This window comes from Anguilla anguilla, chromosome 9, assembly GCF_013347855.1.
Source record: "Anguilla anguilla isolate fAngAng1 chromosome 9, fAngAng1.pri, whole genome shotgun sequence".
NCBI lineage: Eukaryota > Metazoa > Chordata > Actinopteri > Anguilliformes > Anguillidae > Anguilla > Anguilla anguilla.
The window spans coordinates 933,851-1,003,749 of record NC_049209.1 but is presented as its reverse complement, the minus strand read 5'-3'; the positions used below and the strand labels follow the sequence as shown (position 1 = coordinate 1,003,749).

Sequence of the window (69,899 nt, the reverse complement as noted above, 5' to 3'; positions counted from 1 at the left end):
TGGTCTCCGTGACGCCCAGCAGTCATTGTGCTGAAAATGTAGTTTTTAAAAATGATGGTCCATGTTTGGGGACTTCATTCTCACAGGCACTCAGAGGATAAGGGTGCCTTCTGTCCGTGGGCTGCACTCTGTTTCCCCGCTCTGTGTGATGTCAGTGATGCTGTGTTTAAGTTTGTGTTCAGGGGGATGGAGGTGTTCTGAGGTGTTGAGTTTAAGCAGGTGTGTGTTCAGGGGGATGGAGGTGTTCTGAGGTGTTGAGTTTAAGCGGGTGTGTGTTCAGGGGGATGGAGGTGTTCTGAGGTGTTGAGTTTAAGCAGGTGTGTGTTCGCGGGCTGATGGTTCTGTCGGTTCCTGTACAGGGAGCATTGAGCGCGGACGCAGTTCCTCCTTTCATGAGGTGCGTGGCCTGCGGGGGGAGGGGGACATGAGGCCCACGGCTGAGGAAACGTCCAGCAGCAGCAGCAGCAGCAGCAACACCGTGTTACAGCGCCTCCTGCAGGAGCAGATGCGCTATGGCGATAGCAGGAACTACATGTCCCAGCAGCCTCAGCAGCAGCAGCAGCAGCAGACGCAGGGCGGGGCGGGGGGGTACCCAGGGCCCGGCGGCCCAGGAGAGGACCACCCCATGGTCCCGCACATCGCCCGGCAGGAGCCGCAGGGCCAGGAGCTGCAGTCCGACGGGGGCCTGGAGAAACAGCTGAGCTCCCGCGGAGGGGGCGGGGCCGGGAGCGGCGGGGGCGGGGCAGGACCTGGGGGTGGGGGAGGGGGCGGTGGCCAGGGTCCCGAGGACCTGCCCACGTACGAGGAGGCGAAGGTGCAGTCGCAGTACTTTCGGGGGCCGCCCCAGCTGCCCCCCTCAGTGGGCGCGGCCTTCTACGTGACGGGGGTGAGTAACCCGAAGGTGCGGACGGAGGGGCGCGCGGCGGTGCAGCGGGTGAGCGGGGGGAAGGTGCACCAGGACGACGGGCTGAAGGACCTGAAGCAGGGCCACGTGCGCTCTCTCAGCGAGCGGCTCATGCAGCTCTCGCTCGCCACCAGCGGCGTCAAGGCGCACGCCCCCGTCACCAGCGCCCCGCTGTCCCCCCAGCTGCCCCCCCCGGGGGACTACTACAAACCCGCGCAGCACCGCGGCCCCCCCGCCCGACTACCCCTTCCGCCCCCCACCCAAACAGCAGCCGCTTCAGCAGCACCAGCAGGAGCTGGGACATTACTACCCCCCCGACCCCCGCGCCAGCCAGCACAGCCAGCACAGCCAGCATAGCCAGCACAGCCAGCACAGCCAGCACAGCCAGCACAGCCAGCACAGCCGCGGAGACCTGCCCCACGTGCGCTACCAGCCCCCCCCGGAGTACGGCTCCTTCAGGTGAGGCCACCCCCCGCATACCCACCCCTATACCTGCTGACTGTGATGCGAGCCCCACTGCTCTGGGCTCTGCTCTACACACTATCACACACCAGCTGTGGGTGCAGCGTTTCACTCTCCTGAGAGTAACTCTGGATTAGAGAGTCCGCTTGGTGAATGTAATGTCGTCTGACTCTGACACTATTTCAGTCACATGCCTACAAGACAATTGGCCTCAAATTTGCTGGTGGATAAAATGGTTGATTAGGTATTAGGGGTCAAGGTTAGTTTATTAGATATAATGGATCCCTGAGAGTGTATGCCACTAATAATGCCATACGTAAAACACATAAATAATAAACAGAAATGATTACACATGGCTTCTAAAGCATAGTTAGTTGCATATACAGAGATCCCTTTTTAATACCGCCCTTTCAAAACAGGTTCATGGTGACCGGGATTCATTTTGAAAGAGTCAGTGATTTAATGTATGAAACGTCTTGCCAGGCGACATAAACACATTTTTGGAAGGAGCCCAATGAGAGAGGCTTGTTCTGCCTGTTTGTCCCACAGGCAGTTGAACTGGGAGCTGGTCTATGTCAGACACAGAAGAATGTGAAACATATTTACATCTGTGTCACCCGCCCTCAGCAAGTCGCTACATGACTCGCGTTCAGTCGAGTCGCCCAACACAAAGGGTTTCTCTCTCAGGTGGCGTGCGCTCAGCTTACTGACAAAAAGTGTTTCAGAAAAGGCCAGCGCTGAAACGGTCTGCCCCACTGTCATCTCTGTACTTTAGCATTTTTGACATTGGGCACATAACTTATAGCTATGGTCGCCCTCTTTTCCCTGCTGTGTCAGAATAAGCCTTAACGCAGTGCAGTTTGAAAGTGTGTCACAGGACACTCTCCTGTTGGCTCATACGGCAGATTTGGGCAGTTACTGGCAGTGAGGCCAGGCACAGACATGTCTAACGAGGGCAGCAGAAGCAGGGAGGCCAGGCACAGACATGTCTAACGAGGGCAGCAAAAGCAGGGAGGCCAGGCACAGACATGTCTAACGAGGGCAGCAGAAGCAGGGAGGCCGGGCACAGACATGTCTAACGAGGGCAGCAGAAGCAGGGAGGCCAGGCACAGACATGTCTAACGAGGGCAGCAGAAGCAGGGAGGCCGGGCACAGACATGTCTAAGGAGGGCAGCAGAAGCAGGGAGGCCAGGCACAGACATGTCTAATGAGGGCAGCAGAAGCAGGGAGGCCGGGCACAGACATGTCTAATGAGGGCAGCAGAAGCAGGGAGGCCGGGCACAGACATGTCTAATGAGGGCAGCAGAAGCAGGGAGGCCGGGCACAGACATGTCTAATGAGGGCAGCAGAAGCAGGGAGGCCAGGCACAGACATGTCTAACGAGGGCAGCAGAAGCAGGGAGGCCAGGCACAGACATGTCTAATGAGGGCAGCAGAAGCAGGGAGGCCAGGCACAGACATGTCTAATGAGGGCAGCAGAAGCAGGGAGGCCAGGCACAGACATGTCTAACGAGGGCAGCAGAAGCAGGGAGGCCGGGCACAGACATGTCTAACGAGGGCAGCAGAAGCAGGGAGGCCGGGCACAGACATGTCTAACGAGGGCAGCAAAAGCAGGGAGGCCAGGCACAGACATGTCTAACGAGGGCAGCAGAAGCAGGGAGGCCAGGCACAGACATGTCTAACGAGGGCAGCAGAAGCAGGGAGGCCGGGCACAGACATGTCTAACGAGGGCAGCAGAAGCAGGGAGGCCAGGCACAGACATGTCTAACGAGGGCAGCAGAAGCAGGGAGGCCGGGCACAGACATGTCTAACGAGGGCAGCAGAAGCAGGGAGGCCAGGCACAGACATGTCTAATGAGGGCAGCAGAAGCAGGGAGGCCGGGCACAGACATGTCTAACGAGGGCAGCAGAAGTCGCATCTGAGCACTGCTGTGTTTTCACGTGCATCAGTTCATTTAATCAGAGAAAGCTGCAGAGGTGTGAGCTGTAGAGATACTGCACCGTAGCGCTCAGCGCTGACAGCAGCCAGCACAATGCAAACGAACAGTAAGGCATTCAGTGCTGTAGCTGGCGCTAGATGAGTCTGCAGATAGAGAGCTAGTTTAGCTCTTAAAGCAGAGCACTGGAGCTGAGAGTGGTGCTATGAGCAGCGGGATATACAGGGTTGGATTAGTGCTCAGAGAACAGGACGGCAGACTCTAACGGTGGAGCTGAGGTGCAGTTTTAACAGGTGGGGAGCGGGACAGAGACTCACCAGGATTGGGTGTTTGTTTTTCGGCAGGTCCAATAAGGAGAGCTCAAGCCACTCCCACCGCCTCGCCCACCACCACAGCCCCACCTCCTCGGTCACGTCCGTGGGGTCCCTGTCCCGCGCCCAGTCCTCCACCCTCAGCAGCCTGATGGGGGCGCACCACGCCCCCCCCATGTCCCACCCGGGGGAGCCCTTCATGATGGGCCCCCGGAGCCCCCAAGGGCCCGGCTCACACATGGGGGACCAGTTCAGCGGGGGCCCCATGCACCCCCACCCCCAGCGCAGCCACGGCTTCCAGCCGGAACACTACATGTCGGCCCCCAGGAGCCACGGCCACGCCCCCCCGCAGCAGCAGCAGCAGTACCCGCCCCCCCATGCCCTGCAGGGGGAGCCCTACGTCATGGTGGCCCGCGCCCAGCAGATGGTGGAGATGCTGTCCCAGGAGAACCACCTGCTCAAGCAGGAGATGGAGATCTGCTGTGACAAGGTGGCCAAGTATCAGAAGGTAAGATAATATGTATTTTTATTATTAATAGTAATATACATTACTATTATTAGTATTTGGAATTGCTATGGGTTTGGTTTGGACAGATTTTCCTGACTGAGTGTAAAGCTGTGTTTTGTGAGTGTATAGCTGTGTTTTGTGAGTGTATAGCTGTGTTTTCTGCGTGTAAAGCTGTGTTTTCTGTATGTAAAATTGTGTTTTGTGAGTGTAAAGCTGTGTTTTCTGCATGTAAAGCTGTGTTTTGTGAGTGTAAAGCTGTGTTTTGTGAGTGTATAGCTGTGTTTTGTGAGTGTAAAGCTGTATTTTCTGTATGTAAAGCTGTGTTTTGTGAGTGTAAAGCTGTGTTTTCTGCATGTAAAGCTGTGTTTTGTGAGTGTAAAGCTGTGTTTTCTGCGTGTAAAGCTGTGTTTTGTGAGTGTAAAGCTGTGTTTTCTGCGTGTAAAGCTGTGTTTTGTGAGTGAGCTGAAAGCTGTTTCCTGCAGCTGGAGACGGAGATCCAGCTGGTCTCTGAGGCCTATGAGAACCTGGTCAAGTCCTCCAGTAAGAGGGAGGCCCTGGAGAAAACCATGAGGAACAAACTGGAGCTGGAGGTGCGCCGATTACACGACTTCAACAGAGATCTGCGAGGTACGGCCTTGGGGGGGCAGGGGGGGCACGACTTCAACAGGGACCTGTCCTGCATGCCTCACTGTCCGGTGTCTGTGCCTCACTGTCCGGTGTTTGTGCCTCTCTGTCCGGTGTCTGTGCCTCTGTGTCCTGTATCTGTGTCTCTGTGTCCTGCGTCTGTTCCTCGCAGTCCTGCGTCTGTGCCTCTTGTCCTGTGTCTGTGCCTCTCTGTCCGGTGTCTGTGCCTCGCGGTCCTGCGTCTGTTCCTTGCAGTCCTGCGTCTGTGCCTCTGTGTCCTGCATCTTTGCCTCACTGTCCAGTGTCTGTGCCTCTCTGTCCGGTGTCTGTGCCTCTCTGTCCTGTATCTGTGTCTCTGTGTCCTGCGTCTGTTCCTTGCAGTCCTGCGTCTGTGCCTCTATGTTCTGCGTCTGTGCCTCACTGTCCGGCGTCTGTGCCTCTGTGTCCTGTATCTGTGTCTCTGTGTCCTGCATCTGTTCCTTGCGGTCCTGCGTCTGTGCCTCTGTGTCCTGTGTCTGTGCCTCACTGTCCGGTGTCTGTGCCTCTGTGTCCTGCGTCTGTTCCTCGCAGTCCTGTGTCTGTGCCTGTGTGTCCTGCATCTGTACCCCTCTGTCCGGCGTCTGTGCCTCTCTGTCTGGTGTCTGTGCCTCTCTGTCCGGCGTCTGTGCCTCACTGTCCGGCGTCTGTGCCTCTCTGTCCGGTGTCTGTGCCTCGCGGTCCTGCGTCTGTGCCTCTGTGTCCTGCGTCCGTGCCTTGTGGTTTTTCTGAGAAGAAACCCCTGCGTTTGTGGCTGGACGCCCAGGCTAGGCTCCGTGGGGAGATTCCATGGCTTCAAAGCCAAACACACAGAAACATCCCCCCTTTCAGAAATGTTCCTTCTCCTGGCAGCACAGCGCCTTCTTCCTTCTCCACGTGTGGACGGGGAGCCCTTCTCATGTTTCTGCATCCAGTAAAACTGCAGCAGAGTTTTTTTTACTTTTGTCTTTTAGAAACTGTAGAAATGGGGGCGCAGAATGTGAAGCTGGATCGCTGGTCATACGTTCCTCTCATAAATATTACTCTAGCGTTTGGCCTGATTCTGCGCCGCGGCTGGGCAGCATAAGGGGCCCTTTGTCCTCTTTATTAGTGAAATGTGCCGAGCACTCTCTGGGAAACGCGCTCGTATAAAGTTTTTGTTTTATTTTTGTTTTCCAATTTGCTGAGCAACAGGCCCCCGCGGCGCGAGGCTGGGGAGGGATCTTTGGCGGGAGCGCGAGGTCCATTAAACCCGCCGGAGAAGCCGGAATTCCCCAGACTTCCACATCCACTCCGGTCCACACGCTCGCTTTACAGCGCCTTCAGCCAGAAACAGGCCTTGAGTAAATCTGCGGGCCTTCTGCAGAGAGCTCCAGTCTGCTGTGTCACAAGCTAAACGCCATTAAATGCAAGATGGCGGTATCAGCAAAACTAACGTCAAAAAAAGAAATTCAGCCGGAAAAGAAATATCGGGCTGTGTTGAGGGACGTCTTGTGTGATTTGTGCTGATCCGTCTCATCCCACATAACTGGCTCTTTGCTGAGCTCTGTGTTATTACACTGTTATTGTTTTTGTGCAGGGAGTTTGTCAGAACAGAACGATGTTAACCTCAGTGTCACGTTGTGTGTTACAGAACGCATGGAGACCGCTAACAAGCAGCTAGCCGCTAAAGAGTGCGAAGGGTCTGAAGACAACCGCAAGACCATCTCTCAGCTTCTGGCTCAGAGTGAGTACGGCCACCTCTCAGCTTCTGGCTCAGAGTGAGTACGACCACCTCTCAGCTTCTGGCTCAGAGTGAGTACAGCCACCTCTCAGCTTCTGGCTCAGAGTGAGTACGGCCCTCTCTCAGCTTCTGGCTCAGAGTGAGTACAGCCATCTCTCAGCTTCTGGCTCAGAGTGAGTACAGCCATCTCTCAGCTTCTGGCTCAGAGTGAGTACGACCACCTCTCAGCTTCTGGCTCAGAGTGAGTACAGCCACCTCTCAGCTTCTGGCTCAGAGTGAGTACGACCACCTCTCAGCTTCTGGCTCAGAGTGAGTACAGCCACCTCTCAGCTTCTGGCTCAGAGTGAGTACGGCCACCTCTCAGCTTCTGGCTCAGAGTGAGTACGGCCACCTCTCAGCTTCTGGCTCAGAGTGAGTACGGCCATCTCTCAGCTTCTGGCTCAGAGTGAGGGGGCGGTCCAGCACCGGACGCCTCTGTCAGGAAGCGCTGCCTTTCTGTCCCGCTGAGATGGATTTGGAGCTCCGCCCGAAGGCCTTCCCCTTGGCGGTGCGGAGGAGGTGCGCGTGTGACGGCCTCTTGTCCTCTTCACTGACAGATAAGGAGACGCAGCGGGAGAAGGAGACGTTGGAGATCGAGCTGAACTCGCTCCGCTCCACAAACGAGGACCAGCGGCGGCACATCGAGATCCGGGACCAGGCTCTGAACAACGCGCAGGCCAAAGTGGTCAAACTGGAGGAGGAGGTGAGCTCATCATTTTCGTTAAAGAACGGATAGCTCTCCTACCCTCTCGTCCTCGGGGAGACTGTTCCGGGTATGCTGGCCAGAGTGTGGGGTGGAGGGGAGCCCAGGACTGAAGTGGTAATCCAGCTTCATAAATTGATTAGAGACTGGCAGCGATGCACTGCTGCAGGCGCTTCGACACGCTCGGGGTGAGGGCGGGGGTTTGTGGAAAAATTAAAAATAGAAGAAAGAAAGGGGCACGGTGCTGCATTCCAGGGCCTGGAGGCGTTCCCGTCCGAAAACCTGCGCAGATCTGAAAACCTGCGCAGATCTGCTCCACGTTTTAACGTGAAACGGCTTCAGTGGCACCAGCTCCAACAGGGAAATAAAACCTTTGTTTCCAAATTAGTGTCAGATCATCTCCTCCCTTTTACATGCATATATTTGCGCCCCCCAGTGGACACAAAGCGAAATGAAAAACTGCAGGCTGGGGTCAATTTCATTTCAGTCCATTCTGGAAGTGAATTGAAATTACTTTTGTGAATTGAAGAATGCATGTAATTTTCTGTGAAGAGTTTTCAATGAATCGCATGAATTTCAATTAATTCCCTGAACAACAAATTTAAAAAATGAGTCAAAGATGTGTTTTGCCTCATCAGGTACATCACCATTACACCCCCCCTCCCCCCACACACACACACATAGCATACATGTACAATTTAATGAATGCATCCTATGAGTCCCTGTGGTTTACTCAAAGCCTTACTCAAAGCCTTTCTTGAATCATAAGTTCATGAGTAGGTATTGTCCCTAAGCAGGAAGACTTCCTCAGTAATAGTGGGGTGCAGTCCTGTGATTTGGTATTATGCCGTTTTGTAGTTTTTCTCTATATCAGTCTGTTAGTCACTAAAGGAAGTGGCAAATTTCAGTAGAAACTGGGCCATCCGTGATGGTGCATTTGCTTCCAGTTACTCATAGATGGGTTTTGCTATTTATCAAACAGATTTATTGGCTCAGCAGACAGCCTTGGGAAGCTTCCATTTTAAAATACCTTTTTATTCAGTTGGATTCTTTCCAGAGCGATTCAGGGTTAAATACCTTGCTCGAGGATACAACGGCAGGGCTAATTCATAGAATCCATTATCTAAACCCCCCCACCCTGAATAGAAATGTGCTCTCTGTTTCACTACACAGAGAGATCAGGTTTTAAAAACTGAACAAACAGGTAGTTGGGATCAGAGATCTGTGGACGATAGGGCCTTCAAGCAAAAATAAAGCTGAGCTTTACGCTTGATCCTTCTTACAGAGCCTCAGAATCCTGCTCTGTTCTTGGCACAAGGTCTGTGTTTTTGTTCTGGGAGGAGGGTTAACGTAGGGCTGCGTACCTGTGTACCTGTGGCTGTGTAGGTTGCGCTGTGTACCTGTGTTCAGAGGGCTAGGTTGCAGGGTTCACTGCTGGGGTGCAGTGTTCTGTGAGCTGGGTTGCAGTGTTCATTGAGCTGGGTTGCAGTGTTCATTGAGCTGGTTTGCGAGGTTCACTGCTGCGTTGCAGGGCTGAGGTGTTCAGAGAGCTGGGTTAGTAGTATGTTATGTACCATTTCATTAGCGTTAACGCTACTGCTTACTGCTACAGTGAGCGAATCACTCCTGCTGTTGCCATGGAAACTCTGTGTTTACCCGAACAGGACGTTAGATAACGTTAGCTGCGTTTTAGCTTAGCATAAGCTCTATTCTCTATTAATATTTTAAAGTCCGTTCTCACCATATTAATTAAAATAACAACTCTTACTAAGTAACTATACTATACACCATGTCCGTTACCCGGGTTTCCTCACTACATAAAATAAGGTGACAATACAAACGTTACAATATTGTAAAACAGCGGGTAGATAGCTTAGCTACCCTCAGCTAGCACCTACCCAATGCACTTGTTGGCTAGCTAACGGTTAGCTAGGTTAGCTTCATTTGGCGATCTCCAAAATGGACTATTATTCACATGTACAATTGATTAAACAACGAACAACACATCACACTACATTTCTACTGTTATAACAAATCATGGTGATCTTTATACATTGCTTTACCTGCAAATATATTCAAATAATAGTTAGTTGCAGAACAACGGGTTGCTGTGACTTCAAAATGATTTTCTGACAACTGACCTAGCTCGCGCACCGCTCTGTGAATGTGATAGGTGCGACACGCCCATCAGTTTACAACGTCATATTATAGTTGCAAGTAGGACATGGGGTGTCTTTGTATATCCCACACTGGGCTGCAATGTTCAGTGATGGGTTGCAATGTTTAGTGCTGGGTTGCAGGGTTCAGTGCTGGGTTGCAGGGTTCACAGCTGGGTTGCAGGGTTTAGTGCTGGGTGAGTGGGGGGATTGAGCAGGGGTAGAGTGGGGGTGGGGTGGTGAGTGGGGGCGTTGAGCAGGGGTAGAGTGGAGGGGGGTTTGTGTGGGGATAGAGTGGAGGGGGGGTTGAGTGGGGGTAGAGTCGGGGGGATGGGTGAGCTGTGATAAAGTGGCGGGGTTGAGAGTGGGGTACAGTGGGGTGGGAGTTACTGTGTGTGTGGGGGGTACAGTGGGTGGGTTGCGCAGGATGAAGAGCGCATGATGGAGCACCGTACTCTTCCTCTCTGCAGCTGAAGAAGAAGCAGGTGTACGTGGAGAAGGTGGAGCGCATGCAGCAGGCTCTTGCTCAGCTACAGGCTGCCTGTGAGAAGAGAGAACAGCTGGAGCACAGACTGCGTACACGCCTGGAGAGAGAGCTGGAGTCACTGCGCATGCAGCAGGTACACACGCTTACTCACACTGACACACACTTACTCACACTGACACACACTTACTCACACCGACACACACTTACTCACACACGCACGCACGCCTGGAGAGAGAGCTGGAGTCACTGGAGTACACACACACACACACACCATACATACACACACACACTCACACACACACACACACACACACTGACACGCACATACACACACACACACATACACACACACACAGACACAGACACACACACACATATACATACACACACACACACACACACAGACACACATACATATACACACACACAACAGACACACATACACACACACACACACTCACTGCAAATAGAAAGCATGAAACTCGGTCAGTCTTGCTGTATGTGGGATGTCCCAGAATTCAACACTGCACCAACTCAGGAGACATGCTATATTTGTAGAATTCCATTCTGCACTTCCTGTGTCCAGCCCCGTTGTGGAGGAATGTTTTTACAGTACAGGGATGGAGGCAGGTTTTTGCAGGGTGAGGTGGTGGTGGTGGGGGGGGGGTCAGTGGGACAGCGTAAGCCTTGTTCTGTGCTCAGTGATGTAGGGACGGGGGGCGGGGAGCTGTGGAGTCCATTAGGGGCCTGGAGGAGAGGGGCGGTCAGCAGGGCATGCTGGGATGCTGGTGCCCTTACAGTGTGGGGGTGGGGGTGGGGGGAGAATCGCACACCAGAGCTCATTTAGTGCAGCCACCATTTCAACAGGTGTCACGCTGCTAATAGAGCTGAGTTCCATTCTGCGATCAGCCAGCGGGACACTGATTTACATCTGGAACATAATCTGAATGTGCTCACAGCCTAATCTCACTGTCTCTGTCTGTCTCTCTCCCTCCCACCCCTCTCTCCCAGCGGCAGGGCGGGGCCCAGGGCTCCAGCGTTCCCGAGTACAACACGTCAGCGCTGATGGAGCAGCTTCGGGAGAAGGAGGAGCGTATCCTGGCTCTGGAGGCCGACATGACCAAGTGGGAGCAGAAGTACCTGGAGGAGAGCGTCATGCGCCAGTTTGCCCTGGACGCTGCCGCCTCCGTCGCCACGCAGAGGTGTGTGTGTGAGTGCGTGTGTGTGTGTGTGTGAGTATGTGTGTGTGTGTGCTCGTGCTTGCGTGCGTATAAGTGTGCGTGTGCGTGTGCGTGTGTGTGTGTGTGTGTGTGAGCGTGCGTGCGTGTGTGTGTGTGTGTGTGAGCGCGTGTGTGTGTGCATTTCTCACACTCGTGTCTATTTTGTTGTCAGGGACACCTCTGTGGGCAGCAGCCACTCCCCCAGCAGCAGCTATGACACGTCGGTGGAGGCGCGTATCCAGAAGGAGGAGGAGGAAATCCTCATGGCCAACCGCCGCTGCCTGGACATGGAGAGCAGGTCGGCCCCGCCCGCCACTTCCTGTTACAGCGCCACTTTCTGTTACAGCGCCACTTCCTGTAAAAGCCCCCTTTCCTGTGAAATCTCTTTCCTGTAAAAGCTCCCTTTCCTGTGAAGGCTCTTTCATGTAAAAGCCCCCTTTCCTGTGAAATCTCTTTCCTGTAAAAGCTCCCTTTCCTGTGAAATCTCTTTCCTGTAAAAGCTCCCTTTCCTGTGAAGGCTCTTTCATGTAAAAGCTCCCTTTCCTATAAAATCTCCCTTTCCTGGGAAGCACTGATGAGTTTGAGGGCCTGCTCTAAGCTTCCTGTGTCTGCTTCCTGAAGGATCAAGAACCTGCATGCGCAGATCATCGAGAAGGACGCCATGATCAAAGTGCTGCATCAGCGCTCGCGGAAGGAGCCCAAGGCCGACGCCCCGGCCGCCATGCGGCCGTCTAAGTCGCTGATGTCCATTGCCAACGCCGGCGGCTCGGGGCTGCTCTCGCACACGCTCGGGCTGAGCGGCAGCCCCATCACCGAGGAGCGCAAGGACGACCGCAGCTGGAAGGGCAGCCTGGGTAAGCGCACGCTCCGCTGTGCCCAGGCAGCCACTCGCTGGCGCCACATGCTGGCTCTCAGTGGTACTGCACGCTGGCCCTCCGTGGTACTGCATACTGGCCCTCGGTGGTACTGCATGCTGACGCTCAGTGGCGCCACATGCTGGCTCTCAGTGGTACTGCACGCTGGCCCTCGGTGGTACTGCATACTGGCCCTCGGAGGTACTGCATGCTGACACTCAGTGGCGCCACATGCTGGCTCTCAGTGGTACTACGACGACTCCACAGTCACAACTGCCCAGTGCAAAAAAAATAAACACCGAGGATGGGAAAGTTGGGGAGGGTGTAAATATCAGACGCAGACGGGTGTTTCTGGTGGGAGGGTTAGGGTTAGGGTTAGGGTTAGGGATGGGAGGACGCACGCTGTGCTGCAGAATGCCAGGCGGCTCTTGGGTTCTGTGTTCTGCGGTTCTGGTCGGCGGTTCTGGTTCTGGTCGGTGGAACCACAGACCGGGCCGCTGGGTTCTGTCCGGTTGCCTGGGGAGATTCTGAAGGTTCTGTGCTGTCCCGCCAGGCATTCTGCTGGGCCCAGAGTACCGCATGGACTCTCTGCGTACGGAGTCCATCTCCTCGTCCCCCTCGCCGGTCCTGCCCTCCACCCCCATGGCGGCAGGACACTCCAAAACAGGCAGCAGGGACAGCTGCACCCAGACGGATAAGGGCCAGGAGCCCAGCAAGCCCGGCACCCCCGCCCTGCCCTCTGCCCCGGTCCCGACTCGCCTCACCAGCCCCAGCCCGGTCTACATCCCGGACCGCATCGCAGGTACTGCCCCCCCCCCAAACGCACATTTATACACGCAACCAGGTTTAAGGGCCCATCTTACCAACCAATTTCAATATCCACTTCACTCCTCATTCCTAATCTTCACTTTCTATATATAATAATGATATATAATGATATATAAATACATTTATAGATTTCTGTTAACATACCCTCTCCTCCTCGGTGCCAAACTAAAGTTCCCATGCGATCTGATTGGCTCTGTAACCCCAGTGGCGTTGAGCTCGCTAATGTTTACATGCGTGTGGAGAACAGTAAGCTGCCCCAAGATGGTGGACGGTTGGTGATGAGTCGCTCACACGCTGGGTGCTCAGCTTCGATCTCCTGGCTCGTTAGACAGGGTGTGTGTGTGTGTGTGTGTGTGTGTCCCGTACAGACATTTTTGGGTGTGTGTTTGTGTCCCGTGCAGACGTTACAGGGTTTGTGTGTGTGTGTGTGTGTGTGTGTGTGTGTCCCGTGCAGACGTTATAGGGGGTGTGTGTGTGTGTGTGTGTGTGTGTGTGTGTGTGTGTGTGTGTCCCGTGCAGACGTTATAGGGTGTGTGTGTGTGTGTGACTGGCCGTTTGTGTGTGTCCCGTACAGATATTACAGAGTGTGTGTGTGTGTGTGTGTTCTGTACAGATGTTCCTGCATTCCACAACAGTACCCTGGAAAGGAGGGCACCCGTGCAGCCGCAGTCGCAGCCACTTGCGCAGACGCAGCCGACGCAGTCCCTGTCGCAGTCTCTGTCGCAGTCTCTGTCTCAGTCTCTGTCACAGTCTCTGTCCCAGTCCTTGTCCCAGTCTCTGTCTCAGTCCCTATCGCAGCAGGAAGTGGACAGTGAGATGGTGGAGATCCTCATTTAGAGCCCTTCCTCACCAGTGCATTCAGAGACAACACACAGACACTGTCCCACGCGGGTGAAGGATCTTCCTCTCTGTCCTCCCCCCCCCCCCCCCCACCCCATTTTTGTGTGAGTGTCTGGGTGTGAGTGAGCGTGTGTTTAAACACACTCCCCATAATGAGCAGGGCTGGTGCTGTCCCTCTGAAACAGACTGTGCAGAACTGGAGCCCCTTCTCCCTGCCCACTGGACCAAATCTCTTAGCTTCCTTTTTCATTTATTGCACTAAGTCTTTTAAAAAAAATTTTTTTTTACTACAAGTGTTTAAGTTTTATTTTCTGTCTGTCTTAGGTATCCTATTTATAAGTAGTTTATATTTACTCATCTTAAACGTGGCACTTGGGTAGTTTGTGTAGGAATTGTAAATCGCAAAATCATTCTAAACCTGTAAATACTGTATGATGATACTGTAAGGCAGGTTCTTTCTCTGTGTTTTTTTAACCCCTTGTACACTACGATTGAGCTGAATCGCTCTGTAACTTGGCCCTGCCAGAGAGGAGCAGGATGCACTGTAAAATACTGTTGGGCTGAAAGCTTTGATTTAAAAGTGGGAATCATTTCTGACTGTGGACGGGGTGTAATTTTGGGGGACCCCACTGGTTTGGGGTGTCCTGCATGCTGTAGATTAGTGTTAAGCACACGCTCCCCTGGAGTGCTTTTTTTGGGCTTTGGGGTAAACAGAACATTTCCGCGGGGAGGGGGGGGGGGGGGGGGGTTGAGGATTGCCACGCTCCAGCCTTGAGGCCCGACGGTCCCCTGTGTCTGCAGTGCTCATGAGATACAGCTGCATGTGTGTAACACGCGTGTGCTGAGGCACCCTGTCCCTGTGAGCTGTGTTTACGGGGGAAGAGGACAGTGTGTGTTTGTAACTGAAGCTCAGTGGCTCATGATCACACCGTGTGGAGCAGGAGCGCGACCCACAGCTTCTCAGTACACCGTCTGAGACCCCGTAGTGTCACTGGCCCCTGTACACGCATGTCACAGCCAGTGAGCAGCATTAGCACAGGTTCTGTACAGGAGTATTAGCACAGGTTCTGTACAGCAGCATCAGCACAGGTTACAGAAGCATTAGCACAGGTTACAGAAGCATTAGCGCAGGTTCTGTACAGCAGCATCAGCACAGGTTACAGAAGCATTAGCACAGGTTACAGAAGCATTAGCGCAGGTTCTGTGCAGCAGAATTAGCACAGGTTACAGAAGCATTAGCGCAGGTTCTGTGCAGCAGAATTAGCACAGGTTCTGTACAGCAGCATTAGCACAGGTTACAGAAGCATTAGCGCAGGTTCTGTGCAGCAGAATTAGCACAGGTTCTGTACAGAAGCATTAGCACAGGTTACAGCAGCATTAGCACAGGTTCTGTACAGCACAGGTAGTCACAGGTCTGTTCCCAGAGCTCTTTAGCTGTGCTGCAAAAGGCTTGACGTTGCTCGGTTGACCCAGCGTACAGTAACTGGGTCAAACGCAGGATTCTAACTGTGCGTCCGGACGGAAGCCCAGGCCCTAACTGCGTTAGCAGGCCGAGTGCTAAAGGTCTTCACATCTCCGCTGAAATCGGTACTTTCTGCATTTCAAGGACAGGTCCCTAACACAGTCACCGTTTTTTAAAAGATGCGAGGGGCGGAGTGCCTGTTAGGGCGCGGGACAATCAGCCTGGAGATACACGCCCAGGATTCTCTCACGGGACACGTTACAGACCTCCCGTCAGGCCGTGTGTTTACCCTCAGCCTCTCCAGTAAAGGTCTGATTCTGTGTTTATGCAGAGAGATCAAGATCGATGAATGTTTGAGCTGCAGAGTGAGTATCGATCTGGAGGACGTGGTCGTCAGAGTAAAGTGATATGCATTTCCACACCCGTGACCGATGGGCAGACTGGTCATGCTTGGTGTCATATGACCCGTGTAAAGTAACGCGTGTGCTGCGTCACGTGTCCCTCCTATTCCCGGACGAGGGCAAGCGTGTGCGTGGAATGTGAATGTATTTCAGCCGATGGATGTAGCGTTACGTCGCCACTCTGAAGTCTCGGTTCCTCGCACTCTGCATAAGAGCCAGACGCAGCGTTTACTCCCAAAGTGCCTTTTGACCTTGAAGTCTCATTTCATGTCCTGCGCTGCTCAAAACCCGCATTTTCAGATGGTCAGTGCTGAGCATTTCACTTACATGTCCGGTGGAAATTCCAGTCCCATGAACTCACATGCACACAAACCTTTTTTTCCAGACAAATCAGCACAATAGTAAAATTACAGGAAAATGAACAAGTTTACTAAATCTGTGTTTTACATAAAGTGTAATTCCGCTGAAATGTATTTTATTTTCAGTATTGACAAAAATGACAGAGTTCATTTTTTAACAAAAAAAAAGTAAATTTCTAAGTATTCCGTGTCTACAGTAGACATGCTGCTTTGTATGTTTATTACCGAGCGATTGTGGTCCATTTTAATACAGAAATATTCTCTTCAGTCAGACTGCATTTCATGTTTCAAAATTCATCTCATGCAGTTCTTACTTGTATCTTTTTAAAAAAAAAAAAACTATATTCTTGCAAATGTTTCCCATAACGGCAAGTTTACATATTTAGCATTAATTTAATGTTTCATTTTTGATTAAAGAGAAATACAGCATGAGAATGTTGTTTTTATCCTTTTTTATTTACTGATTATTTCTCCAAACATTCTGTGTATACTAAACGCAAATCATTAAAAGGACAATACATTTCCTAATAACGCTGTCCGGCTCTTTTTCCTGAAAATGTGTTTTTAAATGTGCGTCATCTCCAGTGTGCTCTGGCCTCAACCACATGACCTGTGCAGATGAGGCTCGTAAAGGCGAGGACGTGTTTCGCACGCGGCCGCGCCGGTTTTGCAGTTGTTGGCCACGTGTTTTCTGGCAGAGAAGAGGACGTCTGGCTTAGCAGTGATTTTCTTAATCCCGTTGGCTGTGAACTTTAAGCTCATTCAGGCTGCCCTCCCGTTTGAAACCAAAACAAACTGAAATGGAGAAAATGGCGAAGGACTAAAGTACAGCAGGAAACTGGCTAACGGAGTAATCCTAACTTAGCGGGTTCATGTTGAACGTTCCATCAGTTTTGTCAGCGCATAAGCAATGTACGTTATCAAAGACAGTGGGCCTTTACAAAATAGCAACACTAATGTTAACTCAGGTTTTTCCATTGTAAATTTGTGAATGATTTCCATTCAGGGGTTCCTGTGTTAGTTCATATAGGAACAGACGCTGTTATTCTGACGCATGCTGTGAAATGTGCCTCTCTGCCAGTGTCCAGCAGCAGACGCTTTAAAGGAGGATTTTCTGCGAGAGAACATCGCACCGCCGCCCCCCCAGCCTTCATCAAACACCCTGTCCTCCTGCACGGAGCCACAGGAGCCATAAACTGGTTATATCCCTGAGCAAAGTACTTTCCCTGAATTAGACCCCTTTCCCTGAATTAGATCCTGGTCCCTGAATTAGACTAGTTATCCTGGCAAGGAGAGGCCATGGATGAGTGCTAACAGCCCTGGAATAAACAATATTGACCTAATTTAGCACTATGTATGCCTGGCCCACCACTGATCCACCCATTTAAACATCATTATTAATACTGTTCACCCTGCAGCTGAATCAAACCCACATCTCTCCTTAAATGAGATCAGTTCTTGAATCATTGTGTATAAAATCTGATTTATTAACAATAATATACTTTTTTTATAACAAATGTGGTTTATAACATAACAGTAGACAAGCAAACCTAGTTAAACTTTCACATACAAAATTTAGCACAAATGCATGCAGGAAGTGACATCACGTTGGAGGAGGGGCTGCAATGGGATGTTAGATATCTGGGACGAACAATCATGCATTTAATTTCCTACTGATGATATTAAACACATCACACATTTCAGGCTTTGGATACACCTGAAATTTCACTTTAAATAGAAACTGCGTTAGCGTGTAAACGGACGTGGGGAGCCCAGTGAACGTAGTGTTGCTGTAACGGGGACTTGGCCCGCTGTTGGATCACCTGTCAGTATGAGCTCGACCTGGTAGCGTTGGTGCTGTAGACTCGTGTGCGGACGGTGGTCAGTGCATTTTAAAAAAAAACAGTCCTTAGTAACTCAGTACCCCCCTCTCTCCAGTAATAGTCCAGTCCAAATATCAGCCACAGCCCCCAGCTAACGATTTCCCCCCTTCATTGGACCATTCCATGTGTAAGTAAGTGCATCGCTAACAGTGGCCTGGTACAGACACCCCCCTGGGGTGAAGTGCATGCTGAGTCTGCGCAGACGGGGCAGTCTATCGGCACAGACGGGGAGGTCTATCTGCGCAGACGGGGCAGTTATCTGCGCAGACGGGGAGGTCTATCTGCGCAGCCACAGCCAGCCGTTGAGCAGGCACGCAGACGCCAGCAGGGAGAAGAGCAGCAGCTCCGCCTGCCGGTGCTCCAGGTTCTGCCGCTCCAGAGCAGCCAACCGCCGACTCATCTTCAGCACCTGCAACACGGAACACGCATGAGTCACTACAGCAACACGCAACGCACACGCGTGAGTCACTGCTGTAACACGCAACGCACATGCGTGAGTCACTGAATGCACACATTAATTTTGAACATGGTTAGCTGGATGTTAGGAAATCAGACAATGCTGTGAGATGCTGGGATATCAGACAGCACTGTGGGGTGCTGGGATATCAGACAGGACTGCGGGATGATGGGATATCAGACAGGACTGGGGTGTTTGGATATCAGACAGTACTGCGGGATGTTGGGATATCAGACAGTACTGCGGGATGTTGGGATATCAGACAGTACTGTGGGGTGCTGGGATATCAGACAGGACTGCGGGATGATGGGATATCAGACAGTACTGTGGGGTGCTGGGATATCAGACAGGACTGCGGGATGTTGGGATATCAGACAGTAATGTGGGGTGTTGGGATATCAGACAGTACTGTGGGGTGTTACCTGTCTCCGCAGCACCATAATTTCAACATCTCCTCCACCCTCCTCCTCTGGACTCAGCCACAACTCCACAGCACTGCAACAGGATAGAGAAGAGTCAGTTTACTGCACGGCACAGGTGCGTAGTGCACACGGTGTGTAATTCTGGGATACGTAGTGCACAGGGTGTGTAATTCTGGGGTGCGTAGTGCACAGGGTGTGTAATTCTGGGATACGTAGTACACAGGGTGTGTAATTCTGGGATACGTAGTGCACAGGGTGTGTAATTCTGGGGTGCGGAGTGCACAGGGTGTGTAATTCTGGGGTGTGTTGACGCACCTTCTCCTGCTCGGCTCCATGTGCGGGGGGGCCTCAGCTGCGAGAGGGGGGTGCAGCCCAGGACTGCCGAACCTTTAAAGGGGACAGCAGAGAGCGGGCATTACTGCCAAGGAGGGAATTCGGGAATGAAGACTGATCCCCTGCAAAAGCGCTGGAAAGAGGAGCAGCCCGCCAACCCAAGCAGGACCAGCAGGGGGTGTAAGAGCAGCTCTGCAGATCCCCAGCGATGCCCAGCAGCAGAGGTTAGAGAGCGGGTTCAGAGTTAGGCAGAGGGCGCGAGCCGCAACCACCAACACCGCTCACAGGGCAGGCATGACATCACAAACGCAGGGACACAGAAGGGGCGGGGCTTGGTGAGGATGGCCGGGGCCGGGGGCGGGGGCGGGGGCGGGGGCGGGGCCGGGGCTGGGGGCTGTCACCTGGAGCTGTACTTTTGAGTGACAGTCTGCAGGAGGTGGTGGGAAGCCTGCTGCCCCAGAGTTCTGGCTGCCTGGAGCATGCTCTTTGGGGACAGCAGGCTGGGCTGGAGGGCTGGCGGTCCTGGGGGGGCAGGAGGGGGGTCACTGCGCTGGGGGGGGCGTCCCCCACTCTTGCTAAGGAAGCCAGGGTCACAAACACACACAGTTACTGAAACGTTACAATTCTAATCTATTCTAATGTACAATATGCTATAATAATGAAACTGACCTGACACATACTTCCACCTGTAACACCGGTAAAGACTACAGGGGAGTCTGCTGGATAATGCGGTTTCTCAGTAAACACAAGCAGTCAGATCAGCGATTTACCATTTTAAACTGGCTGGAGAGACGGGTGGACTACATCAGGCAGGGATTTGGGTCACAGCTAATGCAACATACAGTTTAGAACTTTTAGCTCAGAGGGATGACTGCTTTATTTACAGTTGCTCTACAAACCACAGATATCCAGCTGAAGATCAAGATTGAGCTGAAAACAGAGAGACCTCTGCCATGGAACTCTGTCTCCCCCTGCTGGTCAGTTCAGCTCATGTCAGGTAAGTGGGCTGGCACTGAGGACAAGGAGGGGGATTTGGGGTGAAGGTGATCTGTTACTCACAGAGGGGGAGCGTGCAGCACCTGCTTGGACAGGGTGGGGGTCGCAGGCGGGCTCCTGCCAAAAGCGTGGTCACTGTAAGACCTACGGAGAGGACTCTGCCGTGAAAGGGGGAGGGGTGTCACTGTCATAGAAACAAAGCTGTATTCTGGTTGGCTAAATACATATTTGTGAGAAGTGTCCCTCTTACATTGGTTACACAGGGCCTGAAGCAGCCCTGTGCGCGTTGAGAGGACAGTGTGTAAACTCAGTGTATACAGAAGTGAGAGGATCCGTCTGTGTGAGAGAACACTGAGCGTGCTGGTGTTCCCCGCACAAAAACTCCAGCTCTCTCCACACCACTGCCTCAGACTCCCACCGCCCCCGTGTTCACAATGGCACCATGACAGACAGGCTAAAGCCTGCTGCTAACCACAGCTCATTTCAGACAATCAGAAAACAAAACGCAGACACTACCACACATACAGGAGAAAGAAAGATCCCACAGCAAATAAACAGGTGTTTATTTATGAGGAAACACACATATTGAGCCAAAGCTGCCCAAATATAAAGTCTGAACACCTGGGGGTGCTGCGAATCGCCTGCCCGACCCACTGCAGCCTGCCCACCTACCTGGAGGGAGTCTCTAATGTAGGCATGCGGACTGTCCCACCGCGCCCCCGTGTGCGTTTGGGAGCTGTGTTTGGCAGGAGTGGAAAACATGGGCCGAGGGCTCATATCGGGAGCTTCTGTTGGGAGGAGACGCAGAGAGTTTGAACGTAAGGAGATGCTTGCGCTATGGCCGGGACACGGAGCAATCGTACACTCAACGCGACCCGTATATCTCTGGTTGGCTACACGTACCTATCAGCGACAGCCTGTCGGGGACGTGCATACTGTATGCAGGATGTGGTTCATCATTGCTCCCGCGCGCTTCTTCACCCGCCGGCCCCGACCCAACTCTGAGCCGGTCAGGAACACGCATCTGCTGGCTGATTACCTCCGTGAAGCCTTGATCACGCCCGTGAACCGGTAACCCTTCACCCGGGAACACTGGGAAGGCCATTTTCACCAGAACCTGTTGCAAATGATCAATTTACCAAATTAAACACATGAACACTGCAATCGACATACGTATAAGATTTTATGTTTATTTTAACGTTAAATTAGAGCACTTGAGCAAATTGTACGCTGTGTCGTCATTCTAAATGTCTTCTAGTAACAGGCAAGTTAAATGTAATTACAATGTCGAGACATTTATCCAAACTAAAGGGTGTTAGCTAGCTAGCTACATAATGTTAGTTGATAGTCCGGCTTTATCCTTTAAAAAGCCAAGGGTTTAATCGTACTAGCTACACTATACAAAATAGCTAGCTTACTTAGCGAACGCTGGCTAACAAGCTAAACCATGGCTAGCTACAGAAGTTAGCGCCAGAGAACATCAGATAGCGCATTCGCTAGTTTAAACTTCTGTTTGTTAACGCAGATCTGGTAGTTAACAGTGTGGATATTCTAACTTTACGTATTCGAATAAATAAGTTTAAGCAACAAGTTGAAGGAGATTGTCTAACCTTCCAAAAGCTAACTCGAGTCCGACCACTCCGGTGACGTCGAACAAAACTAGGAATCCTTCGCCGTTGCCATACACGCAGAAAAATATCCATCATATATAATTGACTTCCTATCAAATTTTCGATGTTTTTCATACACATCTCCTTTCAGAATTACAAAATAAGTACTGAAGAAAAAATATGTACTCTTACATATATCCGTGGAATTTTTAAAATAGCAATTTTTGTTTTTACATTTCGCGGAGTTTTACAAAAATCTGGCAACCGTGGTCCTCTTTCCACATGTCTCTCGAGGACTCGGTATTAATTTGACAGCGGCTGTTCTGCAAAGATTACTCTCGAGTCTTAACTGTTGTCCACAATTATCCAATTGTTAAAATGGACGAATCAAAGGTATATTAATTTTGCAATAAATTCTGAGAAATTCTCTGATTCTGTGAAAGAATTAAATGTTTTGGGGGTATTTTTATTAACTAATTAATTAAATGTTTACTTCGACACAAATTATCAACAACATCGAAAGGCAGAGCGTTGTATGGATAAAAACACACTTTTTAATATATGCACAAATAAATTATCAGTGCTTTCACAAACGAGAGATTTGGCACTTGGTAAATAGGCGTGGCTAAAGTGAGGCTGCGTTCGGGATAAAAGGAGTGACAGGAGGTTGCGGAAGGTGGTATTCCTTCTGATGCGTGACGTCATGATACATCCCATAATTTACACTTCCTGTTTGATACACCAGTGGTGGGGTATGTAGATTGGTCACCTCAACTTAACTTTTTGTTTTATATTAAACTCTTTGGGAAAAAAAATGAATGGAAATGAATGAATGGAGCGCATCTTGGAATTCAGTCAACTGAAAAAGAAAATATTCTGAAAATACTGACTGGTTAATCATGTGTTTTTTTTACACAGTGGATAATTTGAAACCTCCCTTCTTGCTGACACATTCCCCCTGTCACCTCTTTCCTTTACCCTCACACATACCTTTACATCGACACAATCATATCATGAGAAACCAAACCATAGACCCATATAAAGCTTATACAAAGATGCTCCCCAACCCTCCTGCATCTGAATTTGGTAAAAAGTAAGAAAAAAATTAAAAGGTGTACGTTTGCAATAACAGCACTTGACATTAGAGAGGGAATCCTGTGCATTTACAGCACTCCACACATCAGCCGTGTTCTGGTGGAGGGGAGAGAGGGAAAGCCACCACTTCAACACTTCCGTTTCACACCAAAGCTACAAAGTCATCATCAAAGATTATAGAAGACCAATCACAAGACCTGGTTTCACAAGTCCCCAGGGTTTCATGCAGTGACATTTCAGAAGCCCCGCCCCTCTTCGGCTCACTCTCACTGGAAGCGCTTTTTAAAAACAAACCACAAAAGGGGGAGTTAAACACGAGGAGGAGAAGATGACGGAAGACCAGCCGGAGGCTTCTGATCCCCGGGGGGGGGGGTCCCTCCGGATTTCAGAAGACACAGGCGCACATCATTAAGTCCACATCCTTTTCCAGGAGGACCAATTTGTGGTGCAGATATGCAACAATCATCTTAGACGTGGACTTTCTATAGCAGCACAGTCGATAAAGGGTTGACTGAATTTCTTGTTGGACCAACGACAAACATTTTCACCGAAGAATGAGAACAGGCAGAACACACCTATACTTAAGATGCGGAAATGAACACCTAGGGCTGTTTGTCTCTTTACGTGTTGGCTGGCTCACAAGTGTTCAAATTTGTGGGTTTACCATGTGGAGAGTAGAGAACCATTCTAAAAAATGTACATTCATGCATCAAGAAATCATAAAAAAACACCAACTGGAGTGAGTCACATTATATGTATATACAGCACACACTGTCACGGTACAGGTAGAGGGGACCCAAACGCAGAGGGGAAAAAAAAAAAAAAAAAAAACACGAACTCAAAAGGGAAAATTAACAAAGATTTTACTAACAAAAAGGGCAAACAACCAGGGAACAGACAAGGGCAAAACAAACTCAAAAAATATCGAAATAAAACAGAAAACAAGTCGAACTCACAAACACGGGCAGGGCAGAACACGGACAGGGCAGAACACAGGAAGGCAGAGCACAAGGAAAGGTCAAACAAAACACAGGCAGGTAGATATGGTGAAACAAACAGATGTCGGGAACAAACACAAACAATATCTAATGAAACAACAGGAACTCAAAAACACAGGCAGGACAGAGTACAAGTAAGTGGAACAAACACAAACAGGTCACAAACACAGGCAGGTACAAAGGGTCTAAAACATATGCAAGTTGGGAACAAACACAAGCAGGCAGGTACATGTACGTCAGGAGACAAACACACAGTCAGGCACAAAATACAAGCAGGTACAAACGGTTTGCAACGTCGGAAACAAACACAAGGAACCAGCACCCGAGTCAAGGGAACAGAGAACTTAAATAGACAGGGGTAACAAGACACAGGTGAACTCAAAAAGCAATCAAACCAAAAGGAGGGGATAAGACACAGGTGGGAACAATGATGGGATAACGAGACAACCAATAATACAATTATCAGGGGGGGAACAGGACACAAAACAGAAGTGCCGCCATCTGGCGGCCCAACAGGGAAAACGCAGACAGGAACACCGGAACATGACAGTACCCCCCCCCCAAGGGACGGCTCCTGACGTCCCAGGAGGCCGACCCGGGGAGGGAGTCAACAGAGGGTGGGGGCTGGAGACAGGACTTAGGACTGGACAAGACAAGAACAGGGACAGAACACGGGAACAAGACTCTGGACCGGACTCTGACAGGGGAACAGGACTCAGACAGGAACAGGGACTGGACACAGAACTGGGGTAGGAACAGGACTGGACTGGACAGGACAAGACTCAGGGCTGGACTGGACAGGACAGGAACAAAACAAGAACAAGACTCGGGGCTGGAGGGGAACTCGGGGCTGGACTGGACTCAGGGCAGAAACAGGACTGGACAGGAACAGGACGGGACTCGGGACTGGAACGGGACGCAGGACTCGGGACTGGACTCGGACGGGGGAACAGGACTCGGGACTGGACTCGGACGGGGGAACAGGACTCGGGACTGGGCAGGACCCGGGCAACACGGGGAGACTCAGGGCTGGGCAGGACCCGGGCGACACGGGGAGACTCAGGGCTGGGCAGGACTCGGGCGACACGGGGAGACTCAGGGCTGGGCAGGACTAGGGGAAACTCAGGGCCCGCACATCGGGCGACACGGGGAAATTCAGGGCCCGCACATCGGGCGACACGGGGGAAACTCAGGGCCCGCACATCGGGCGACACGGGGGAAACTCAGGGCCCGCACATCGGGCGACACGGGGGAAACTCAGGGCCCGCACATCGGGCGACACGGGGGAAACTCAGGGCCCGCACATCGGGCGACACGGGGGAAACTCAGGGCCCGCACATCGGGCGACACGGGGAAATTCAGGGCCCGCACTCCGGGCGACACGGGGAAATTCAGGGCCTGCACTCGGGCGACACGGGGACTCAGGAAACCAGGGGGGACTCAGGAAACCAGGGGGGGCTAGGACAGGGGCAAGGCAGACATACAGGACAGGACTGAGACGGGGCACGACAACACTGGACTGGGTTGGACAAGACTGAGGGGGAAACAGACTGCCAGATACTGGCACAATCGGGAGACCTACAAGGACAGACACAGGGACAAGCAGGCGGGGAGGCACACGGCGACACCGACGGACACACAAAGGGACAGGCAGACAGGGAAGGCGAGGGGGGAGCCCAACAACTGACATAGGGACTGACACACAGGCAAACAAGACAAAACACACGCGGACTGGCACACTGACAGACAGGCAGACAGGCGGGCAAACACGTTGGCCGATGGGCTGACGGCTTGGGGGGCAGACAAACAGGCCAACAAACTGGCTGACACACATACGGGTAGACCAACAGACAAACAGGCGGGCAGACAATTAGACAGGGGGGCCGGGGAACACACGGACACACGGTTGGGAGGACGAACACCAAAGGGAGAATGGACACCAGGGGGAGCGACGAGACCGGGGGAGGGACGACCACTGGGGGGAGGACGGACTCCGGGGAAGAGACGATCACTGGGGGAAGGACCGACACCGGGGGAGAGACGACCACTGGGGGGAGCGACGAGACCGGGGGAGGGACGACCACTGGGGGGAGGACAGACTCCGGGGAAGAGGCGACCACTGGGGGAAGCGACGACACCGGGGGAGAGACGATCACTGGGGGAAGCACGAACGCCAGGGGAAGCACGAACGCCAGGGGGCAAGGTGTGGACACTAGGGGGAGCGAGAACACTAGGGGAAGAACGGACACTGGGGGGCGTGAGAACACTAGGGGGAGCGAGAACACTAGGGGAAGAACGGACACTGGGGGGCGTGAGAACACTAGGGGAAGCACGAACACCAAGGGGAGCAAGAACGCCAGGGGAAGCACGAACGCCAGGGGGAGCACGAACGCCAGGGGGAGCACGAACGCCAGGGGGCAAGGCAGGTGGCTTAGCCTGCGGGGCGGCCAGAGCAGTCTGCGGCGGCCCCTGCGGGACAACAGATGGGACCGTTGTCCTCTCCGGGGCTCTGGACGGCTCCGGGGGCCCCCCCGGGACTCGAGGCGGCTGCGGAGGCCCCCCTGGGGCTTGAGGCGGCTCCGGAGGCCCCCCCGGGGCTCGAGGCACAAGTAAAGCCCGAAACTTGGGTGTAGCAGGCAGCCTCCGCGGAAGGGTCAGAGCAGGCGGGGCCTCCGGGGCTCGAGGCGGCTCTGGGGGCCTCTCCGGGGCTCGAGGCAGCTCTGGGGGCCTCTCCGGGTCTCGAGGCGGCTCTGGGGGCCTCTCCGGGGCTCGAGGCGGCTCTGGGGGCCTCTCCGGGGCTCGAGGCGGCTCTGGGGGCCTCTCCGGGGCTTGAGGCGGCTCTGGGAGCCTCTCCGGGGCTCGAGGCGGATCTGGGAGCCTCTCCGGGGCTCGAGGCGGATCTGGGAGCCTCTCCGGGGCTCCTGGTGGCTCTGGGGGCCGCTCCGGGACTTGAGGCAGAGCAGGCCGTGAAGGCCGCTCCGGGACTTGAGGCAGAGCAGGCCGTGAAGGCCGCTCCGGGACTTGAGGCAGAGCAGGCCGTGAAGGCCGCTCCGGGACTTGAGGCAGAGCAGGCCGTGAAGGCCGCTCCGGGACTTGAGGCAGAGCAGGCCGTGAAGGCCGCTCCGGGACTTGAGGCAGAGCAGGCCGTGAAGGCCGCTCCGGGACTTGAGGCAGAGCAGGCCGTGAAGGCCGCTCCGGGATTTGAGGCAGAGCAGGCCGTGAAGGCCGCTCCGGGACTTGAGGCAGAGCAGGCCGTGAAGGCCGCTCCGGGACTTGAGGCAGAGCAGGCCGTGAAGGCCGCTCCGGGACTTGAGGCAGAGCAGGCCGTGAAGGCCGCTCCGGGACTTGAGGCAGAGCAGGCCGTGAAGGCCGCTCCGGGACTTGGGGCAGAGCAGGCCGTGAAGGTCCCTCCGGCACTCGGGGCAGAGCAGGCCGTGAAGGTCCCTCCGGCACTCGGGGCAGAGCAGGCCGTGAAGGTCCCTCCGGCACTCGGGGCAGAGCAGGCCGTGAAGGTCCCTCCGGCACTCGGGGCAGAGCAGGCCGTGAAGGTCCCTCCGGCACTCGGGGCAGAGCAGGCCGTGAAGGTCCCTCCGGCACTCGGGGCAGAGCAGGTCGTGAAGGTCCCTCCGGCACTCGGGGCAGAGCAGGCCGTGAAGGTCCCTCCGGGACTTGGGGTGGAGCAGGCGACAGGAACACAGACCACAGCTGTAGGGAACCCGGCTGGGCAGCCGGACGGGACCGGCGGGACCCCCGCGGGCCGGACCCCGGAAAAATGGCAAGCCGAGACCCCTCAAAAGGGTCAGGATCCACCTGCTGATCAGCTGGAGGTCCGGCCGACCGGGAGGCAGCCCGACCACGGCGCCTCCGCGACCGCCCGCCCCGGGCACTGGGAGGCTCAAGCTCCCACCACCCCGATGGCATGTTAAACAATAAAAAAATAAATAAATAAAATAGAAAATAAAAAAAAATAAAAAAATAAAAAAAAAACTCTGCTGGGTCCCACACTGGCTGGTTCCTTCTGTCACGGTACAGGTAGAGGGGACCCAAACGCAGAGGGGAAAAAAAAAAAAAAAAAAACACGAACTCAAAAGGGAAAATTAACAAAGATTTTACTAACAAAAAGGGCAAACAACCAGGGAACAGACAAGGGCAAAACAAACTCAAAAAATATCGAAATAAAACAGAAAACAAGTCGAACTCACAAACACGGGCAGGGCAGAACACGGACAGGGCAGAACACAGGAAGGCAGAGCACAAGGAAAGGTCAAACAAAACACAGGCAGGTAGATATGGTGAAACAAACAGATGTCGGGAACAAACACAAACAATATCTAATGAAACAACAGGAACTCAAAAACACAGGCAGGACAGAGTACAAGTAAGTGGAACAAACACAAACAGGTCACAAACACAGGCAGGTACAAAGGGTCTAAAACATATGCAAGTTGGGAACAAACACAAGCAGGCAGGTACATGTACGTCAGGAGACAAACACACAGTCAGGCACAAAATACAAGCAGGTACAAACGGTTTGCAACGTCGGAAACAAACACAAGGAACCAGCACCCGAGTCAAGGGAACAGAGAACTTAAATAGACAGGGGTAACAAGACACAGGTGAACTCAAAAAGCAATCAAACCAAAAGGAGGGGATAAGACACAGGTGGGAACAATGATGGGATAACGAGACAACCAATAATACAATTATCAGGGGGGGAACAGGACACAAAACAGAAGTGCCGCCATCTGGCGGCCCAACAGGGAAAACGCAGACAGGAACACCGGAACATGACACACACATACAGGAGTATACAGACATAGCAAAAACACACTCATACCCTTCTCTGATAGGTCAATTCCCTGCTGTCTCCAGGGAGTGCAACTACACACACACACATACACACGCTCATACACACACACAATGTTTCATTTTGGGATATTTTGTACAAAGAACTTTGCAAAGCTAAAATGTCAGTTAAAATATCTATAATGTACTGCAGTAAATAAAACCCACATCACTCCTCTTCAGCACACAAATAAAATAAAGATGAGAAGCAGCTTAGATAGTTACATTACAACTGACAGAGTTGGCCAAAATGCAAGAAAAAAAGTTTTGAGTTTAATATCAATCTGACAAAAGCCATTTCACTTTGAGTAAATGTAGGCCTCCAATGGGACACTGCAGCAGAGGATAATATCACATGGGACACTTAGCTTTGAAAGTGATGGTAAAAAGACAGTATGTGGCTTTGTACAAAATCTCCCTGCCCACTGCGCTATACCATTACATTATGCAGTATACACTGCATACAACCTACTACGTACAACATACTAACACCCCCTCAGACTCTAATAACCCCTCAGACTCTAACCCCCTCAGACTCTAATACCCCCTCAGCCTCTAATAACCCCTCAGCCTGTAACACCCCCTCAGACTCTAACCCCCTCATACTCTAACACCCCCTCAGACTCTAATAACCCCTCAGACTCTAATAACCCCTCAGCCTCTAACACCCCCTCAGACTCTAATACCCCTCAGAGTCAAACACCTCCTCAAACTCTAATACCCCCTCAGACTCTAACACCCCTTCAGTCTCTAATAACCCCTCGGACTTTAATACCCCCTCAGTCCACTGTGAGGACTGTGATTGACAGCTGTGACAACAATAAACACACAAGTGGAGAGGTGCGCTGGCGAAGGCGGGGCTGGCTAAAAGACTGACGATAGTTCCGGTTCTGGTTCCGATTCTGAACGCAGAACTGCGCTCTCGTGACACTGGATGCTGGCCGACGGCTCCTCACAGGATCGATCAGAGCCTCGGGCTGGATGGGGTGGGGTTGGGGGGGGCGGGGGGGCTGGATGAGTCAGCAGACATGCAGCATGGCTGCTCCAGCAGACACAGTCACCCAAAGACGTCCCGTCTTGCAGACAAAAGTCTCCAACATGCCGGGCTCCCCATCCAGCAGAGCCAGGGATGCCGTCGCAACCTGCACCCTTTTCCACATACCAGAGACTTCAGCGCCATAAAAAAACTACAACTACCCAGCATGCAACACTAGTGTAGCACCCTTAGCAACAACAGCCACCGAATGCTTTCCGTATATCTGCAGTGTGACTGCAATCGTCATAAAAAAGTAAAAAAACACAGTGCAACAAAAAAAAGTGTAAACAGACAAGAGTGTGGTGTAGACAAACCTGCCTACATTTCATTCAGTGTCCTGGGGCCTGTGTCACAAAGCAGGATAACTGCGCTGAGTAAAACCCAGAGCCCTCCCAAACCTGGAACATGGACTGAAGTAAAAAGTGCTGTTCCGGGTTTTACTTTGCTAATCCTGCTTTGTGATAGGCCCCAGGGTTAGCTGGAGCGCGAGCTTTGCTAATCCTGCTTTGTGATAGGCCCCAGGGTTAGCTGGAGCGCGAGCTTTGCTAATCCTGCTTTGTGATAGGCCCCAGGGTTAGCTGGAGCGCGAGCTTTGCTAATCCTGCTTTGTGATAGGCCCCAGGGTTAGCTGGAGCGCGAGCAAACAGCCGGAGACGGGAATACCGTTTCTCCCCGGGGGCTTTTTACCACACGGTGTGATTTTCCTCTCTGTGTTCCAAGTGTCCGTGTTTGTGTTTGTGTTTGTGATTGTGATTGCGTTCCTGTGTGTGACAGGTCTGCAGGTAATCTGCGGAGGAATGTCTCGGAATCCCACTGGAACAAACACACTTTCTGTTCCCCACACGTCATGCAACGTTAACCACACCGTGTAAACTGCAGGCCTGACGTTTTCTGCATGTGTGTGTGTACGTTTTCTGCATGTGTGTGTGTACGTTTCCTGCATGTGTGTGCACATTTCCTGTATGTGTGTGTGCATGTTTTCTGCATGTGTGTGCACGTTTCCTGCGTGTGTGTGCACGTTTCCTGCATGTGTGTGTGCACGTTTCCTGTATGTGTGTGCACGTTTCCTGCATGTGTGTGTGCGCGTTTCCTGCATGTGTGTGCACGTTTCCTGCATGTGTGTGTGCACGTTTCCTGTATGTGTGTGTGCACGTTTCCTGCATGTGTGTGTGCACGTTTCTTGCATGTGTGTGCACGTTTTCTGCATGTGTGTGTGAATGTTTTCTGTATGAGTGTGTGCATGTTTCCTGCATGTGTGTGCACGTTTAATGCATGTGTGTGTGAACGTTTCCTGCATGTGTGTGTGTATGTTTCTTGCATGTGTGTGCACGTTTTCTGCATGACTGTGTGCACGTTTCCTGCATTTGTGTGCACGTTTTCTGCATGTGCGTGCACGTTTCCTGCATGTGTGTGTGTGCACGTTTCATGTATGTGTGTGCACGTTTCCTGCATGTGTGTGTGCACATTTCCCACATGTGTGTGCACGTTTTCCGCATGTGTGTGTGTGCATGTTTTCTGCATGTGTGTGTGCACGTTTTCTGCATGTGTGTTTGCACTTTTTCTGCAAGTGTGTGTGCACGCATGGCAGATGGCGTGTTACTAATTCTCAGGATGGTTATACATCAGGTAAGAAGGCATTGCATGTGGATGGCCCTGCCTCAACAGTGGCCCTGTGGGTTTAAGCCCCGCCTCAGCGGTGGCCCTGTGGGTTTAAGCCCCGCCCCAGCGGTGGCCCTGTGGGTTTAAACCCCGCCCCAGCGATGGCCCTGTGGGTTTAAGCCCCGCCCCAGCGGTGGCCCTGTGGGTTTAAGCCCCGCCTCAGCGGTGGCCCTGTGGGTTTAAGCCCCGCCCCAGAGGTGGCCCTGTGGGTTTAAGCCCCGCCCCAGAGGTGGCCCTGTGGGTTTAAGCCCCGCCCCAGCGGTGGCCCTGTGGGTTTAAACCCCGCCCCAGCGATGGCCCTGTGGGTTTAAGCCCCGCCCCAGCGGTGGCCCTGTGGGTTTAAGCCCCGCCCCAGCGGTGGCCCTGTGGGTTTAAGCCCCGCCCCAGCGATGGCCCTGTGGGTTTAAGCCCCGCCCCAGCGGTGGCCCTGTGGGTTTAAGCCCCGCCCCAGCGGTGGCCCTGTGGGTTTAAGGCTTGGGCTGCGGCCTCACACTGTTCGGGCCGCTCAGCATCTCTGCATGCATAAGCAGGAGTGTGTGGAGAATCCCCCCCCTTAGGTTTCCAAGCATGCAACAGTTCACATATTTCATTTTGGGGAGGCAGGGGGGAAAAAAAGCCCAAGAAAAGTTCACAGATAAAACAGGGCTTCTTCTGCGCACACAGGTCTTGCCATCCTGGACCGTCACCAAATAAATTTGGCTCACTTCCATCATGTGACTTGGGTTTTTTCTTTCTTTCTGGGCATTTCTACTGAGCAAGCAGGCTGCCCTGGGGAGGGTGTGGTGGGTAGTGGGGGGGGGCAATGGGGGGGGGGGGGGGGGGGGGTAGGACACAGGTAGAGGCAGTGGGCAGGTGAGTGTTGAGGATTCAGGATCCGTTTCGGGAAGATTACAACACTGAAGGAAGGGAGACCAGAATCCGGTCAGAGCTGTGGAATGCGCTCCGTGGTGGACTGCGGGAAAGCTATGGAATGACTGCGGTGCTCCCGACACTGTAACTGCGTTAATACCATGCGTAACCACGACAACCAGCGTTTCTACAGCGCAGGAGTCCAGCGGCAGCCGCCCGAGCACTGCAGCCTGGTCCGCCGCACGCACACACTGCCCCCCCCCCCCCCCCGGCACTGCAGCCTGGTCCGCCACACACACACACTGCCCCCCCCCCTCGTCCGAGCGTGGGGGGGGGGGGGGCACCGCCAGCCCCCCTCACTTTTGCTTGACGATCTCCTCATATTTGGGCGGGGGGTCGCTGTAGGGTGCCGAGGTCTCGTCGCTGCTGCTCTCCAGGTGTCCCGTCACCTCCTCGTAGGAGGGGGGCGGGGTGGCCCCTGACAGGCGGGATGCCACCGAGATGGAGGAGTCCTGCACGTAGAGGGCGCGGCTGTTTGGGGGGTGGGGGTCTGGCAGGGTGGATGCCGACGGTCCTCCTCCTCCCCCGCCGGTCGGCCCCCCGCCCCCCCCCGGCCGCAGGGCGGGCTCGGCGTGCGGGGTTTCGCAGTGGGAGGGGCTGTCCCGGTGCACCAGGATTCGGGGGAGGCTGCGGGAGCTGCGGCTGGCCAGGTAGCGGTTCTGACTGTACGCAGGCCGCCGCCGGGTGGCCTTCTGCAGCTGGCACCTCCAGATGAGGAAGAGCGCGATGATGATGAGGAGGGCGACGCCCAGCAGGGGCACCACCATGTAGACGGTGTCCGTGCGCTCCGAGCGTGACTCTGTGTGCCCGCTCACCGTGTACAGCTTCCAGAACTCCATCTGCGTCACACGGGGGAGAGAGGCTGCGGGATTTATCCCAGACTAAAAACACTGCCTGTCACACAAGCCTACTGCTCCATCTCATTTATTAAAGTTTTCTTTTTCAAATTCCATTAATGGAATTATCTAGTGACTAGAATAAGGGCAGCACAGCTACCATTCCCTAATCAGAAGAGCAGTACCGTGGCCAACCCCTGAACTCACAGGGAGGGCAGCTGAATGGGCCATAGGTGAGATGGTAGGACGTTCGCAAGTGTATGTAAATTCTGCCCGCACACGCCACACTTGGACAGCAGGAACACCTCCTGAGGTTAATGTCATACCTGACTGAACAATTATACACGTCATGGATGTAGAGTTACACGTGTAATCTCTTTCAGAGATAAATTATTTTTCAGTTTCATTTCACTGTTAATTTAGTCGGGCATGTAGTTACCGTTTTCTCCTTGTTCTCAAACACCTCCTTGGCCTCTTCAAAGCTGCAGCTTTCCTCATGGCACTCCCGCTCAATGTTGTCCTGCCTCAGCTCCTCCAGGAATCCGTTGGCTCTTGGAAACCGTTTGAGGAGAGAGTGAGCATCCTTCTGATTTAGGAATGCTGCAAAGAGGTCAGAGGTAAGAGGCCAGTTATGTGCTGCACAGAACAGGGAAGACTGGACAACTCTGAGTGCCCTGAGTGTGTGAGAGAGAGTGGGTATGTGTGTGTGTGTGTGTGTGAGAGAGAGTGGGTATGTGTGTGTGTGTGAGAGAGAGAGTGGGTATGTGTGTGTGTGTGTGTGAGTGTGTGTGTGAGAGAGAGAGTGTATGTGTCTGTGTGTGTGTGTGTGTGTGTGTGTGACAGTGTGTGTGTGTGAGAGAGTGTGTGTGAGAGAGAGCGAGTGTGTGTGTGAGTGGGAGTGTGAGTGTGTGTGAGAGAGAGAGAGTGTGTGTGTGTGAGAAAGATTGTGAGTGTGTGTGTGGTGTGTGTGTGTGACTGTGTGTTTGTGTGAGAGAGAGTGTATGTGTCTGTGTGTGTGTGACAGTGTGTGTGTGAGAGTGTGTGTGTGAGAGAGAGCGAGTGTGTGTGTGTGTGAGAGAGAGCGAGTGTGTGAGTGTGTGTGTGTGTGTGTGTGTGTGATAAAGGGGGTTTTGGTTTCTGGGCTAAGGGGGAACAGTAAAGCCACTTCTCCAGCATCTGACTTTCAGTAACATACTGAACTAATATTCCATCTGCTTCCCTGATTCTGGCAGTTTTGGTTCTGAATTAGTTCACTAAACCCTGCACTTCCTCACGCTGCAGAGGGTGTCTGGCAAGCGGGATTCCTCGCTGGATCCCATTCCCTACCGCTGCACCCCGACCGGGAAGCAACCCGGAATCACCGCCGGAGAAATGAGCACCAATCAGAGGAAGAGACCTGACACACGCTCACCCTGCGCCATGCTGCCACTGCGCAGCCAGGATCGCCACACACGGACCTGCAGAGAGAGAGGCCGGTAAGTTACAGAAATGCCACATGTGCTCATGGGAAATGTAGTTTCTTAATGCTAATAAGGAAGTGAGTGTCCATGAACCATGTAACAACAAAATAATAATAACCTCCGACTGCTAGACAAGCGCTCTTACTTCCTGAGCTATGTCGCCCCCAGATAAATGGACTGCATTTATATAGCGCTATTATCCAAAGGGCTTTACAATTGATGCCTCGCATTCACCAGAGCAATTAGGGGTTAGGTGTCTTGCTCAGGGACACTTCGACATGCCCAGGGCGGGGGATCGAACCGGCAACCCTCTGACAGACTTGAAGGCTTTAAATCCCTGATTGTGCAGTCAGGCTGCTACAAGTAAATGAACAGGGCAGAAAACACAACTTGTTTATCATAAAAGTATAAAAATATCGGTTTTGCAATTAAGAAAAATAATTGTTGGCAATTAGGACTGTGGACAGAGGTAATAGACCACAGCCCATAGCATATGAACACGTACAATTTGGCAATATGTCATAGTTTTCCTGATATTTCAATTTCACAAAATATACTGTACAAAACTATTTGGAAAATATAGAATCATACAAAAATGTACACACTAATAAGAATTACATAAAGATGGTTGTAAATAAAAATAAACAAGAAGTAAATTTCTGGGATTCTCAGTCAACACAATCGATTCAACATTTCCCTCTAGTTGTACATTTCAGAAAAGATGTAAATACATTAGTTACTGGTACTAAGAAAAAAAGTTTTGCGAAAGCAGACATTTGTATTATTTCTAAATGTGGCATCAATTCAACCCACAAATCCAGCGCCCGAGGGAGATGCACCAGCGTTTCTCTCCTCTGTCCTGCACCGAGAGATGTTTAAAGTGTATGAATTTATAGACAGCTACAAATAACGCCATATACCTTTATAAATACATCCCGCCTATAAATACGCCGTCATGGGGGTTACCATGGCAACAGCGAGGAGGTGGATGAGGCGAGATGCAGCGTAAACAGACTCCGAGTCCAAGGCATAATTTAATAATCAAAACAGCGCGAAACGCCTTATTATACACGGCTATGCCGTAGTCTGCAACTCGTCGCGTACAGTTGCTAACAGCCTAGTTAACGTAATTGCCGGCGAGCACGTTCTTAAAGTAGATCAGTGAGCGACGCACACCTTTCGATCTCTACGTGGCTATCTACTAAAACAGGACCAGCAACCGAGAAGCCAAGCTATCTAACGTGTATCAGGGAACTTAAGAGCACTGTAGCACAGTTAGCTATAGCCATCATGGAATATTTACTTTTCCTACAAGAGACCGGCATGATCGATCTGATAAAATATAATTACAAATAATGTCACTCAATTTCAAATCGTAGTTATCTACAGAATGATCGCTCGCCTGCTATTCAACAAGGTACTTTTTAACAGTATTGCCTGACAACTGAATGACTGGTTATCGCTAGATAACAGTAACAGAATTTACATTCGTTTCGTGGCTAGCTAATCGATAAAACATTAATCAGGAAAAAAAAGGTTTAAAAAATTACTCTGGCTAAATTTCTGATTAGGTATCTTAGACAAATCGACACAGAGAAAGAAAACCAGCTAGTAAGCTACCATTATGATAAAATATTCATAAAGATCAGTGTGGAGTGTTTCACAGAGATTTCTGGAAAAAAGACTATGTGATAAGGGTAAATAATTTGATTTACACATCATTCGGTAATATATCTACCTTTTTCCAATTCCGTTATAATTCGGAAACACTCCGAAACACGTGCACGTAACAATGAAATACACAAAAATACACCTACCTTCCACGCTATTGCTAAAACCCTTCCATTCCATCCCTGTGTCCAACAAGAGAGCACCCACACGAGTCACTCATAAATTGTGACAGAGATGCAGGCTAACCAATAGAAAACATGGAATCCCCATTCTTATCCAATAAGAATACGCGGATGTATTCTTTACAAATGAACACCGCCTTTCTTAGTTCAGGGCATCCTGGGTGCTGGAGTTACATTGTAAACCAGCTCTTGACTTCTTCAAAAAAATCTGTAAATCGGCAAATTAGAATTAAACGGAACGTGGTTTTATCCATAGGAATAAACACCACTGCAAGGCTCTCATCCTAATGCTTAAATTAGAAAAAATATCAAGACATTTACGGAATTAAATCAATCTCGTTTTTCTTGCCACACCTTACATTAAAAGACTACAAGTCCCAGCATATCTCATTATTACGCTCGAATGTTTATCAGGTCAGTGAGAGGAAAGCTATGGGTGGGATGAGAATAGAACGAGAGCAGTATAATGTTAACCTAATTAACGAATTGATTAACGTATTTAGTCTTTTACGTGGAATCGTTGTTGTGATTACCGCTGTGGTATACTCCCATAATAAAAATATGTATTTTCCATGGGAATTGATGCAACATTGAAATAATAACTAGACCGCGCGGCCTTACTGTATGCAGGATATTACTAGTAGGCCTAATTGTGAATTCCTAAGATGTTTGCATGAGCGGTTTGTTGTGTTGCTCACGTACTGGGGCGAGGCCTTGGATTCAGAATTGTCTCCTGTCTACAGACTCTCGTATTCGGGATTTCCTTTGTGAGATCGCGCGGAGCGGTGGTTGACACAACGTATTTGTGTTAAAACGGCGTGGTTGACACAAATGACGGCGCGTTTGTCATCTGTATTGCGGATAAAATCGTGACCTGCCATGAAAAAAAAAATGACGTTGGTTTTCAAACTATTCTTATGAAATACCTTTATTGTAGAGGTGGCTTTCTTCTTTACAACGGTTGTAATAAGCACATTTATTTATATGTTTGTTTGTTTCACACATTATATTGCTGCAAACTACAATTTTACCAACTGCTGTTTTGATCACTTGGGTCTATGCCAGTATGAGGTGATTTCATGCTGCATCAGACTGTGGAGGTTTATTTCTGTGACAGTCCAGTTTCTCAGCCCCAATGCAGAGATTTTGATTCATATATTACATTTGGTGGCAGGCGTCTCTAAAATCTAGTTCTGGAAGCTTCCGTTAATGGTTTATAATGTCATTTCACTTACGCTCTCTCTGTTGCATCCGAGTGGGGAAAAAGATGGCTTTCCCAGATGTAATACTGGAAATGCCATTGTTGACAGGGTCAGCCCTGGAGTGGTAAAACTGACAACAGGACTGGCATCTGGTAACCTTTGACCAGGAGGATGCCGACCCTTAACCTTTGACCCTCTCTTCAGGATGTTCCCACTGTTGTCTCTCAGATTGCCCTGTGCTGATGTGTGCAGATGGAGAACAGGCCATACTCTTACCAGAGAGACAGACTCGCCAAACATCAAAGCTTTTTAAAGATGTGAGAGGGAAAGAATTTAAAAAAAACTCTTACAGGGTTGTCTATCAAGGAATGAAAAGTCAGTTCAATATTTCCAAAATAGTTTTAATTAAATATCAGTGAATTACACATTTAAACAATGTATAAAAAGGTATAAAACCACACATATATATTAAATATATTTATAAACATGTACATTATAAGTTAAAATTCCATGAAAATACTTGTTGGAAGAGTTTATGTACATAAGTCTCAAACTGAGATTATTTGAAAATAGAATAAATCATCCCAATGTGAGATTCCATAGTTATGCAATTCCCAGAGAGGATTACATCACCCGTCAGAAGACATTTAAATGCAGCTGAGCTCACAGCACTGAAAAGCTCAGTGGTGCATTCAAAGAAGTTTCTACTTCTGCTCAGCTCAGACCATCCAATTGTACATCTAGGTAGCTGTGCTTTCATTTTGCAGTAATTTTTGCAGCTCAGTGTGCTTATAGATTCACATTAGTATATTAATATGAATCTGACTTTCGTGTTATGGTCAAAGCTGCCAGTTTAAATTATACATGTTGAACAAAACAATCAGCATTTTTCTTGCAATCCCAGAGAACACTGTGGGTGAGACAGGGATAGTTTGATCATGAGATGAACCGTGCCAGATTGAGGCCCAGTCTTACGGGGACAGTCTGGGCTGCTCCGGCTTGGCTGAGGCCACAGTGGGACTCCGGGTGGTGGGTGTTTGGCTTTCGGGGGGGGGGGGGGGGGCTGTGTCAGAAGGCGCACCCCGACCGCTGGCCCAGAGTTCAGTTCCAGCAGGTGAAATGTGACGGTGATTTCGGGCAGCTCTCAGAGTCGCTTTCCTCCTCCTCCCACTCTTCCTCATCCTCTTCCTCACTGTCGGACTCGTCGTAGAAACTGATGGTGGCCTGAACTGGGAAGTTCCTGAGCAAGGCCTCTCCGTCGCTATAGAGGTAATCGTAAGACTTGGATTTGGGCCAGAAGAGCCTGTGATGTGAAAAAAAAGGCACAAGAGTTATAAACTGGCTTTTCTGAGCTACAGCAGCAACGAGCGCTAACTTAGCCCGACAGCGTTTACGTCTGCAGGACTGAGCAAAAGTATTGGGACAGGTACAGCTTCTCCCTGGCTGTGGTACTTTAATGCAAGCCATATAAGTGGCCAAAAAGAGTATGATAATTTCAAATTGAACATTAAAGCGGCCTTTTAAAATGACCAGGACCAGTGGTAAATACCAAATTTATCAGTAATCTTTACATATGACACTGAATTGTGTCTTTGAACGCTTAAATCAAATGAAAGGACAGCACAGCTTGAGGCAAGAAGGGCTGGTTGTGGTGCACGCACAGCAGTCTGATGCGAGCGAGGGAAAACCCCATAAGCGGATTCGGCTGTGCCAGATGAACAGAGGAGATACTGACCTGACGGGATGCTGGAAGGACTGCGGCTTCCCATCCGCCCCGCTGCTCCCCGCGGCGGTGAACCTGGAGTAGGGCTGAGAGAGGAGAGAGAAAGGCTCATAAGCACCAAGCGGAGAACAGCAGGCTTTCACAGTCAGCGCTCCAGCAACACCACAGACCGCAAGAGCAGCACATAAAGCACGGGACGAGGTCCGTGGGAAACTACCCGACCCGCGCTTCCCAAAGCCAGAGGCGTCAGGTTTGGCTGCGCTGAGGCCAGGGGGCGAGTGTTACTTAGAGGGGCATTTCCTTTAGCCGTCGCCTGCGGCGTCAGCTCTGTGTTAAGCACACCGTCGCTGGTGCCATATGGCAGTCTGTCAGCGCCTCCCGTTAGCGCTGAGACGCTCGGCAGTTTGGCCATGACACCTTCTGCTCTGTCACACTTCTGCTAATTCCCTCCGCAAGCCAGGCAGTCTCCCGCTCTCTCCCCACTGCCTCTCTCACCAGTTCGCCTTCATTAAGGAAATATAGCCCCCCCCCCCCCTTCTTGTTGATATGCATGTGAATAAATGCCTGAGGTTTTGCACCTCATCTGTTTTCCGTCGGCATACTTGAGGTATTGAATTATGGCACTTTTGAAAACAGATCCCAATAATTTTGAAAACGTGTTGACTAAAAATTGCTAAATCTGAGAGAGCTGAAAGATAGCTAAGAAAGCCTACGTTAATACAATACTGCCATTAAATGCAACATAAAAATATTCCACCATATGACAACATATTTAAAGGCTATTACAAAGACAGAGAAAAGGTAACTTACACATGCTAATTTGCTCCTACGACACCCGCTTTGCGCATCCTCGCTGGTCACGAGCCAGGGTCTCCAAAGGACAGCAGGACTGCAGAGGAGGCACGAGCCACATGGTCAGTGTCAATCAAATAAAGCACTTAAACATATCCCGAGCAATTACGTAGTTGACTACTTTAAACAAAATTCTCACAAACATAAACACAGTTTCGGTAGGCTATATGTACGAGTGAAAACAATTACATAATAGAGCACATCTCACAGAGCAAATCCTTTTTAAAAAACTGCGCTACACTCTCCATAACAGTACTGCGAACTAAAACCTAGAAAATGTAAACTGGTCGATTTAAACCCTTGATAACATGTTTGAATTTTGTCACATATGATCTGAATGTAGCCTCATTATAATCATAGATCATATCAACTACGACTACTTAGCTGGATAGAACACAGCCGTATATACATTGCGTACAAGCATATACGCTATATGCTGACATACAGTATCCCATATAATAAATGAAACATTATTTGCATCAAGTATAAATTGACCTGCATATGGTAACAGACAAAATCAATCGACCAGTAAACAATCCGGCGATCGGCTCTTACCTGTCGTGGGCTCGCCGATGAACACCCATCTTGTTCGAGGACGAACGACGAATTGCGTCTAAGGACGCCGGTTTGGTGGCGAGAATTGTGGATTCCATTGCTGTTTATAGTGGATCTTTGTTTTGCCCCCCAAAAAAACCTGTTCGCTCTGTATCTTCACACAAAAGATTCGCAAGATGTGCTCGAGGCTCCGGCTTGAGTCTGAATGGCAGTTGCCGTTTGACCTGGGTTTATAAAGACCTCCGCCGGGGGGTAGGGTGCTGGTACATAGGTGGAGAGGGGAGGGGTGTGGGACTTGCCAAATGATCGGGAGGAGAGGGGCGATTTGGGGGCCTCGCTTCGGTGCATTTTGGTGTGAACAGTTGTCCAGTTGTATAAACAGGGGGCGCAGCGTGGGGGTGAGAAATCTGTTACCAGAGGGGTGATTAGAAAAACACAGAGGGGAAAAGTTAGACACCATTTGCGAGAAAGAAGGCGGGAGGCCACGCAGCAGAGGGTAGGGTCTGTAATTAACAGAGAAAATGAGTTGCCGTCCCAATTATGTTAAATAGGTCTGCAGAGAAACTTATGGATATTAGATTCTATGAGGTTCTATTAGGTTCTGTTGTTAGTGAAACCAACCATGCCGAAATGCTTTATTAACTAAAGCAGATAAACAGAGTCAAAAGTATTGAAACACAGACCTAGATTTTTCAATATATTAATTCAGATCAACCTTTTCTCGATTGTGATAGTATTTGGTTTTAATGGTTTCACAGACTGAAAAGTCCTTAAGAATAACTTATGACAATTTGCTTGGGGTTACAAGCGTCATTAACGTAGGCTACTCACAACGTGAACATGTCGGTCCTGAGTATGACTTGTGACAGATGACAGGCCTATTTTAAATATAGCAAATAGCACAATTGAAAATTTGTAATAATAATTTAACTTTTGATCCTGAAAAATACGATATTAAAGTACTTTGTTGCAGTAGTTTTCACTATTATTTCAAAGTTTTTACTGTCAAAAACAATTATGCTATCTGTGCAAAAACGTAGGCTATGACCACTTTATACATCAAGTTGTCAATAGTATATAGCGTACATTAATTAAAAAGCAAATTTCCAACATTTGTGAAATTTTAAGAAATTGGTTGTAAACGACTTTGACTTATAATGTGTACATGAGATCGCCTGTGTAGGAATACTGGGCTGCACGCGTCTCTAGCTCGTTAGAAGAGGTGTGAGAAATAGCGGCTCGGCTTTAGTAATTAAGCAGGCCGTCCAGCTAATGGGGCATCGATGGACTCCGCGACTCCATTATGGCAAACCCTCGAACAAACCCCACAGCTGAACCCCTGTTGAGACAGCAAACGTACACAAACGGCACAAATGGATGGACGAGAACCAAGAGGAATATCCATTAATTGAACCGACAAATGTTGAGCTATATTGACATATTTTAGACTGATGGAATGAGGAATAGGCTACGTTAAATATAAATGCACCATTTCGAGCTCTCTGTGTGCACCATTTCGAGCTCTTTGTTATCCCAGATCGTATTCCACAGTAAACGTGTTTAACAGTATGCGGAGTTCAGTGGAATGGACTCTGTAAGAGGACTGTCAATTCTTGTCAGTTTTAAGAAAGGAAACTTAAAATCTACACACAAATGTCAAAGGAGACAAAAAGGAGTGTTGCACATTGTGGAGGTTGACTTTGCTCATAAATTAATATACTTTAAAAACGGTGTAGAGGACACGGGAGAAGACAGTGAAGTCGTATACTGTGTAATTTCATGTTCTTCCTAAATGGTCAACAAACAATTATTTTTAAAACTCTGCTGAGAATACATGTTTTAAAACAATTGAAAGGAACCATGTAACGTGTGCCTATGTTTTTCAAAACAATAGAAGTTACAGTAGAAGGTGGAATATAAATTATGCATCATATCCAGTGTTCAACAAGTTCTAACAAGTAGGCCTACTTCAAATATTGACCTTTAACATTAATTCTAGTATACATATATATAATTCAAATTTGTACCTAATCCAAACTCGAGTTTGTTTTATAAATGATATTTACTTAGATGAAATGATTACTGGAATGTTTTTTGGATTATTTCACTCAGATATTTTAAAAATCAGCGCGTTTATATGAACGTGGATTTACTGCTATACTAATAATACAGGGGTAAGATTTGTGCAGTTTTCATCATTTGCTGCGACAGACCGTGAAAACCAGAGTCAAAATAAGAGAGAACAGTTTAGTACAAAGTACTGCTAAACATTTAACAGTAATGAGCACAAATGCACTAAATTGCATTTGGATACAAGATACAAAATAAATGTATCAATAAACTTTGTTGATAAAACACAAGAGTCGTGAGTTGTTTTGCACGTGGCACAGAGGTAACCTATAAAATGAGGAACGCAATTTGCATCAGTAGCTACAAAAGCAACATGCAAATACATATTTCAAATACATGCAAGTGAAATACCGCCCATATTTGTCTTGGTGTGTTCGGGGTTCAGTTCTGAAGTAGCGGTTAGGAAATAGTCCTCCTTTTAGGTAGGAACTGGGAAACATTTATCTCAGTCCAAGAAGTCCTTACATTTACAAACAGTTAAGGTTGTTTATTTCACTTTTTTATTTGTATTACTTTTAAATTCTTGTATAATCTCGGTAGACTTTCCCCCCCGATCCCTGCCAGATACGCGCTGTAAACTTTATTTTGAGTTTAGAAGCAGACTCTAGCGTTTAGCCCAGTTCAAAATTAATTTAGAGCCCGCCGCGCGGACAAAAGTTTCCTGACGAAGATCCAAATGCCTAATCTCAAAAATGCAGTCCTATGAAAACAGAGAAAGGCTCAGTTGTTTATTCTGTTTGAGTGGGGGTTGCTGGAGTCGGCAGTGTTTTTACATTTGCTGACCGCTGATGCGCAGAATATACCAAAAAAAACCCTTCACACAACAAAACCAACTGCGCCCCCCCGGAGCGAGGAATGTGATTTGGGACGCAGATAATACTGTTGAGTCACTATATGAGGGCTATTGGCACTGCTGCCTCGAGTTTTCAAATATTTTAGAGAAAAAACGCGGTAGGACCTCTGGGTAGGACCATGTCTTACTCGCAGCTTAAGAGATCGTGAGAAATTGACCATCCATACTTGATTTATTATACTGCGTAAAAGAGCCATGCGTTATTAGTCACTACGATATTCGGACCCACTTTAAAATACATGCTGTTAGTCAAGACTTCATCACAACATCTGGCTCTTCCTGCTAACAGAACGTAACATGTTCAATTCAAAATTATAGCTTCTCCCAGTGTAGGCTATGTGTTCAATATACCACCATCGCTAACGTCCTCCACCAGTTCAGTTCAAAGTGAATGAAATTGTGTTGGTTTGCCGCAATAGTGAAATCAAGTTAGTACATACAATGAGGACGTCGTCACTTTAACAGTTTAATTTCTGAAGACGTCTACATGCGACAAGGCGGAAACTGGGAATGAGAAGTACTGCAGCTAACTAGAGAAAACGAGGTATTGAGTAGTAGGACTAAGTTCGAATAAGTCAATTAAAATGGAAAGTGTAGAAACTAAGCATTTTAAACATTTCCCTGCTCCAAATCAAAGTTGAGTCGTGACATTCTGGCATTTTTTGTCAATGAGAACATAGGGTTGGGATCCATAGTTGCTCCTCTTTGTACTTACGTCGGCTATAAAACTGTATATCACAAAGCATAAACTAAATTTTGTTTTGGTGGCACTACACGTTTTGTCATTGCAAATACATTTTTTGTATTATTTTAAACACAATATTCATGTAATTCATTTATGTTATTATAATTTTTTTAGTTGTATATTTCAACATTCTCTTATCCTTTTCAATGTTGTCTGTTTTGATGGAGTAATTCTACCTTCATGTGATACTTTGGTTTTTCTTATCCTCTTTTTTCTGTTGTTTTGGAAAGCGCTATAGAAATACGGTCATTTAAAAAAATACGTTTATTAATAATATTAATAAGTTATTATTATTATATTATATTATTAAACGTTTATTATTATATTATACAAATTATTATTATTATATAATTTCTCAAGGCCAGGCTGGCCACTGAAATATAAATTCACAAAACGCTCCATTACTCTTGGTGAACCTGAACCATACTGGAGAAGAATCCTCTTCAGTCACTGAACTGAGAGCCTGTTCAGACAGGCAGGATTACTTTTGAACATTAGTTTTCTTTCCCTAGAAATGCAGACGTTACATTTAGATCAGGCATTCAAACTTGGTGCTTTACATGTTTATAGGGTTATTTACCCTCTTAAAATAAAGAATTGCACAGAGCTCCATGTGATCCTGAGTGTGTTTTAGCAGCAGTGTAACCCCAGTGCTGGGGTCACAGGGTCCAGTTCTGTAACCAGGGCAGTGGGGCCTATGGGTGACCCTGCCATTCACACTCCTGGCCAGTTTGGAGAAGTGTTAGTATGACCACCTCTCCCCCCCTCCCCTCCCCCTCACACCTCTACAGGCACACTCCAGACCCCACACTCTCCCCCCCTCTCTCCCAACACCTTGTTAGACTGAGTCTCACCTCCAGGAGAAGCTGCACATACATCCCAGGCTGTGGACACTATTCCCACATTAACACCTAACTATGACCTGAGTACTACTGCTGCCAACTATTGAGGACTTTCCAGGAGGCTCCTGGAATAGGCAGGGGTGTCCCAGAATGCAACACATTCAATCCAAGAGACCCTTTTTGTTGTTTTGTTGTTAGTAAAGAATGAATGTTTTGACAAAACACATTTGTGGTTCAGGTCTTTTATTTTGATTTAGCCACTGTATCCCTGCTTTGACATGCACAAAATTCTACATGTGTTTTAGTTACGAGTATCTGATTGCTTGATGAATGAGTGATTCTCCATGCACTGAATTTCTGCACCAATCTCACTGAGTGTGAATCAAACCTCCAGTGATACTGAGTCTGAATCAGAGCTCCTGTGATATTGAGTCTGAATCAGAGCTCCTGTGATATTGAGTCTGAATCAGAGCTCTAGTGATACTGAGTCTGAATCAGAGCTCCTGAGTCTGAATCAGAGCTCCTGTGATACTGAGTCTGAATCAGAGCTCCTGTGATACTGAGTCTGAATCAGAGCTCCAGTGGGGCCTATGGGTGACCCTGCCATTCACACTCCTGGCCAGTTTGGAGAGGTGTTAGTATGACCACCTCTTCCCCCCTCCCCTCCCCTCACACCTCTACAGGCACACTCCAGACCCCACACTCTCCCCCCCTCTCTCCCAACACCTTGTTAGACTGAGTCTCACCTCCAGGAGAAACAGCACATACATCCCAGGCTGTGGACACTGTTCCCAGATTAACACCTACAGAGTTTACCAAACACACACGCACACACAGACACATGCACACGCACGTACAAACGCACACACAAGCAGACGCACGTACGAACACACGTCAGCGTCATTAATTTAGCATACACTCATCCAGAGTAACACTGTACCAGAGACTGTAAAAATAGCACTGTACCCACAGACTAAAATGATAACATGGGGTATATGCTACCTTATTTCCCACCTCTCTCTCACTCCCTATAAACTGGACTCAGCTTCGCGGCTGTCCATCAGACTGCTTCTGCTGGAGAATTCCCTCCATCAACGGCTGTTCTCCGGCCATCCCCTCCAACTCCCGTTTCCACCTTGTTTTTGCTGTAATTCTTTCTTCGTTCGTGTTCCTCGTTAGTGTGTCTCTTCTTAATGCTGCTACCGATGTGAAAACCTTCTGTAAAATTAGTTTAATTTGTAGCAGATTCCACTTACTATTGTGACTTAACCCGACAATGGCGTATGGCATTCCGTAGAGTACTACCAGTCATTCATAAAGAAGGCTCACTTCTGTGATCTAACGCTTCCAATAATACTTCTGTTCGTTAGCATATACAGTTGACGGTACATCATATTCTCTGTTTCGCTTCTATCTTTTTAAAGTGAATGGTAAAGTAAATATTTAAATGTCCCTAACGCTTTGTGTTAATGGTTTAGTCTGTATTGACTTAGCCAGTACGTTTCTTGCATAGTTTATTTTGCTAAACATAACGGCGGTTTGTGTTTGATTTAACGGTTCAGTTTTTCAAGTCTTTAATGGATACAGCGGCTAGCCACTACAAATCCCCGTGGAAGAACCACATTATGGTCACAGTGGCAATTTCTTCGTGAAATAAGTAGATGCATAGAAAGCAGTCTGTTTTGACAAGCGAACTATCTCCAACTTCAGCTTATCTTTGTGTCATCAAGCTGCTAGCTGGCTAGCTCAGTTTGCCTTTTAGACTAGTTAACTAGCAAGTTCGCGGTGTAGCAGTTGGAATGACACGCGGTAGTTACTCTAATATGAACTTGACTCACTTGACAATGCTCTTGTCGTGAACATTGTCACAACAAGCCTAACCTTAACCCAGGGGTGAAAAGGAGGGCAATTTTTTGCTCTTAATTATCTAATCAGCTCAAACATATTTTGCTAAGGCATTTGTATAAGCATCAGCTACTGAAAATCTGTAGATTGCAAGTGTACCCTAAAGATTTTGCTGTGCTCAAGTACAAGGGTGAACCAGAAAGGTTTATAGAGCTGGTAATTGGTTGGAATAAAAAACCGGCAATGTGGACTTGTACTTTTGGACCCGGGTTTTGCATCCCAGCCTTAACCAGATTTCCACAGTGGGACCTGCATCATAGCATCACTCTGCATATTCACCACATTGTGTGTGATCCTGAGTGTGTTTTTAGCAGCAGTGTCACCCCAGTGCTGGGGTCACAGGGTCCAGTTCTGTAACCAGGGCAGTGGGGCCTATGGGTGACCCTGCCATTCACACTCCTGGCCAGTTTGGGGAGGTGTTAGTATGACCACCTCTCCCCCCCCCCTCCCCCTCACACCTCTACAGGCACACTCCAGACCCCACACTCTCCCCCCCTCTCTCCCAACACCTTGTTAGACTGAGTCTCACCTCCAGGAGAAGCAGCACATACATCCCAGGCTGTGGACACTATTCCCACATTAACACCTACCTATGACCTGAGTACTACTGCTGCCAACTATTGAGGACTGGCCAGGAGGCTCCTGGAATAGGCAGGGGTGTCCCAGAATGCAACACATTCAATCCAAGAGCCCCTTTTTGTTGTTAGTAAAGAATGAATGTTTTGACAAAACACATTTGTGTTTCAGGTCTTTTATTTTGATTTAGCCACTGTATCCGTGCTTTGACATGCACAAAATTCTACATGTGTTTTAGTTACGAGTATCTGATTGCTTGACGAATGAGTGATTCTCCATGCACTGAATTTCTGCACCGATCTCACTGAGTGTGAATCAAACCTCCAGTGATACTGAGTCTGAATCAGAGCTCCTGTGATATTGAGTCTGAATCAGAGCTCCTGTGATATTGAGTCTGAATCAGAGCTCTAGTGATACTGAGTCTGAATCAGAGCTCCTGAGTTTGAATCAGAGCTCCTGTGATATTGAGTCTGAATCAGAGCTCCTGTGATATTGAGTCTGAATCAGAGCTCCTGTGATATTGAGTCTGAATCAGAGCTCTAGTGATACTGAGTCTGAATCAGAGCTCCTGGGTCTGAATCAGAGATGCTGAGTGTGTTTTTAGCAGCAGTGTCACCCCAATGCTGGGGTCACAGGGTCCAGTTCTGTAACCAGGGCAGTGGGGGCCTATGGGTGACCCTGCCATTCACACTCCTGGCCAGTTTGGGGAGGTGTTAGTATGACCACCTCTCCCCCCCTCCCCTCCCCTCCCAGTCCCAGCACCTTGTCAGAATGAGTCTCACCTCCAGGAGAAACAGCACATACATCCCAGGCTGTGGACACTGTTCCCAGATTAACACCTACAGAGTCTACATCTAACCTGTACACACACACACGCACATTCAAAAACTGGTCCCGAAGCACTGGTCTGTGCAGCTGGTTTTGATTCCAACCAAGTACCTTAGTTTCAGTTTTCTGACACAGAATAGAACCTCTGATACTCATTAACGGGAACACACACTGCTGCTGTTCAGAAAGTGGTTTTTTGGGTTAGTCAAGGACAGAAGCGATGACCTTTAGTCCTTCACGCACGTCTGTGTTGCTGGTAAAATGAGCCAGTATTTTGAGTGAAGTGTTGCATTATTGAGATGTGCACAGAGTTGTTATGGACAAGCTGCAATGATGAGAAATTTCCCACTGCAGATGTGTTGACTGCCTGCACTGAGGGATTATTCTCGTGTTAAATTCCTGCACCAATCCCACTGTGTCTGAATCAGAGCTCCCTATGATACTGAGTCTGAATCAGAGCTCCTGTGATACTGAGTCTGAATCAGAGCTCCTGTGATACTGAGTCTGAATCAGAGCTCCTGTGATACTGAGTCTGAATCAGAGCTCCCTATGATACTGAGTCTGAATCAGAGCTCCTGTGATACTGAGTCTGAATCAGAGCTCCTGTGATACTGAGTCTGAATCAGAGCTCCTGTGATACTGAGTCTGAATCAGAGCTCCCTATGATACTGAGTCTGAATCAGAGCTCCCTATGAAACTGAGTCTGAATCAGAGCTCCCTATGATACTGAGTCTGAATCAGAGCTCCTGTGATACTGAGTCTGAATCAGAGCTCCCTATGATACTGAGTCTGAATCAGAGCTCCTGTGATACTGCGTCTGAATCAGAGCTCCCTATGATACTGAGTCTGATTCAGAGCTCCTGTGACACTGTGTCTGAATCAGAGCTCCTGTGATACTGTGTCTGAATCAGAGCTCCTGTGATACTGAGTCTGAATCAGAGCTCCCTATGATACTGAGTCTGATTCAGAGCTCCTGTGACACTGTGTCTGAATCAGAGCTCCTGTGATACTGTGTCTGAATCAGAGCTCCTGTGATACTGAGTCTGAATCAGAGCTCCTGTGATACTGAGTTTGAATCAGAGCTCCTGTGATACTGTGTCTGAATCAGAGCTCCTGTGATACTGTGTCTGAATCAGAGCTCCTGTGATACTGAGTTTGAATCAGAGCTTCTGTGATACTGAGTCTGAATCAGAGCTCCTGTGATACTGAGTTTGAATCAGAGCTCCTGTGATACTGAGTTTGAATCAGAGCTTCTGTGATACTGAGTCTGAATCAGAGCTCCTGTGATACTGAGTCTGAATCAGAGCTCCTGTGATATTGAGTCTGAATCAGAGCTCCTGGGTCTGAATCAGAGCTGTAGTGCTATTGAGTTTGAATCAGAGCTCCTGTGATACTGAGTTTGAATCAGAGCTCCTGTGATATTGAGTCTGAATCAGAGCTCCTGGGTCTGAATCAGAGATGCTGAGTGTGTTTTTAGCAGCAGTGTAACCCCAGTGCTGGGGTCACAGGGTCCAGTTCTGTAACCAGGGCAGTGGGGCCTATGGGTGACCCTGCCATTCACACTCCTGGCCAGTTTGGGGAGGTGTTAGTATGACCACCTCTCCCCCCCCCTCCCCCTCACACTTCTACAGGCACACTCCAGACCCCACACTCTCCCCCTCTCTCCCAACACCTTGTTAGACTGAGTCTCACCTCCAGGAGAAACAGCACATACATCCCAGGCTGTGGACACTATTCCCACATTAACACCTACAGTTTACCTCTTACCTGTACACACAAACACACGCAAGCACGCCCGCACTCGCTCGCACGCACACACACACACACACACACACACACACACACACACACAAATAAACACATAAATACACACACACTGTCATGCGTGCACACGCACATGCACTGACAAATCTGGATGTTATTGTACTCTTGCACAAAAATGCACATGGACATACAATATCTTCAAAATAATTTGAGCACAATATTTGCTTGGTTAAGTTTGTTAAAAGTATTATGCATTGAACATATGCATGAACTGCCAAAAGAAATTCATGGGACACATCTGGCAGAAGTAACGACATCCCAGTGAGTAAACATGATATAATCGAACGAATGGGAAAATAAATCTGATCCTGATGGCCATCTGGTGGCTAAAGTTGCTCACTACAATTGTGAACAACATTCGAGTTAAATGCGTCGGAAATTGCAGGTTAATGAATTACACCCCGTGAATACGAACGCCTAAAAACCATTGAATGCATTTCAAATCAAATGTCTCATTTATTTTCTGCTGTTAAATAATAAATCATTCGACTTTATTCTACATTTATTGTACATTTTTGCTAACACTGAAACCAGTAGGGGCCACAGTAGACATATGAAATCTACAACAGAATGTGGATTACTTCAGAAGACACAGAGCACAGGAAGTGACTCATAGTGAACTGTGGCAGCTGAGACCCCCCCCCCCCCGCCCCCCCACCCCTGATCCAGACTCTATGTGCTGTACAGACCAGAGTCGGCCAGAGGAGACTAAAGTCTTCCACTGAAGCTTTTGCACAGATCACAGTTTATAGCCGATGCCCAGGAGAGGGAAGCTTGTCACTGAACTCGGGGAAACTGTGCATGTCCCACACCCCTCTATCTGCTGTGTGGCCAGTAGCTAATGGGATGTAGAGGTGCTTCCAATAAGGTAATAATACGGAACACAAGAAGAAAAATAAAAACATGATATTTGAATGAAACAAAATGGCTGAATGTTGCGTTGAGCTGGACTGCCTTTAGACTGACCCAGTACTTTACTGTACTGTGGAAACATGTAGGAGATATTCCTCCCCTAACAGCCTTCATGTGCCTATAACATGAGCCTTTTTCTGAAGTGCCTCTCAACAGCTTAGGATATTTTATCTGTTTCTGGTATCAAATAAATTCAAAACATGATCTCATGGTGCAAGAAATGGAAGGACAGTATGATGCTATGGGATGACAGCAATTCATTCTGTTCTCAAATATTATTTATAATCTTAACAGGCCATACATATTTAAAATATATATAATGTTATTGCATATGTGTGTATACATATATAAGTTCAACATTTTTAATGTGAATGATTTTTAAAGTCAGTGAATCAAGTGTTCACTTAGAGATGGATCTGCTTCTTAACTCTGCAATGATACAATATCGGAACCAGTGAGCAGACAGGTTGCCAAAAGTTGACACTGCAGTTGCCATGGAGACAGTAAACCTACCTTGGTTTCATTGTTCTATTTGGATTTAATCCTGAAACACATTAGGATTTCCCCTGTCCTAAAGAGAGACCACCAGGCCCCTCCACTGTCCTAAAGAGAGACCACCAGGCCCCTCCACTGTCCTAAAGAGAGACCACCAGGCCCCTCCACTGTCCTAAAGAGAGAGACCACCAGGCCCCTCCACTGTCCTAAAGAGAGACCACCAGGCCCCTCCACTGTCCTAAAGAGAGATAACACCAGGCCCCTCCACTGTCCTAAAGAGAGATACCACCAGGCCCCTCCACTGTCCTAAAGAGAGATACCACCAGGCCCCTCCACTGTCCTAAAGAGAGATACCACCAGGCCCCTCCACTGTCCTAAAGAGAGATACCACCAGGCCCCTCCACTGTCCTAAAGAGAGATACCACCAGGCCCAGACAGACCACTAGGCTGAATTCAGTTATTCAGGTGACTGGACTGAGATTATGTATATTTGTTTATTTATGACTGTATATTTATGAATGCATGTGGACTGGTACAATGAGCCTGCTCTATCAGGTCAGTTTGGCATCGACCTTTGGTCAGCAGTAGAGGCCAGATTAGGAGTTAATCTCATTACTGCACTGGTAACATGTGAGCTGTGAATAATGGAACTTAGGGGAAAAGCTGGGATATGATTCAGTCAGGGAGCTGAGCTTGCACCCGTCCCTCGAGCCACAGACCCCCACACTCACACACTTCCACCAGGACCCGCGTCTTCCCTCAGTGTGGAGCGACATCGTCATCCTCCTGTCTGTGTGCTGAGGCTGTAACGGTACGTTTGAGTGTGTGTGTGTGTGTGTGTGTGTGTGTGTGTGTGAGAGTGTGTGTGCATGTGCGCGCGCGCGTGTGTGTGTGTGTGAGAGAGTGTGTGTGTGTTTGCTTTGGGTCCCATACTTTGTTTGTTTCCCCTCCTCCTGCAACCTGTCTAAGCTTTTTTCCCCATTTGTCACCAGGTTCATACTTTTTCTTGGTTTTGTTTGTTTCTCTTGTTGAATTTCTTCAGTCATATTCAGATCAGTTTTTAATTCTTCTGTTCCTCCTGAAAACAGCTGAATGCAATCTGGTGATTCTACTATAGACACAAAATCAAGTTCCTGAAAAAATGGCTCTGTAAAGGGTTTCTTGATAACTGATTAATCACTACTGATATCAGAATAATCACCACTGATATCAGATTAATCTCCACTGATATCTGCAATGAAATCCATCCTGAATGAGGTAAGAATTGTTCAAACTGAATGGCTAGTTGCGGTACTTAATCTACTGGGATTATTTACCCGACAAGGGCTTACTGACCATTTCTCTGGATGGGTCAACGTTTAAAAAAATGTAATCCAAAAAAACATGTTTTAGATTCTGCATAAGAAGAAATAAACAACATGACTGGCAGTATTTATTTCTCTATCATTCCGTTTGCTCTGAGCATATTTCTATTCCATATGGGGACCACTGGGTGTGCGATGATGGGGCATCAGAATGATTTTTTTTGGGGTGTGATAAAGATGAAAGAAGGTCCATGTATTCCGGTCAATCACAGACTGCAGTGGTCCCGTGGATAATCTCTCCTCCTCTTCTCTCTTTTTCAGGAGAGGGCTTCAGGGACAGTACACCTCTGACCATGTTTGGGACTGGGTGTACCAAAGGTCTGTTTTGGGAGATGCGAGATGGGTAAATGTTTAACCTCCAGCCTGTGGTAATGTGTGTTTGTACTGTATGCGTGTGAGAGTGTGTGCATGCTGTGTGTGTGTGTGAGTGTGTGTGTGTATGTGTGTGTGCACCTGGAAAGGAGGTCCTGATATTTATAGGGAAACGGTGAGAGCGGATTCACAGAGAGAGCGACAGATCGACGTGGCCATACAGAGCAGGAGCAGCGAGTGAAGCAGAGGACCTGCTGCTGAACGACCAGCATCACAGACAGTCTGCGCGTTTGACCCACGCGGCTAGTGTGTGTGCGTTTGACCCACGCGGATAGTGTGTGTGTTTGACCCACGCGGATACTGTGGGTGTTTGACCTACGGAGTGTAGCGCTGGACACGTTAGGGAGCTTCTGCCTTCAACAGGAGGTGCTGTCCGGAGCTTCACTGAGGGAGATCGGTGTGTGTGTCGAAGAGACAGGCACACGACTGACTGTACCTGAACTTACCTGAGGATTGGGAGGAGAGAACAGAAGAGACAACAGCAGCAGCAGCAGCATTAGCAGGAGCAGCACTAGCGCTAGCAGCACTAGCAGCACCACCACTTTCGGTAGCAGCACTAGCAGTAGCAGCACTAGCAGCAGCACTAGCGCTAGCAACACTAGCAGTAGCAGCACTAGCAGCAGCACTAGCGCTAGCAACACTAGCGGTAGCAGCAGTAGCAGCAGCAACACTCACTGTAGCAGCACTAGCAATAGCGGCACTTACAGTAGCACTAGCAGCAGCAGCACTTGCAGTAGCAGCACTAACGCTAGCAGCACTAGCACTAGCCCCCATGGCCTCGGCAGCTCTGGAGCTGATGGGCTTCTTCCTGGGCCTCCTGGGTATGGTGGGCACACTGGTGGCCACCGTCCTGCCGTACTGGAGGACCTCGGCCTTCATCGGCTCCAACATCGTGACGGCGGTGACCAACATGAAGGGCCTGTGGATGGAGTGTGTGTACCAGAGCACCGGGACCTTCCAGTGCGAGACCTACAGCTCCATGCTGGCGCTGTCGGCGGACCTGCAGGCGTCCCGTGCCATGATGGTGGTGTCGGGCGTGCTGTCGGTGCTGGGCTGCGCCGCCGCCACCCTGGGCATGCAGTGCACCCTGTGCCTGGACGGCACCGCGGCCAAGGCCAAGGTGGCGGGCGCCGGGGGCTGCCTCTTCCTGGCGGCCGGCCTCTTCTGCCTGATCCCCGTCTCCTGGACCACCCACGAGGTGGTGCAGACCTTCTACCAGCCCAACCTGCCCGCCAGCTACAAGCACGAGCTGGGGGAGTGCCTGTTCGTGGGCCTGGCCTCCGCCCTCATGTCCATGCTGGGCGGGGGGGTGCTGTGCGCCTCCTGCTGCGAGGCCCAGGACGGGCGGAGGGGGGGCGTCAGGAGGCACGGCGGGGGGTACCCGTACCCTGAGCGCGCCGCCTCGTTCCCCAGGCCGCCCCCCCACCCCATGACCTACCGCAACCCCACCCTGCAGACGGGGGTCAGCGGCACCACCAAGAGCCAGACGCAGAACCTGAGCCACGTCAGCACCAGCAGCCAATCCAGCGCCCGCATCCAGCCGTCCAAGAAATCGCCTCGCCACACCGCCGCAGCCGGCTATGATGTCACAGGCTACGTCTGATGATGTCACCCTCACTCAACTCGCACTCTGTTTTGATCTTTGGTACCCTGTTGTTGTTGGAGTTTTTTTCAGTACCAGGAAGAGTCCCTATTTTTTAAGCCGTGGTCCCACCACAACATCATAAGTAAGCTTGAGCAAAATGAGCTTTGCCAAGAGACTACAGACTCGTGTGAGATGAGACCTGTGTTGGCTGTGGATGGCTTCAGACAGAGTGACCACACAAAACCCATATACAATATTTCACCGACTTCAGTGAGCTGTACATTATATAAGTGACAGTGTATAAGTCCACAGAACAAACTAAATCACAGATTCATTAACTCACTCAGGCTGTGTGTTTCCGTACAACGATAAGGCTTATAGTTCACTGGCTTTACTGTGACAGGATGACCGTGAATCTGTTCATGCAGACGGACAGGTCAGTGTTAAAGAACATAAACATGAACACGCAGTGAAAGTTTATTTAGGGCACCGGTTGGACTCCAGTCCGTGTGAGTATAATGGCTTATATGTGCTTCCTGTAGTGAAACAACAACGAGTGTACTCCCTGAAATGTAAGCCATTATTCTGTAAGTTCTTGTTTTACCTGTTTTTTATGAATGATTACTTACGCGCACCTGTAATTCCTGTATGGGTCATTATATCTGACATTAATTCAAATCGGTTTGTTTTTTTATGAGAAAAACGAATGACTGGAATTCTAAGACGAAGGAATGTTAAACTGTTTTCTTTTCTACTGTAATTCAGAAACAGATACAATGGTGCTGAAACTACCCTGATTAAAGATTCATGTCTGGCTTGAGAAGCAGGAAGGCGGATTATTCAGGCACAGCTGGTTTCACATGCAGACAGTTCACCTGCAGATGGTGCACACAGGTTTACATGAGCATTATTCAGGGAAGAACCAAGCTAAATAAAAAGCGATCTTGTTGTCTGACAAGGAGCAGAACGCAACCATGCAAGCTGATTAGAAATACAGTACTATTTCAGCATAATTCAGCTCTTTGCTGGTAATTCATTTGGTTATGTTATGACCATGGTGATGACAATAATGACCACATATATGATCATTTTCATATATATTTTTACTCATTGAAATGTGACATTATATAGACATAAGAACTAGATGATATTTTTGGTATAAATTACAGCCGAATTCAGCCGCTGAGATGTTTTAGGGGGCTGACGTTACCCTTATTGCTCCTCAGGGACTCTGCCTGGATGACCTCAAAACTCCAGAAGTCCTCACTATGTGGGCAAACAGTGTCATGGCCGTGCAAACACAAACACAGCTTCCTGCTATCTCTGGGCCAGTGGGTCAGACACAAAAACAGGAGAGAGAACGCTTTACAAAAAAATAGGGCAAGCGAGGGGGGGAGAGACTGTGTCTGTAAGCGGTCTGTGAGTGCGGCTCTACTTGTCTGTAAGCAGTCTGTGAATCTGGCTCTGCGTGTCTGTAAGCAGTCTGTGGTTGTGGCTCTGTGTGTCTGTATGCAGTCTGTGAATCTGGCTCTGCATGTCTTTAAGCAGTCTGTGAATCTGGCTCTGCGTGTCTGCGAGCAGTCTGTGAATCTGGCTCTGCGTGTCTGTAAGCAGTCTGTGAATCTGGCTCTGCGTGTCTGCGAGCAGTCTGTGAATCTGGCTCTGCGTGTCTGCGAGCAGTCTGTGAATCTGGCTCTGCGTGTCTGTAAGCAGTCTGTGAATGTGGCTCTGCTTCTCTCCACTCCAGTGTGGGAAAGGCCGGGATCCAGCTGAGGGAACACACGGCCAGTTTAGATGGACAGGTCAGAGACCTCACGTGTGTGACCCACTCAGAGTGGATCAATACCTGCTCAAGGCCCTCCATGGGCGACAAATAACATTCATTTCATCTGGTCCCCAAGCCCTACATAATGTAGGCTGGCATATGTATTCATCTTACTGTGGGACAGTCACTTAGCCAAGCGAAGACTGTGAGAAAGCTGTCCCCAATAACAGCTGCTAGCGTTATCTCTGATACACAGGTGACCTGCACTGAAACACTCACACGCACACACACACACACACACACAAACACACACGCAAGCATAGAGTCAGACTTACGGACAGAAAGACATGTACACTTTCAGCTTAGAGGTCTACTGGTATATGTCTTTCATACTGCTCTGATGCTTTATAAAAGATAACACACTGGCACAAGCTGTCTTTGTCTGAGAAAACAAACATAAAATGTGGATAAAGGTAGATTTCTGAACATTTTCCCATAAAATACAGCCTCGAACAAGCACTTTCCCTGGGAAATCAGTAGGCAAACAATGATTGTATTGGATTTAAGGTTAAACATCCACCTTCCCAGAGATAAACTAGCAGGTGAAATATTCAGACTTGTTAAATCTTTTTCAATCTTCTGCAGTGCCACCTAGTGGCATTCATTCATATTACAACCTGAAATCCAGATAACTTGCCTTCCAAGGGATTTCTGCAGTCTACAGTCAAGCATAATTCATAACACAAGAAAAACAGGGTATCCACAGTAACATTTAAATTCTGGCATACAAACAAAACGTTGGTCATCTAGACAGATATGTACAATAACTGATTCACAGGTAGAGTGGTAAGCTCTGCTCTATATACAAACCATTGTTAAATAGGCTTTACACATTCTCTCTATGATCTGTGTACATTTACCAAAGTTATTATGGATAAAGAAGCAAAAACGACAGCCATTTTGCCTGCTACCAGACTTGACACAAAAGGAAACTGAAACTGAAATAAAATGTTGGGACTACTGCTAGATTACAAAGACATAACATAACAATTAATTGTGTGATATGCAAATTAAAATGAAAATGATATACAATAGCATGTCATTTATTGCTTCTGTAACATTGCCACTGTGGTCCAGTTACCAGTGACCATCTATTCCAAACTTATTTTTCAAAATGTAACAGATGCAAATGCTCTCTGCAAAGCAAATAAAGAGAACTAGAGAGGACAGACTGTGCTCACTCTGCAGGCAGGGAGTGGTGGAGACAGAGCTGCACTTCCTCACAACATGTAAAAATTACCACCACATAAAGGGAGAATTTCTACCACAAGTTCATGAGAATATGCCCAGAATTTAACACTTTAAATGACCACCAAAAGCTCCCCTACTTATTAGGACATCACATAAAATATATTGGACTAGCTGCAAACTATGTTGCTTGCCGTAAACAGAAGGATAAACTAGTGAGCATATTAGGATAGGCCCATATTTGTCTGTACGCCATTTGCCTAGATTTATGTTCCTTTGTATATGTTTTTTTGCTTTGGTAACATAAGCTATATCATGTCATGCCAATATAGCATTTTGAATTTGAACTAACGGTCCGTCAGCGTGCAAATCCTAGCACCAAGTGGTCTCTGTAGTCTCCAAAAATGAGTTGTACAACGCCCCCTGTGAGAAATTGTAGTACTGCAGACAGTATATCAGAATACAGTGTCGAGGAAGTTTCGGCAACGCTACTTCCGGTATACTCCTCCCTCTTAACTAGAGCCGCGGAAGATATATATAAGCAAACTACGTAGCATTTACGCCTGGGTTCAAAGTATGTGTTTCAGGGTTTAAATATATTGCTATTTGCTGAATACAAAGGAATTTCTGTGATTAGGTCGACATCGACGAAAATTCTTCAATTGAATCATGCTCAAAGCACCGGCAGGGGTTTCTGTAGTGCTCTGTCGTCCCGGCCTGCGCAATTATAAAATCCGATTTCCCCCAATTTAAAAATTGCACTCATATGAAGTCGGCGCTGTTGTCGTCTATGATGAAATGCGCTAGCATAGCATGTACCAGAATACCGGAAATGCCGTTCAGCGGGACTTCCGTTTCACCTCCGTATTGCAGGGATTCTCAAACCCAACTAGGTAAATACCTATATTCGCTGGGTTTTAAAAAAATAGAACATCACCCCTCAATCCAGCCCAATCCCTAGCTGTACAAGGAGGATTCAAGAGTATAGTTTTGGGGAGAAGCCTCGTGTGTTTAGTCATGAACAGGTGGAAGTATAACGCGTTGAGGCCTAATATTAACCAAATTTGTGGTGTTGGTCGAATCCATTAAGGCCTGCCAGTGTTTTTGGGACCTGCAGAGATAATCTTCCAGTTCGTCAGGCTCTTTTCCTCCTGAGACCAACGAAGCAAACGGTTGATGATGGTCCTGAACGTTAAGATCATCCCGGAGTGGAGCGACAGGTCAGTCAGTGATTACTAACTGGGTCCACAGCCATGGGTTCGCCGCGCGATAAAACCGCGGCGAACCTCCTCTTTCTATACACTGCCATCGGGCCCATCTGCTTTATTTTAAAATGTCCAGCATGTCGTGGAAGTAATACATATAATAAAACGAGGCTCTGTCCCGCTAAAACAGTCTCTGAAAGAAGTTGTCTGCGTTATCGGGAGACATTTGGAGTTGGCTGTTAGTTATTTTGCTATTTTATTCTACTCTTAATCCCTCTACCGACCTTATCCCTCTCAGTCTCCCTTCTCCATCCCTTCGTGGTTGTGCTACCTAGCTAGGCTGGTTTTATGACCCCTAGACTGGAGCTATAGTTTTCGTATCATTGTCGTTATTTCGTTTCGTTTTCAGGCCTCCGTTCGTAGGCCCACTGCATCGGACGCATGTTGAATTTACCCCATGTGTGTACCCTTCCTGGATACACAAACATATAGTATGAGGTCGAGGGTGGCGTTATGGTGTTGTTTTCATTGTCGCAAGCATTATGCAATTCAGAAGAAATGGGTGGCGTTTTTGAAAAGCTATGGCTACATTGGCATGATCAGTGCAAGCAAGTGTGTGCAGTGACTATTTAACAAAACCGGACAGCTTTCAAAATTATAACCAGAAACTTCTTGGTTTGGCCAAATTCCTGAAGCTTGTTGCCGGAGCTGTTCCCGTTTGAGGATCCTCTTCTGGCACGTACACACGGCCGCATGTGCCCAATTCCATTTGCAGCCGTTAAACCGCTATACATTGTAGATCGATAGATGTAGGCACGTGCGTTGGTTTTTTGGGAAGGGTTGAGGTGGGGTAGTCCCGACTACAACCATACGGTCCATACAATACAAGGGTTTTTTTTCGATACAGATTTTGTCAGACTTGAAATTAGTGTTGTTATAGCTATTGACATTATTTTGTATAGATAACTGGTGGGTGTGTAGTGGATACATCCGTCTGTTGTAATTTATTATTTTTTAACCCCTTTACAGTCACTTTAAATATATTTTTGAACTAAACAAGCAACTTTTTGCAGCTCCAAGTACATGAATGAATAAACCTGCATGATTGCTATAGGAGACAGTTATGGCCCAAGTAGCAAGCGACTTCGGGCCAGATCTGTGCCAAGTCCGGCCCGGCAGTGCCAACTTTGTGCCAGAATCGGCCCAGATCCGGGGGGGGCAGCAGCACAGTACAAATTAAAGTAGAGGTCAATGCATAGAGGTAATTAAGACACATGCACTATTATTATGCATGATTAATTAGGAGTGGGGTAAAAAAGAAAGCTGGTGTAATTAATATAGTACCCAGAAAAAACAGTAGCTCCCAAATGGCAGCTTTTTACCGCATATAAAATCAGCCGACAGACATGTTTGGGCCCGAGAGGGTATCTCTCTTTTGACCTGACAAAGACCATGAGGCAGAAAAGTAGGCTTTCTGTTTATTGTATGAGCAGTAAGGGTGCCTGCTGGGAGCTGATGCCCTAAGTCACTCCCAGAGGAAACGCTAATGTTGGACCAAAATGCTTCTGTGTACAAAAGGAGCACGAACATGCGTCTGATATAAAAGGAGAGTATGTTTAGAACCCGTGACGGTCCAGCGGATGAGCCAGGCTGCTGTCCCACAGAGCGTCTCCTCCTCCCCTGTCCCACAGAGCGGCTCCTCCTCCGCTGTCCCACAGAGCGGCTCCTCGCTCCCCTGTCCCACAGAGCGGCTCCTCGCTCCCCTGTCCCACAGAGCGGCTCCTCGCTCCCCTGTCCCACAGAGCGGCTCCTCGCTCCCCTGTCCCACAGAGCGGCTCCTCGCTCAGCTGTCCCACAGAGCGGCTTCTCGCTCAGCTGTCCCACAGAGCGGCTCCTCGCTCCCCTGTCCCACAGAGCGGCTCCTCCCTCCCCTGTCCCACAGAGCGGCTCCTCGCTCCCCTGTCCCACAGAGCGGCTCCTCGCTCCCCTGTCCTACAGAGCGGCTCCTCGCTCCCCTGTCCCACAGAGCGGCTCCTCGCTCCCCTGTCCCACAGAGCGGCTCCTCGCTCCGCTGTCCCACAGAGCGGCTCCTCGCTCCGCTGTCCCACAGAGCGGCTCCTCGCTCCGCTGTCCCACAGAGCGGCTCCTCGCTCCGCTGTCCCACAGAGCGGCTCCTCGCTCCCCTGTCCCACAGAGCGGCTCCTCGCTCCCCTGTCCCACAGAGCGGCTCCTCGCTCCGCTGTCCCACAGAGCGGCTCCTCCCTCCCCTGTCCCACAGAGCGGCTCCTCCCTCCCCTGTCCCACAGAGCGGCTCCTCACAGAGGACCCCGTATCTGAGACATCTCCCTGTCCCTCTCTCTCCTCATCCCTCCCTCCCCATCCCTCTCTCCTCATCCCTCCCTCCCCTCATCCCTTCCTCTCTGTTTTCATCTCCCTCTGTCTTTTTCTTCATCCCTCCCTCTTTCTTTCTCTTCATCCTTCCCTCTTTCTTTCTCTTCACCCCTCCTTTCTCTCCCAAACTCGATGACGAGGGGTTTGTCCAGAAGCCGGTATCCATTCAGCAGGTCCAGGGCAGCTTCTGCCTGTTCTGTGTCTGCAAGAGGAAGACATTACAGCTGAAATACATATGTGTGAGTGTGTGTGTGTGTGTGTGTGTGTGTGTGTGTGTGTGTGTGTGTGTGTGTTTGTGTTTGTGCGTGCATGTGTGTCTGTATTACCGGAGAACGTAATGAAGGCCTGTCCCTTCAGTCTTCCTGTCAGCAGTCGGTACAGCAGGGGGGGGCCGTCGGGGGGCTGGAACCGTGAGAAGAGGGAGACCAGCTGGGCCAGAGAGGCCCGCGGACTGAGGTTCCTAACACACAGAACCTTCAGAACCAGAGACACACACAGAACCTTCAGAACCAGACACACACACAGAACCTTCAGAACCAGAGACACACACACAGAACCGTCAGAACCAGAGACACACACACAGAACCTTCAGAACCAGAGACACACACACAGAACCTTCAGAACCAGACACACACACAGAACCTTCAGAACCAGAGACACACACACAGAACCTTCAGAACCAGACACACACACAGAACCTTCAGAACCAGAGACAGACAGACGCACGCACGCACGCGCACACACACACACACACACACTTTCAGAACCAGAGACACACAAAGTCCTCAGGTAAAGGTGGGTGAAATGTGGCAGCACAGAACCCTAACCTAACCCTAACCCTAACCTAACCCTGGCCTCACCTGGGACGGCTCGCCTCGCTGGTAGTTCTGAAATCGAGGGATGCTCCGAATTCCCTCCTCCGTCTCTTTATTCTCCCGAATCTCCTCCTCAGGGATCTGGTCCACCGTCCCGCGGACCGTCAGTGGACCCCCAGGTCCCGGCCGGGCCACACTGCCCAGGCTCCCGATTGGCTGGCTCACGCTGATCTTCCTACTGCCCAGGCTGCCGATTGGCTGGCTCACGTTGATCTTGCTGTGCCTGGCTGCTGGAGCTCCATCGCTCTTCGCTCGCTGCGGTGTGTGGCCTGCCGGTTTCTGAGTCTCCTCTGAAAGGTGTTTACCCTGACAGCCCCCCGGGTCAGGCCCGGTGCTGCTCTGGGTCTGTGTGTCTGTGCCCCTGGGGTCAGGGAGTCCTTCTGGGCTCTGTTTTTGGTCACAGGAGCTTTCTGCTTCAGACCGGGACACAGACGGACTTCTCCCCGCAGATTTCGCCAAGAGCGGGGCTGTCACTCGCTCTTCATCTCTCAGGACCTCCCGGTACAGCAGGTCCATGCCGTCAGAGGAAGACGAGTCACCTTGAGCCGCCTGAGAGGCATCCTCTGCAAGCAGGAGAAACACCGTGACTCAGAGACTACTGCAGGAGAAACACTGCGACTCAGCCTGTACTGCAGGAGAAACACCGTGACTAAGAGACTGTACTGCAGGAGAAACACCGCGACTCAGAGACTGTACTGCAGGAGAAACACCGCGACTCAGACTGTACTGCAGGAGAAACACCGCAACTAAGAGACTGTACTGCAGGAGAAACACCGCGACTAAGAGACTGTACTGCAGGAGAAACACCGTGACTAAGAGACTACTGCAGGAGAAACACCGTGACTAAGAGACTGTACTGCAGGAGAAACAGCGCGACTAAGAGACTGTACTGCAGGAGAAACACCGCGACTAAGAGACTGTACTGCAGGAGAAACACAGTGACTAAGAGACTGTACTGCAGGAGAAACACCGCGACTCAGACTGTGCTGCAGGAGAAACACCACGACTAAGAGACTGTACTGCAGGAGAAACACCGTGACTAAGAGACTGTACTGCAGGAGAAACACCGCGACTAAGAGACTGTGCTGCAGGAGAAACACCGCGACTAAGAGACTGTGCTGCAGGAGAAACACCGCGACTAAGAGACTGTGCTGCAGGAGAAACACCGTGACTAAGAGACTGTACTGCAGGAGAAACACCGCGACTAAGAGACTGTGCTGCAGGAGAAACACCGCGACTAAGAGACTGTGCTGCAGGAGAAACACCGCGACTCAGAGACTGTACTGCAGGAGAAACACCGTGATTAAGAGACTGTACTGCAGGAAAAACACTGTATTAAGAGACTGTACTGCAGGAGAAACACCGCGACTAAGAGACTGTACTGCAGGAGAAACACCGTGACTCAGAGACTGTACTGCAGGAGAAACACCGTGACTCAGACTGTACTGCAGGAGAAACACCGTGACTCAGACTGTACTGCAGGAGAAACACCGTGACTAAGAGACTGTACTGCAGGAGAAACACCGTGACTCAGAGACTGTACTGCAGGAGAAACAGCGCGACTAAGAGACTGTACTGCAGGAGAAACACCGTGACTAAGAGACTGTACTGCAGGAGAAACACCGCGACTAAGAGACTGTACTGCAGGAGAAACACTGTGATTAAGAGACTGTACTGCAGGAGAAACACCGCGACTAAGAGACTGTACTGCAGGAGAAACACTGTGATTAAGAGACTGTACTGCAGGAGAAACACCGCGACTAAGAGACTACTGCAGGAGAAACACCGTGACTAAGAGACTGTACTGCAGGAAAAACACAGTGATTAAGAGACTGTACTGCAGGAGAAACACCGCGACTAAGAGACTACTGCAGGAGAAACACTGTGACTAAGAGACTGTACTGCAGGAAAAACACCGCGACTAAGAGACTGTACTGCAGGAGAAACACCGTGATTAAGAGACTGTACTGCAGGAAAAACACCGCGACTAAGAGACTGTACTGCAGGAGAAACACCGTGACTAAGAGACTGTACTGCAGGAAAAACACCGCGACTAAGAGACTGTACTGCAGGAGAAACACCGCGACTAAGAGACTGTACTGCAGGAGAAACACCGTGACTAAGAGACTGTACTGCAGGAGAAACACCGCGACTCAGACTGTGCTGCAGGAGAAACACCGCGACTCAGACTGTGCTGCAGGAGAAACACAGCGACTCAGACTGTGCTGCAGGAGAAACACCGCGACTCAGACTGTGCTGCAGGAGAAACACCGCGACTAAGAGACTGTACTGCAGGAGAAACACCGCGACTAAGAGACTGTGCTGCAGGAGAAACACCGCGACTAAGAGACTGTACTGCAGGAGAAACACCGTGACTAAGAGACTGTACTGCAGGAGAAACACCGCGACTAAGAGACTGTACTGCAGGAGAAACACCGCGACTAAGAGACTGTACTGCAGGAGAAACACCGTGACTAAGAGACTGTACTGCAGGAGAAACACCGTGACTAAGAGACTGTACTGCAGGAGAAACACCGCGACTCAGAGACTGTACTGCAGGAGAAACACCGCGACTAAGAGACTGTACTGCAGGAGAAACACCGCGACTAAGAGACTGTACTGCAGGAGAAACACCGCGACTAAGAGACTGTACTGCAGGAGAAACCCCGCGACTAAGAGTCTGTACTGCAGGAGAAACACCGCGACTCAGAGACTGTACTGCAGGAGAAACACCGCGACTCAGAGACTGTACTGCAGGAGAAACACCGCGACTCAGAGACTGTACTGCAGGAGAAACACCGCGACTAAGAGACTGTACTGCAGGAGAAACACCGCGACTAAGAGACTGTACTGCAGGAGAAACACTGTGATTAAGAGACTGTACTGCAGGAGAAACCCTGCGAAGATAACCCTATCAGACTGGCAGTGGCACAGCACACTCACCCTGGTGGTAGAGGGCGGACAGGAAGCTGAGGCGCTCGCTGCCGTGGAAGAGCGCCCGCTCGATCTCCATCTCTCTGCGGGACAGAGGCCGGCTGGCGGACAGGCGCTGGGGCAGGGACAGGAGCTTCTCCCGCGCCTCCACCTTCTCCCGGATGGCCTGCAGGCGCTGCCGTCTGGCCCCAGGAGCTGCGCGGACACCGCTGCTCTGCGGTAACCAGGGCAACACATGGACCGGTAACCAGGGCGACACAGAGCAGTAACCAGGGTGACACACACAGCTGTAACCAGGGAGACATTTTATCCCAGTATTCACACACAGTTCCCTTCAGCGCTTCAGATGCACATCCAAATCCTTGCGGACCACAGCAAGAAGTTACAATGCAGAGGACTCATTTCTCTTGCTTTCCATACATAATGTGCATGTACATAGCTGACATAACTCACAGCTATTTCACTGTGGAAGCTTTGTGCTTTTATGGAGTCATGCAAAATAGAATTTGACTGGCTGATATTAGGTGTCACCCTGTGGATTGGGGAGGGGCCTTCAGCACTTGGACAGTTGTTTTCCAGGCAGGTGGAACTTCTGTGGTCTACAGCCAGAAAATTGAAAGAGATCGAGTGGCTAAAAGCTTTGCTAAGTGATGTGTGAAAGCACATCATTTAGTTCATCTTCACAACAAGCGGCGAGCCTGTATGTGTGTGATTGCCTACCCTAGCTCATTATCTGCAACATACTGTTCAATTTACGGCAATTTACACATTGGGTTTGAGATTAAAACATTTTTTTTTGTTTAAACTAAATCTGGTTGGTGAAACTATAATATTAGGAATCGCTGTAGGGCTAACTCAGGTGTCATAAATGCAAAAATGAGTTCTGGCCAGCTAGATGGGGAATAATGTATGTATATTCACCCTCTAACCAGGGTGGGTCTCTGTTCCTACTGCCAGGTAAGGAGCAGATATGAAGACTGTGTGTGTGTGTGTGTGTGTGTGTGTGTGTGTGTGTGTGTGTGTGTGTGTGTGTGTGTGTGTGTGTGTGTGTGTGTTTCGGGGGGGGGGGGGGCAGTCACAGGATTAAAGGACGGGACATTAGCCTTGGGCTCACTCCACATTTACATGTTTGATGTCAGAATTCTTGTAGCTGCTGAAAGACGGTAATAAATCACAGGCTAACTGCTGTTTGAAAAAAAACAAAAAAAATGTAAAAAGCCTGACACCTGAGAATGAGGAAGGAAAAGCAGCTGTTTTCTCTCCTGAGTAGCCAAACAGACACAGGCTCAGGTGGACAGACCCAGCCCAGTACCCACAGCCAACGGAAAACCCATTTAATGCATAAAGTGTGTCTTTCCTGCACATCGCTGTACACTTTAAAAATCTGCCCCCGCCCTGGAGACCCCCCTCAGGCATCATACCTGCCCCCCAACCCCTCCAGGCTTCAAACCTGCCCCCCCCCCCCTCCCCACCTCATACCTGCCTGTCCCCCCCGCCTCATACCTGCCCCTCCGCCTCCGGCAGGTCCCTACTCCTCCACAGCTCCATCTCCGGTTCGGTGAGGCCCAGCTCCCTCAGGCTGGCCAGCTCCTGCTCCCCCTCCTGCAGAGCCTGAAACTGGGCCAGACTCTTCACCCCCGCTGCCTGGTCCCCAAACGGCTTGTACAGAGCCGCGGGCGCGAAGCACTTCCTCTTAGCGACGCACCTGCCGATGGGAGCACAGGGCGTGGCCTCAGGTAGGGTGGCCAAAGGTTCCATTACGCAATACAGGACAGCCTTTTTCTACCTGTGTTCGCACTGGGCGAGTGTGAGAGTGAGAGTGGGGGTGTGAGTAAGAGTAGGGGTAGGGGTGGGGGTGGTCGCGGTCTCACCGGTTGATGTCCGCCTCGGTGTCGAGCTGCTGGAGCAGCAGGCTGTGCAGCTGCCTCTGGCCCTCCGTCTCCTGCTCCTCTGGTACTGGGCCATCCTCACACGCGTGCCGAGTAATGCTGAATATGGGGGGAGAAAACTATTCCACTGAGCAAGTCTCTCTCTCAATCAGTCAGTTAATCCATAAAAGTCACAAGTTGGTGGAATACAGGGGAAAACACTGCGTAAGCCACAGAAAAGAACTGTCTGAGTGAACCTTTTCATGTGCATTAGCGTATTACTCTGGTGGCAGATGCAACGTTATAACAGGCTGGGGCACGGAACCAATAGACTTCGCGAAAGGCAGTTACCGCACATTTAGCAGTCGCAGGCAATATAATGTGGCTGACTTCTGATTTACGTTCGATAGCTAGCTCACCCTCACAGTTCGATCAGGAAGTAAGGGACATCTACGGCTTAGCCAACTAGCAATAGAGGCTATGTTTAGATTAAATAGCTTCTATGAATGCATCAGTGCCCTCTGATGCCAACCAAGTTCACTGCAAAAAAGGAAAATATAGCGAAGGCTAGCTATAGTAGCAGACGTTGGTCAGTTTTTCTAAGACAGTGACAATGCTTACGGACCAGCCTAGCTTAATATGTAAGGAGGTTATACTTCTCCAGCAAAGAAATGTGTTCTCTCGAAATGAGCTATTTCATTTCACATCTGAGACATTGCATGTGTACGCATAGAAAGAGGCTCGCCTGAACCATACACATCAGCGCGGACTCTGTCCAGTGAAACAACGGTCCATCATAGTATTAGCGGGTAATTAGGAAATACGGAATCTATACCGCATAACCAACCAGTTGACAAGTCAATCTACATTCTTAACGAACGACTAAATGTTTTAATCGCCACTGCTTACCGCCGCATATCATCCAAAACAATGCCACTTCCTGTCTCAGTGAACCGCTTCCGAGGTGAAGGATCTTGGGAAGTGTAGTGGAGCGACTCGTCAAGGAAACACGTGTAATAACGTGAGTTAGCGAATATCCACTGCCATAATTAAAAAATAAAGTGGACGGTGTACATGTGTTTTAGGAAATGCTTCAGCTTGGTTATAAAACAGTTGCTCTAACAGGTTTACTCATATTCTGGGCGACACTAAAACAATAAAAAGTTAACATAAAAGTTTAACAAAAACGGATATAATGTGTAGCTCATAACAAACATCTCTTGAATTCTCTGGAGCAGACGCTAATATATTATTTCTTCCTTATGTGCAGCTGCACGGTCTCGTACCTCCAGTCTCTTATTGTTGGCTACTTCAAGGCCTGACTTCCTATTATTATCATCACTCATTTTGTGTTTATTTGTGTGATTGAAACAATGACTTTAATTCTTTCTTTGCTGGATATGCAACTGGCTGTCCAATTACCTTACCAAGGAACAAAATAGTGCAATTGTGTGTTTTCTCTCCCCACATCTTATGTAGTTTAAGGCCTGATCTGAAGAGAATGTTAGGTTGCAGTCAGATTTTTCCCTGTCAGCCTTTCTAAGCTACAAGTTTCTTTCAAAAACACTGGTGACCACATTCTGATGATCCAGACTAGAGAGCATTGATGGACCCTATTGCAGTCCCACCATATTTTGCATTTCTGGACAGTTACATTCTCTTCTGTAGATCATAGTTCTACATGTGACGGCATGACAAAGTTGGCAAACAATCCCTCCAAACAAGTTCATAATGTAAAAAGATGATAACTATTATATGTAAAAATCATATGAAAATCACATTAGCTCTCTAGGGAAGATTAATTTCCTGATAACTCAAATAATGCCTACCGTCAGAACAGGAGTACGGAGGACGCCTTCTCCACAGCGCTACACTCCACCCTCTCCCACTTGGACAACAACAACACCTATGTAAGAATGCTGTTCATTGACTTTAGTTCAGCATTCAACACCATCATCCCCTCCAAACTGATCACCAAACTTGGTGACCTTGGTATCAACCCCTCCCTCTGCAACTGGATATTAGACTTCCTAACCAACAGACCTCAGTATGTTAGGTTAGACAACCTCACCTCCTCAACCCTCATCCTGAGCACCGGCGTCCCACAAGGCTGTGTGCTGAGTCCTCTCCTATACTCCCTCTTCACCCATGACTGCACTCCTGTACATGGCTCCAATACCATTATCAAGTTTGCAGACGACACAACGGTGGTTGGTCTCATAAATAACAATGATGAGACAGCCTACAGGGAGGAGGTCCAGCACCTTGCCGCGTGGTGCGCCGACAACAACCTGGCCCTCAACACCAAGAAGACCAAGGAGCTCATTGTGGACTTCAGAAAGACCAAAGGAGGCACGCACACCCCTATCTGCATTGACGGGACGGAGGTTGAGCATGTCACCAGCTTCAAGTTTCTGGGCGTCCACATCTCCGAGGACCTCTCCTGGGCCCTCAACACTTCGACCCTGGTCAAGAAGGCTCACCAGCGACTCTTCTTCCTGAGGAGACTGAGGACAGCCCATCTGTCTCCTCAGATTCTGGTGAACTTCTACCGCTGCACAATTGAAAGCATCCTCACCAACTGCATCACAGTTTGGTACGGCAGCTGTTCTGCCTCGGACCGGAAA

The 69,899-nt window shown here is 49.4% G+C and overlaps 6 protein-coding genes across 6 annotated transcripts in view; 2 read left to right on the top strand and 4 right to left on the bottom strand.

The window, feature by feature from the left end:
- amot (angiomotin) overlaps positions 1–16,173 on the top strand; it is a 35,076-nt gene extending 18,903 nt beyond the window's left edge. Inside the window, 12 exon segments of the mRNA XM_035433055.1 lie at positions 360–1,132; positions 1,134–1,363; positions 3,646–4,120; positions 4,603–4,747; positions 6,393–6,485; positions 7,079–7,224; positions 9,851–10,000; positions 10,879–11,069; positions 11,260–11,385; positions 11,709–11,941; positions 12,495–12,743; positions 13,383–16,173. Of these exon segments, the coding sequence (XP_035288946.1) occupies positions 360–1,132; positions 1,134–1,363; positions 3,646–4,120; positions 4,603–4,747; positions 6,393–6,485; positions 7,079–7,224; positions 9,851–10,000; positions 10,879–11,069; positions 11,260–11,385; positions 11,709–11,941; positions 12,495–12,743; positions 13,383–13,606 (3,035 nt within the window). The 3' untranslated portion in view covers positions 13,607–16,173.
- Positions 16,174–17,627: 1,454 nt separating this feature from the next.
- On the bottom strand, positions 17,628–21,883 carry LOC118235580 (mitochondrial fission factor). The gene is made up of 8 exons (XM_035433056.1): positions 21,533–21,883; positions 20,826–21,039; positions 20,595–20,710; positions 19,986–20,080; positions 19,328–19,501; positions 18,909–18,980; positions 18,594–18,666; positions 17,628–18,123 (listed from the first exon to the last, which is right to left on the bottom strand). The coding sequence occupies exons 1-8, from the start codon at positions 21,671–21,673 to the stop codon at positions 17,992–17,994; spliced, it is 1,017 nt and encodes a 338-aa protein (XP_035288947.1). The 5' UTR covers positions 21,674–21,883; the 3' UTR covers positions 17,628–17,991.
- A 9,083-nt stretch (positions 21,884–30,966) lies between these two features.
- On the bottom strand, positions 30,967–36,251 carry LOC118236164 (transmembrane gamma-carboxyglutamic acid protein 3). Its single transcript, XM_035434284.1, has 4 exons — positions 36,188–36,251; positions 34,322–34,367; positions 33,350–33,510; positions 30,967–32,913 (listed from the first exon to the last, which is right to left on the bottom strand). Exons 2-4 carry the CDS (start codon positions 34,329–34,331, stop codon positions 32,371–32,373), a joined length of 714 nt encoding a protein of 237 aa, XP_035290175.1. The 5' UTR covers positions 34,332–34,367; positions 36,188–36,251; the 3' UTR covers positions 30,967–32,370.
- A 1,557-nt stretch (positions 36,252–37,808) lies between these two features.
- On the bottom strand, positions 37,809–40,823 carry ripply1 (ripply transcriptional repressor 1). Its single transcript, XM_035434285.1, has 4 exons — positions 40,556–40,823; positions 39,959–40,037; positions 39,161–39,234; positions 37,809–38,728 (listed from the first exon to the last, which is right to left on the bottom strand). Exons 1-4 carry the CDS (start codon positions 40,651–40,653, stop codon positions 38,527–38,529), a joined length of 453 nt encoding a protein of 150 aa, XP_035290176.1. The 5' UTR covers positions 40,654–40,823; the 3' UTR covers positions 37,809–38,526.
- A 13,198-nt stretch (positions 40,824–54,021) lies between these two features.
- On the top strand, positions 54,022–55,812 carry cldn2 (claudin 2). Its single transcript, XM_035434282.1, has one exon. The coding sequence runs from the start codon at positions 54,174–54,176 to the stop codon at positions 55,002–55,004; it is 831 nt and encodes a 276-aa protein (XP_035290173.1). The 5' UTR covers positions 54,022–54,173; the 3' UTR covers positions 55,005–55,812.
- Positions 55,813–61,622: 5,810 nt separating this feature from the next.
- Positions 61,623–68,281, bottom strand: rbm41 (RNA binding motif protein 41). The gene is made up of 7 exons (XM_035434281.1): positions 68,182–68,281; positions 67,276–67,392; positions 66,908–67,109; positions 65,414–65,618; positions 62,456–63,033; positions 61,922–62,069; positions 61,623–61,797 (listed from the first exon to the last, which is right to left on the bottom strand). Exons 1-7 carry the CDS (start codon positions 68,187–68,189, stop codon positions 61,631–61,633), a joined length of 1,425 nt encoding a protein of 474 aa, XP_035290172.1. The 5' UTR covers positions 68,190–68,281; the 3' UTR covers positions 61,623–61,630.
- Positions 68,282–69,899: the final 1,618 nt, after the last annotated feature.

Bases quoted from the DNA above. Each gene is read 5' to 3' on its own strand.
- LOC118235580 (XM_035433056.1), bottom strand. From the start codon at position 21,673: ATGTGTATGAAAAACATCGAAAATTTGATAGGAAGTCAATTATATATG. The intron at 21,040-21,532 runs GTTAGACAATCT...CATTTGCAACAG, and splicing joins CTCGAGTTAGCTTTTGGAAG to GTTCTGGTGAAAATGGCCTT. The intron at 18,124-18,593 runs GTAACACCCCAC...TCCGTGTTGCAG, and splicing joins TTATGGTGCTGCGGAGACAG to GTGCTGAAGATGAGTCGGCG.
- LOC118236164 (XM_035434284.1), bottom strand. The intron at 32,914-33,349 runs GTAACTACATGC...CGTGTGACGCAG, and splicing joins TTGAGAACAAGGAGAAAACG to ATGGAGTTCTGGAAGCTGTA.
- ripply1 (XM_035434285.1), bottom strand. From the start codon at position 40,653: ATGGAATCCACAATTCTCGCCACCAAACCGGCGTCCTTAGACGCAATT. The intron at 40,038-40,555 runs GTAAGAGCCGAT...CCTCCTCTGCAG, and splicing joins CATCGGCGAGCCCACGACAG to TCCTGCTGTCCTTTGGAGAC. The intron at 38,729-39,160 runs GTCAGTATCTCC...TTCACATCACAG, and splicing joins TCCTTCCAGCATCCCGTCAG to GCTCTTCTGGCCCAAATCCA.
- cldn2 (XM_035434282.1), top strand. From the start codon at position 54,174: ATGGCCTCGGCAGCTCTGGAGCTGATGGGCTTCTTCCTGGGCCTCCTG.
- rbm41 (XM_035434281.1), bottom strand. The intron at 67,110-67,275 runs GTGAGACCGCGA...TCCCATCGGCAG, and splicing joins ACCGAGGCGGACATCAACCG to GTGCGTCGCTAAGAGGAAGT. The intron at 63,034-65,413 runs GTGAGTGTGCTG...TCCTGCTTGCAG, and splicing joins GTCCGCCCTCTACCACCAGG to AGGATGCCTCTCAGGCGGCT.